Source organism: Anomalospiza imberbis, chromosome 2, assembly GCF_031753505.1.
Source record: "Anomalospiza imberbis isolate Cuckoo-Finch-1a 21T00152 chromosome 2, ASM3175350v1, whole genome shotgun sequence".
Taxonomy (NCBI): Eukaryota; Metazoa; Chordata; class Aves; order Passeriformes; family Viduidae; genus Anomalospiza; species Anomalospiza imberbis.
This window is the reverse complement of record NC_089682.1, coordinates 24,409,331-24,481,419: the sequence shown is the minus strand read 5'-3', so window position 1 is coordinate 24,481,419 and position 72,089 is coordinate 24,409,331. Positions and strand designations below refer to the sequence as shown.

The following is a 72,089-nucleotide window of genomic DNA, read 5'->3' as shown; positions in this document are numbered from 1 at the left end:
ACACAATCAAATTTTATTTGTTACTTTGCAATGTGGAATGTGGAAGAACAAACCTGTACCGGCCAACTGCTACCTCAGTAGACACACTATTAGTGAACGAGTTTTATCTCTGAAAAAAATAACATATTTAGATTTATCTGCTGTCTCCTGCAAAAGCTGTTTCTAAAGGATCATGACCATTCTCCTCTACTCTCTCTCCTCTTAATCATGCTAAATTTAACTTTTTTTCTATTTCTCCATAATTTTATCACTTTGTTGTGTACAGAGAATCATTAAATATGCTACACCTTGACTTCCTTTCCTTTTTGTGTAGATTGGACAGGTGTTCATCCAGTGTAGGCACCTGTGGCCATGGTTGCTGCAATGTAGCATGGATGAGAAAGATAAAAAGGAACACGTAGTCATTACCAAAGAAATGGCCACTGTGCCAAAAATAATAAAATATAGCTCTTTCCTTAATTGCACAATATCCTTGATAAAATAGGGAACTGTGTTTGCCTAAAGATTTCTTTTTTAATACCTGTGGGTCAGTATAAAGTAATCTTTTAAATTACTATGATTCTGCTGTCACTAAAGATATACAGTACTGAGAATCTCTGTAGCTATTAAAATATTTGTGTAGTCAGAGTTGGGTGATTTGTAACAACTCGGTCCGAAGCTGAAGGTATAATAAAAATAAGTCAGAATATTTATTCTATCCTTTTGTTTTTTTCTGTTGTTTTCCTTTTATTTCTGCTCTTACAATTAACATACCTTCTACTTGTTAGGCCACACAATGTTGCCCTGTTACATATGCATGTCTCTGATGGAAATGGTAGAATGGGAGACAAGAGTAACCATGATGAAAGGCTGTTCAGCAGACTTAATCTAAAAGTTGTTTTACATAAGTGGGGCTGAGGTCTTGTACCTTGAGGCACTTCAGTGTTCAACTCCAAAGCTGGTAGAGAAAATTAATGGTTTAAAATAATTTTTGTATCTTGAAGATTCTGAGGCTTAGTTGCTTCTTTTCCTCATAATTATATAACAAACTTTCTTTTTTTTTTTTTTTTTTTAATCTCAGTGAGAAAAGAAAAATGCTGCGTGGATGTCCAGATGTAGAAGTCTGCTCTGTAAAAAGAACTGAATCAGGACTAACCACCACTGGATCCTTTTATTGTCTGTGGGGGAAAAAATGGAGAAAGAAAAAACTCTTTAAGGCATGATTCATACCATCCTAATGTAGGCATCTGAAATAGGTCAGGTTCAGCGAGTTCTAAAATGTCTGTTTTTCTCTGTGGACATGGTCACCCTGGGGAATCACTAGCTTAGATGTGGATATCTATGTTATCAAGTAAGGGGAGATGATTTTCACCCCGTGTTAACTTTTGTGACCAAGAATAAATATCTATAAAGAAAGAAACATTGCCTCTATAAAAAAGGGCTTCTAATAGAATGATATGTGCTAAAGCTCTTGTCCCACATTCCCTACAATGACCTAGATCCTATAAAACTTAAAGATTGAAATCTCATCCCAGAGAAAAGCACGTTATAATACTGCATTATCCTTCATTCTGACTTGTGAAAGTGATTTCTCACTCACCTTAAAGCACATACCAAGAAGTATAGAGAAATGCTCTAATTAGAGATGTGCACGCAGAATTCAGAGCTGATTATTATGTGTATTATAATTATTGCATACAGCATTACATCAATATATTAGAGTATATACACATATATGTCTGAATATACATGCTAATAGACAATTATAGATAATGATTGTAATTTCATACATTAATTAATGCACTACATTGGTATGCAAACTAAACAGATCTATGAAAATGTAGGGATAAAGACAACAAGAATATGTCCTTATTTTATTCCGAAGTTCTGAATGACTATTTAGCACAATAGAAATCTTAGTGCTGACATAGTTCCATCACTAATTGGGGAAAAGAAAAGCATTCATTGAATATTTCTGTTTTGCATTTAGAAAAAAAAGCAGTTTCTGCATTGCCAAACTGTCATCTCTTCTGATATTTTCCAAAGCAGATAGAAAAGAACGTCTATTAATCTTTTGAAATTGGCAGGTCCACATAACTTGATTGAAAGATTTTAAAAACAATTTGTACTGCTCTGCATTGGCAAAAAGCTTTGGCATACTGGAGAAGTCCAAGAGGCCTGGATAAGTCTAATGCCGTGTTGATATTTCAACAACGTAAACAGGATGACCACAGAAACTCTAGATGAGTTAACTTGACCTTGGTTCCGTGTGAAAGAATGGAACAGCTGATATGGGACTCTGTCCATAAGGAAATAGAAAATGGTAACATAATTACTGCCAGTCAACAGGACTTTATGCAAAACAGGTTAAGTTAAACAAACTGCATAGTACTTTTATGAGATAAGAATTTTGATTATTTGATTTGTTTAAGAAAGGTAACTATGTTGACAAAACAATGCCTTTCAGGCTTCTGTTAAGCATTGATACCACATGACGCTCTGATTAAATGTTACACTAGAACAAAACCAAGACAACATATAATAAATGAGACTAAACTGTAGAACTCAGAATTTCAATGTGGAATTGTTAACTAAAATTTACTAAGTATCACCAGTGTGCTACTACAAAGATTCTTCCATGCCTTAGACAGTTATTCAATCCATTTACCTGTGAGGTGACAAAAAAAAAAAAAGGGCATAAATTGTAATAATATCTCTAAATTCTGCAAATGGCAAGAGGAGAGAAATTATCAGGACAGATTACAAACAGGAAGTGATTTAGACAACTGTAGCTAAGTAGAAATTATATGGGTATAAATATTGCCAATTAAAAGCTGTTTTGGGAGGAGAACATAGAGATTACACTTACAGGACTGAGTATAGTAGGTCTAAAAAAGTTGGTAGGTGATGGTTGATGGTTAATTTTTTAATGCAAGACAGCACTTGACTAATGTGCTCCATGGTTTTACATTGGAAGGGGTGAGAAATGGTCTTATGGCTGTTGCAGTCAGACCAAATTAAGCTCTCCATAGAGAAAGATAGAAGCAATGAAAGCTACCACCCTGCAGACACATATTACTCTATTTTGGACTATACAAACCAAGCAGTTTCCCTGGGATATATTGCAAACACAACAGATGAAGAAATAGTTAGCAGGGGTTATGTACATCTGCATAAATAAGGCACAAGAAGAACAGCAGGGAGTTTTTCCTTGTTGTGTTTGGGGAAACTAGACTTTGGCTACATTATTTGTAAATAAAGTTGCACAACTTTGCTAGCCCTTGTGGTGTTTGTGTTTTTGTTTAGGGTTTTTTGGTTTCAGTGAGTACAAAACAAATCTCAGAGTGAATCAAGAAGCTTGAGGCTGTGATGAAATTTTCAAGATTTTTACTGGGAAACCTATCCTGACTGTGTCCTGCTTATTTCCCTGTATTCTGGTCCCCAGGGATTTGCTATGTAAGAGTTGGAATTCTTTCCTGGTCCCTCCCTGGGCAGTCATCACTGGCATGGAAGGACAGAGCTGTCTGTGGCACACACACACACACACACACCATCCACAGCTATCCTGCTTCCTCCAGTCTCTTCCAGGAACACCAGAGAAAGACGCTAATTTTCCACACTTTGTTTTCCTTCCTGGCATGTTTTTAAAGGGAAAGATGATAAAGACAGACTGCAGCTCTCACCTCACTCTTGCAGTTTGGAAAGGAGAGAGCATGTATAAAAGAAGTTTGATGGTGATTTGAGAAGCTATATGAGATTGCATGCAGCCAGCCAAGGGACCCTGATCTCTTAGTCCTCTCCAGTCTCCAGGGCCAGGGTTTCAGATGGAAACCATGGAGCAGGAAAAGGAGACATTCAGTATTTAAGTTCCACTTCTCTATGGAATCAAACCCGAAGTTGGAAACTGCTTGGGATTCAGTAACCTGATAGAGCTCAATAGGCTGCTGAAGGGAAGCAGAGGTGAAGCTGCAGAGAAAAAAAGTGGGGAGAGGTGAAGTTGAGGAGAAAAAAAAATGGGGAGATGCATATCTCTTGGTATTAGTCAGTGTCTGTGAATAAGACAGAAATAATGGCCGATAATGTGATGGGGAATCAGACTGGTGCATCAGGCCATGGGAGGGAGCAGCCCTCACGCTGCCCTGCAGCACAGGCATATATCCCACATGCCCCAGGGTGCAAAGTACCTTTGGTGACCTTACAGTCCTGCAGCCTTTTCTCTCTGATCTGACACATAACCCTCTAATACATCAGTTCATGGAATAGAAAAGCCTGCAGCAAAAATAAGTACAAAGTGGGCCAAATGGAGAGAAGTCAGGCAGGAGCAAGTGTACAAATGTCATTGTTAATGCATGAGGTTCAACAGATTGGGAACCGAGAGGCAAATGGGGGGGTAGGATATTGGTGCTGGGAGAGTGCAGGAGTCAAAAAATCACCTAATCTAATCTAATCTTTGCTGATATTCATATGGAATGTGAAGATCAATAATGATGAAAAGGGATAAAATGGATAGGTTATAAATAAAGCACTGCTGAACAATATCTCTGCCCCTCAGCATCTTTACCATCAATGATATTGTGGGCTTCTGTCTTTAATCCCTCTTCTAAATAGCCTGTAATTCTACCCTTTCTAAAACAATGACCCAACAGCTGGTGTCTTCCTTCTTTCTCTACCATCATCAACAAACCATCTGTGAGAAGAGAGAGGGAAAAAATGAAATGTCTATATTTTGCTCTCATCCGCTTTCCTCGCTGGCTAAGCATCTGTCCCACAGCTGTCACACAGCACTTGGAGAGCAATGAGTAACCTTAAAGTCCAAATGTCTTCCCATTTCCTGGTTTTCAGGAAAATAAATCATCTGTGCTGTGCTCTGTAATGCCTAAAATGTTTCCTGAAAATTTCCAATAAATTCCAAAGTGGTCACATTGTATCCAGGCAGGCAAGCAATCAAATAAATTCATCTTGGCCTTGTAAAAGAGAGGGGGCAAGTGTTAGCTAGTTCTCTAGAGTCCCTTTACAGCAATGGAGGAAAGTTATTCTCTAATGGAAATGTCACACCTTTTTTAATGCATAGTTTTGTGATTGCTGACACCAAAACTGTATACAAGTATATATGAGTCTTTCAAATTAGGCTGAATGCTTTTGTCAAGTGAGTACAGCACACAATGTTAAGTCCATCAGGGTTTTATACTACAGAAGCTCTAAAAATGCCCTAATTGGCAAGAAGATGAATGTGGCGTGGTGAGAGGGGATGATATCTGTCTGGACATAAATTCCTTGGTACAAAGTTAATGCCTTAATTCTTTGTAAAAAATTTGAATTAGTAGTTGCAATTGTAGGAATCAACACCTACATAAGGTGGCTACACATTATCTCCTCCATTATTAAAATACATATTAACCAGATTGACTATGCTTAAGGTTAAACTTCAGAACTAGAATCCTTTCAGAAGAAAGGATTAATAACCCTCCCTTCATTACTTTGAAGGAACTCTAGAGGCTAAAATGCATTAGTCATCGAACTTTTAGATAGCTGCGGTTAGCTGAGATGAAACCACCTCACCAAACATGCAGGGACAGCCAATGCAGCCAAGTTTACAGCATGTCTTCACTTACCCCATCACTTATGGATATAACCTAATGGTCCCTCAAGGCCTGTATGGGAAGACTTAAATATCATAATCGAGTGTGATCACAAGTTGTTTGTGTTGCAGTGGACATGAGATCTGAAACCTCCATAGTTGGCTTTAAAATTCATGCTGCTATAATAAATACAACTTAAATTGTGAATATGTATTCTTAAGTGACTTGTTAAGCCTGCAAAAAAGGTATAAAATCTATCCAAGAAAAACAATAAAGTTGAATGAGGTTGTTGAGAGAAAATACATCTTGTGGATTGTGATGGTTTTGTTCAGATATAACATCTCTTCTGGAAATGCAGAATGCAGCTGCTGCATTTCTGTAACATACCCCGGTCTACTGTGGTGTTTTAAAACCAGGTGGGACTTAAACCCCAAATAATCTGCTCCCCTTCCCCCTGCCTCTGCTACAGTGAGAGAGGAACAAAGGAAGAGAATATGTGTTGAGATAATAATTTATCAAAACCAAACAGCCATGGAATAAGAAATGTACAATAATAACAACAGCATTAACAGCAAAAGTGTAAAAAGGAGAAGGTGCTTTACACATGGAGGCGTTCACCACCTCGACTCAGATCTGCATGGCTGATGAGACAAAGACAAACACTCTCCACAGCTGGCATTCCCTGTCCCGGAGCCCAGGACAACGAAAACCAGTGATGGACAAACACCCAAAGAGCTGGATGGTCTGCACTGTGACACCCACTTCCCGGGCTGCTGGCCCGGTTGCGGTCGGCAGTCTTCAGCTCAGCTGCTCTGCACTCAGATTGGGATCGTTTGGGCTTGGGCTCAACTCAGGCCCAGCCTAGGCTCAGCTCAGGCATTGCTCAGGCTCAGCTCAGGCATGGTTCACCTCTGCTGCTCCATCCCTGTGGCTGATTCCCACAGCAGCACCGCAGCCTGTGTGCTCTGCTGGGCTCAGCTGTGTTTGCCACCTGGAGTTGCATTCTTCCCGAGGGATGGGAAGGGATGGGTGGCAACGAGAGAGGGACAAAGTCTGCAGGGCTGGTCCTGGCAACTTCCCCAGGAAGAAACCAAACAAAATGGCCCCACTTCCAAGGTGTGTTCCCCTTTTCTTCCCCCTCAAACCACTCTCCCCAGAGAGGATGTGGATGGTGTAGAATAGCAGCCTAGATCCACCCTTTTATCAGCACCTGCAAGAAAAACGAGGACATCTATTCAGCACTTAAAGTTTAAAATGAGGGACAGGAATTAGTTTACTGAAACTAATGAACTTGAGACAAAATATTGTCAGTTCTGTGAGGTAATTTTCAAACAGAAGAGAGCCTTTTCAACTGATGTGTGCTCCTCAGTCTCGCTGCAACAATTCAGAGGGAACTGAAACACAGGAATCTTGAAGCACAGGAAGTTCCACATGAAGACAGACAAGAACTTCTTTACTGTGCAGGTGACAAAGTACTGGAACAGGCTGCTCAGAGAGATTGTGGAGTCTCTGTTCTAGCAGATATTCATGAGACATCTGGACACAATATTGAGCACCATTCTCTAGGGTACCCTGTTTGAATGGAGAGATTGGTCTAGATAACCTCAAGTGATCCTTTCCAACCTTACTCACACTGTGATTCTGTGAGTCAGTGACTGGTTTGTAAGATTTTCTGAATATTAAATCCAAGTGGAGGGAATGTTTAAAGTAGTGTATCAATTTGATTTGTGTGTGCAGTGTGGTTACAAAATTGAACCTGCACTTGGAAAAAGAAAATAAAAATTAATTAATTACAGACAGCCTTCAGAAGTGAGAAACATGAAAACCTGCTTTTTTTTTTTACTCTGAAAGTAGAAAAAAAACCCACAAAAACAACAAAACACTAAATTGGTAAGTTATTAAATGGTGTAGTAAAATTATTTCAGTATTACCTGCCTAAAGGATTGGTAATGTAAGGATGTCTCCAAGTGTGAATGTTTTGGGGACTGTGATTTTACCATGTAAGTATTTCTTTAAATATAGACATGTGTTGTTTTTAAACTCGATTATCCTGCAAGAATAACAAAATTACTTCCCCAAAGACATTTTTCAGCAAATGTTCAATTAACAACTTTACAGCCAACTACTGACTTTAAAACTATTTGATTGTTCCACAATCTATAAATTGTATCTGTTTAACTTATAACAGTGTGGTAACTACATTTTTAGAATACTGGTTGTGTTTATCCATTACTAAAGAAAGCAAAAAAGTAATTTTATTAAAAAGAAAGACACCTTCTCAGGAAATAGTTGCAGAGGAGACTTCTGTAAATAAATGCTGGCAAGGGTAACTCAAAGGCCAAAGTGCAGTGCAGCCCAAGGATCTCTCACTAGATTCAGTTTAGTTGGTATAGAGGTTTTTGTTAACAAACAATCTCAGAACACCTTGTACCAGAAATGCAAGGGACTCTAACCTCACTGGAGGGTATAAGAAAAAGAGACCCCTAGGAGGCTTCATTTCTAAGACATCTTTCAGGTCCTGACACAACACTTTGCTACAAGCTGAAGAAAGGGTTTACTTTGGTTTGGTCACTGCAAGGTAGTGAACTGAATCTCAGCTCACTGATCCACTTCCTTACCAGCTGCATTCAAGAGGCGACAGCAGCTCTTGCAATGTCTGCATTTGGAGTTATTCATCTTTAAAAAATCTACTTCTGTAACCTTGAAAGCTTTTTACAAGTCAGTAAATAGTCTCTCAAAAAAGAAGTGTGTAGGAATGAAGCGAGGCACCCAGAAGCATTCCCTTATTGTACGATTAAATGCAACAGATGAAATTAAAAACATGTTCATGTGCCACGATTACCTCATTCTCTTCTGTTACATATGCTGTTCCTTTGCTTAATCAGCAGTTTAACTGAAAGCACACTCTTCACTTGTATTTCATTTTGTGGTCTCACACTTCAGTAATGAACATGTCACGTTCACATGAATATTTAAAAAACATTAAGTGACCATTTCATTTTGTGTCCATGAGCACTTGGCAGAACAGGCAAGAATCTTTTTCTTTTTTGTGGAATTTATTTGACAGCAACTTTTAAATCAAGTAATTATTATTAGACATGCAGATTGCCTCCAACCATGGTAGTGCTTGATACAACAAGTATCTTGGACATGCCGCCTTCTCCTTCTTATGCCCCACAATCCGTGAGAGAGTCTCCAGCATGCGTGGGGTGTTTGAGCCCTTATGCCCAAGAACTGGGAGGAGGTTTTATTCAACCTCTCTCACAGGCACATGAAACTCTATGCATTTCTGTTGCCAAGAGTTTTGTACTCATCTTGTTGTGATGCTTAACGCTCCTGAAATAAATAGTTGCACTTAATCTGCATACCTGAAAAAACATGTTTCCAAAAATATTTTTTAAAAAGATCCTCCACCTCTTCCCTCAGGATATGTGTTGCCTTTGTGCTTTCCCATTCATATAAGCCCATCAAAATATGGAAGGCTGACACTTTTTAGTTCTTTACATGCTGAGTGTGCCTGCAGTGTCCATTAGTTAGGAAATGGGTGAGCTGAAGCTGCTGCTTGTCAGCCACAGCATTCACAGGCTGCAGAACTGCATTTACCTCCCCACATTGGCAGTATTCCTCAAGTCATTGCATATGTACAATATATACATTAAACAAAACAGAAGGAGGCCCACCATTAATTACCCATCTACACAGTGTCTAACACAATGGAAGCCTGAGGCTCTAGTGAGTTTCCCAGACGCTACCTAAATAATGCAGATAGATGCTAATTTTCCTTGAAAGCAGTCAGCCGACTTTGAGGGCAAGCCTTCCTCACCTTATTCACATAAAACTTCCACTGAAGGGGTACACTGAGAAAAGCAGGCAAGATTTTCCTCTGTAGTGTGCCTGTTTTTCCAAATGTCTCTCCATATTCCCCGTGTTCTTGTGCATGCACAAATGAGATCAGCAAATGTCCTGCATGAGTAAGAATTATACCAAAAGTGTATCTCAAACACTAAGAGTAAGCAATGATTCATAATAATAATTTTACACTCTTTATTTTAAACAGTCAAATTAGCAGACAGAAAAAGAAAAGGAAAAAAATTAATAGAGAGAGAAAGTGAAGATTGTTCTTTTCTCTTTCAACAGTAATAATCCTGAAGCTAGTTTTATATATATATATATATATGACAGAAATCCAACAAAATAGGACTGGAAGTAAACATGAGATCATGTAGACTATCACACTGCCCTGAGTCAGGACAACTATGCTTGTGTCATTCCTGAGCAATATTTGTGCAGCTTAAAATGCTCTAGTGATAGGGGACCCTACAAAAATCCCTTGACAGTCTACTCCATTAGTAGACTTGCAGAATTGCATTACCCCTGCTGTTAGCAAAATTATCCTGATGTCAAGATAAATGATGGAGGAAGTTAGACTACCTTCTGAAGTTTGGTTGTTTTTTTTCTAAGACTAGAGGGGAAAAAGCCACTACCTAAAGCAGACACAAAGGCCATGTGAAACAAAGGCAAATAGCCAAATGAATAGTAAGGCAGAGAGGAAAGCTGAATGACTGGAATGATTTTGCTGGGGAACGGCCTTCAAAAGCATTCAGAACAGAAGAGAAAAAGTGGCTAGAGTCACCTGCCTAGGGAAAAAAATGTAAACAAACAGATTTTCAAACAGAATGCTACCTAGTAAGAAACAGAATCGAAAAAGCAGAAAATAGACAAACAAACAATCCCTCTTCTGTTCAAGTCCTATGGTGTTTGGGCAAATGAGGCTTTGCAAATTTTCTGTAAATATTGCATCAAAGAAATACTGAATTCTATTGTCCATTCTCTTCTTGAAGAGAAAAATACCCTAAAGGAACGTAGATCTTGGCTATCCATACAGGTCATAAAAGTACATTACAAAACCACTTTAAAAACAAAGCAAAAAGGGCTGTATGTTCTCAAAGGCAAGAGGGGTACTGACATAAATTGTTGTTTGAAAATATTTGCCTTTGTTCCTTCACAAACACTATTTTTTTACCCTAGGACAGAACTGTTTATATTCTATCAGGCTTTTTTCTTTATATAACAATATTTTTTAAATCAGTGATCAGTGATCAGTAGGAATGAAAGACAGCATTTCCCCCGAGGGAAAAAAATAAAAAATAAAAAAAATCCAAACGAACAGAAACCAACAAACCAACAACAACAACAGAACGTGTTTGGGAGCCCGTGCGCTGCTGCTGCAGAAACGCGCCCGCGGTGCCCCCGCGGTGCCGCCAGGGGGGGCAGCCCCAGCGCGGCGGGGGCGGCGCGGGCGCGTCCCGAGGCTGCTCCGCGGCCCTGCGGCTCCGCCATCGCACATACATAAAGGAAAAAAAAAAAAAAAAAAAAACCAACAAAAACAACAAAAAAACCCACAAAAAACGCGAACCAAACCCGAACCAAAATAAAATCCGCAACCAACAAAAATAGATGTTCCAGGAAGAAAATCCTAGTGATTGCGAAGCGCTGACGCATATCAGCCCCCAGTGCGTAATTTTCGCACCGGCAGCGAAGGGGCGGGAGCGGGACAGGAGCTGATCCACACCCCCCGCACGCCCCCAGCCCTTCCCCAGGCTCGCCCCGGGAGATTTACCAAAAGCGGCGATTTCCGCGGGAGGCGCCGGACGCGCGCAGCCCCCGCAGCGGGCGGCGGTACCGGCGGAGCCCCCGGCGGGAGGGGCCGGGCGCTGGCCCGAGGAGCCCCCGCCGGGCCCAGGCTGGCTGCCCGAGCAGCGCCCGGCCCGGGGACATGCTGCTGCAGCAAGTCCTGGTCACGAACCGGCCTTTTGCGGGTTCACCTGTCACAGGAAGACGAACTGTTCAGACCCCAGGAACTGGCGCAGGGCTTTCCCCAACACCACCAGCGTATCGGCCTTCTTGGGAACTCCGGGGTTCTGAATCTGCCGCTTGAGATGCAAATTTTGAGGAAGAAATGATCCAAATGCAGAAAAATATCCAAGTCTTAGTAAAAAAATAATAATCTGTAAATAAGGCATGGTCCAGATTTTCCTCAGCTTAATCCCCCCTCCCATGTAAGAACGTACAAAGTAGTGACATCAACATTATTTCTGTATATATTTCAAATAATTAATAAAAGTATTATTTGCTTCAAGAATTACTGTATATGCACAAAGTTGCATAACTGTAACCCCTATTTATTTAACCTGGAATTCTCTGGAAAACTGTGGGTGCAATATTCACTGAAGCAAGTAACCTTTACTTAAGAAAGAAGTATTTTTAGAGTCTGTGATTTCTGAGTATCTTTCCCTCCTGTACAAAGCCACCCATAGCTGTTTACACAGGACCAGGGGGAAGAAATTGACAGCCCCTATTTAAGGGTGAGGGCAACTGTATCATTTAGCATTAGTCTGGCTATAAAGGAATAAAACCTGCTGTTAGGAGTTACTAAATGAGTAGTATCAACAAAGTCTTTTGTAAAACTATCTGGAAAGATGACCTGTCCTTCCTCCCAAATTACACAGACTTCTCAACTGGATAGTAGCACAGTCATGGTACATTAGCACTCAAAGGAGTTGAGAAGGGTTAGAGAGAAACAAGTTCATCAGAGTTCATGTCCTCTTACACTCAGGTTATGAAATGTATAACCAGAATGACACTGTATCAGGAATATGCAAATAAATGTACCAGGGAATAAACTGACTTCACTTGTTTATGTAGAAGTTCAAGGACATCAAAACATAAATCACTCTGTTTTGTTGGAACAGATAGCTGTACTCTTGATAGTATAAGAAAATGTTGCTGACGCACATAATCTTTCTCTGCACCTTTTTCCCATGGCTTCACTACCATCAGCTCTGTGAACCTGGCAACAGGTAGAAGGCAACAGCCAAACCAAACATCAAACACATCCCTTTCAACTGTTACTCCTTATCCTGATAGTGAAAGATATTGCAAAATGATATTTAGAGTAAGAACAAAGGAAAAACTTATTTTTAAAGGATGTCACAAATTTTAAAATTCAAGCTACTCATGCATCCAGTTTTTCAGAAAGTGTTTTTTGAGTAACTGGCTGTGATTTTGGGCAGTACTTAAATATAGCTAGGGCCTCATGCTTCAATCCCCCTAATGGAGGTGGAGGGCAGAGGGACTGGGAACAAACAAAAAACCCCAGCTGGACCCTGAATGTGCTGGACTTGTAGAATCAAGCTTCCAGATGTAACTAAAACCCGTTGCATGCCCCTAGAAGTAATACATTCAATCACTTAACTATTATTCAGACAAACAGCCTTTCCAAGCAAAATTCGTTGATGGCTTGAGAAGTTCATTGCTTGCAAAACAGTGCTGTTGGCCAGTGTTTAGCATCCATCCACATAGCTCAGTAATGAAAATATGAAGTTTAAATACACTTATACATAAATGAAATTATCACAACTTTTTTTTTTTTTTTTTAAATACAGCTAAGGAACTGCTAGTACTTGAAGCATGGAAATGTGCAATCAGTAGGGCTCTGTGCCGAAAAAACTGTATTTGCTATATCTAAACTTCATTGCCAAAAGCAAGGTCTATAATTTTCTAAGCATGCCTCTGTCATTTTAGGGTGGACAGAGGTAACATTTTATGACTGACATAACTGATGGCAAATGCCCCTCACATAGATAGTATATTTTGATAAATCTGACCATTACCCAACACAGTTTATTTTTCTTGGAGGAAAAAGGAGATGGCTGAAGCCTGGTATGCTGGCAGAAGCATAGTTTAGCAGGCAGGAAAGATGCTAATATTAGAACTATTTGGTCTGTGTACTTAAATATTAGCAAAGCATTCCCAGTCAAGATCTCAAACTGGAAGGTGATGTGGCAAAATAGAGTTGGGGTAGGGTAATATAACAGAAGAAAAGGAATGGGAGAGTAAAACAGGATAATATTTTTTCTTTCAGGACGATGAATTTGTTGTATAGAGATGATTTAAGCAAATATCCTCTGACAAATCTGTCGCATTACTAAAGATTCTTTCACCCCTATGTTGTACCTTAAATTGTTTGGTGGAAAAAGGGTGCATGTGTTGTGCTTAACCATCCCAATTCACAGCCCTCTGTATCTCTGAAACCCCACTTATTTCAGAAATTAGCTCAAACATTGCTACACAATGCACAGGAATATCTAAATCATAAGGCATGTCAGTCTGTAGGACCAGTGAATTTCAGCTGAAAGGCGGGGTGGACAAGTGGTATTAGTGCATTTATTGTAATTAAATGTCCCGTAATTACATGGAAATGGCTGTGAAAATTTTTCAGAAGAGATACAGTATTGAAAAACAATTCAGAGGAGTTCAGAGAAAACTTTGAATAAGACAGATCATTTATGTAAACTAGGATCATTCATTCCAGAGTGTCAGTCATGAAATAATTTACTTTTTAACCTGAATTTTACACATGCCCGAGTCCCACTTCTTGTGTTTGGTACCCCAGTTATGCATTACAAAGAAAACCCCAAATATAACTATGAAAAATAATGCTTGTTATGAATCAACCACTGCTAAAAATGAGCTGCTAAATATATATCAATGCCAATATAGAAATAAAAACTATAAACTGCAAACTCGGATTCTACTCTATCCTAATATCTTTGTCACAGAAATTGCTTGCAAACAAAGCTGTGCTGCTATAACCAGTATATTGAATCTGTATTACCCACATGGTCAAAAATAACATATATGACAATGTTGAGTAGATGGAATAATATTTATCTTTTTGACATTTCAGACCTAAGAATGCTTGCTCAAAGTCACCAATATATTTCATAATTGTCTAGGGAAAATATTTTCAAATTCCAAAGGGGTTTGCAGAAAAAGTTTGTGTTTCTAGGCTCAGATCACCCAGTGGCAAGAAACTTTTAGTTCGATAACTAACTCCTTTATGTCTTTGGTAGTGTGAATATTGGAGATAGTTTGGCCCGCTACAGTCATAGCTAGAAAATCAACCATTCCTGAGTTTTCATATGAAGCTGTCCTCACTGAGATTTCTTATGCAATCATCACATACAATCTAAGTTTACAATTACCAATTCTATGCATTTTTCCAGATACACAAATCAAAGCACATTGCCAGGACAGTAGAGATTGTCAGCATCATTTTCTGTGAAGAATCACACAGGTACAGAGAGATCCCAGGTACCTTGCCTAAGGTTACACTCTTTTCTTACTTCTGCAGAGGTCGGTGCCTCTGATCTCAACTTACTTCTCTAACTCCGTTGACCCCCCCTTAAATTTAATAAACCCCCGTAAGTACTCCCTAATGTTAATGCTATTATTTTCCCATAACATGATGGGAGAGGTCTTCTTTCATAAAAGATGCTTTACTGCAGCAAACCGGTATTTACACTGAAATCGTCTTTTCCAATCACACTCCTCTCCCCCCTGTTACAGCTGTTAATTTCTACATGAGTTATTATGACCCAAACCGCGGAGAATTTCGTGCAGGAGGGAGCTGAGCTGCAACAGCAGTATATGCGGACTGCGGGCGGCCCCGCCGCCTTCCCCGTCGGGAACACGGGAAGAGCTCGGCCACGGCCCCGCACGGCGGCAGCTGGAAGCGCCGCATCACTTTCGTGGTTTCTTTTCCCCTTGCTTGCTTGTTTGTGGTGGTGTTTTTGTGGTTTTTTCGCCCTCGTCTTTACTCGTCTTTACCGTTTCAGCTTCGGCGCAGGCCGACAAATGGAAGTGTGTCCGAAGGCACTCCAGGGAGAGACGGGAAAACACGGATGGATGTTTGCGTGACCCCAGCCTCACTTCTCTTCCCGGGCATGTGCAAAGGGAGGCTTCCCCAGCCGCTCCCGGGGCGGGCGGAGATGCGGCTGCGGTTAAGAGCAGGCTGGACGGTGTCAGTACAGCCTCTTCCCTTCATCCCTTGACTTTTACTATCGCTGTCCTCCCCGCGCCACTCTGCGCGCTTGGTGACGCGCCGCGACCGCCCTCATCGGGGGGCGAGAGCCCGGCATCCCCGCCCCGCAGCCCCCGCCTGGGCCCCTGCGCTCCCCCTTCCTTTCCCCCGCTCCCGCCTCACACAGGAAAATGAGGGCTGGACAGACCCCCGCCCCTCCTGCCGCCCACCCCGCCCGGGGCCCCTCCGCCCCCGCTCGCCGTTCACCTCCCTCCGGTGGAGGAGAGAGAAAAGCGCTCATTGATCCCGGCCGCGGCCCGCCCGGTGACGAGCATGCGGGTCCCCTGTAAACAAGCGCGACACCTGGCACGCCCCCCGCCCCGTCGTTTCCCGCCCCGCAGAGCCCCGGTGAGGGAGCGGGAGCGGCGGGGGGCCCTGGGGAGGCGGGGGGCCGTGGGGCCGCTTTGCCCCCGCCGCCGCTTGTTCCGTAATCACCGCGCCGCGATCCCCCAACGGATCGTTTCCAGAGGAAAAGCGGACGCTGCCCTTATTCTCAACTACAGCGAAGCGCCCGGATAAATTAGCGCTGTTTGATGAATACGGACTAACAGCGGATGCCCCTGTCCCCCGGCCCTGCCTGGGCGGCGTTTCCCCGCCGCGCGGGGCGGGAGCAGCGCGGTCCCGCGGGGAGCGGGCGCTGCGGGCGGGGGCGCGGGGGCGGCCGCGCGCGGCGTGGGCGCCGTGACACACCGGGCGGAGGAGCGCGCGGAGCCGCCGCGCGTGTGCGGGCACGGCTGACGCACACGCGCGTGTGTGCGGGGGCGTGCGGGGGGCGCCCGGCGCTCACGCACGGCCGGAAGCTCCGCCGGCGCGTCCGCAGCACCTGATACGGCCTCGGCGAGCTCCGCCGGCGCCCCGCCGTGTCCCGAGAGATGGCGAGGGCCGGCACCGGGGCTCGCCGGATGTGCCGGATCTCCCCGCCGTGCCCGCGCCCCCGGCACGTTCCGCGCTATATGCGGGGAGGGCAGAGGCGACAGCGACGGGTTGCGCTGCGCCCGAGGGGAGCCGGAGGCGGTGGGCGGGAAGGCGGAGGGGCGGGAAGGGGGCGGGGGGGCGGGAAGGGGGCGGGGGGGCGAGGCTCCCGCCGTCCAACGGCGTCGCGCCGCCTCGCTGCCGAAAGCCCGCCCCGCCGCCCCATTGAGAGCCGCAGCCGTCCTTCGCGCTGCCCGGTGGCCAATGCGGGGCGGTGCCGGCGGCGGCGGCGCTCCGCCCCGTCTCGGTGTGTGAGCGCCTCGGTGAGGCGGCGGTCACGTGTTGTTTTGCTCTTTAGTTGGGGCACTCGGTGCGCGATGTGTTACTTACGGCGAAACTCCCGCCGGCTGCACCAGCGGCAGCAGCAGCACCAGCAGCGGCGGTCGGGGAGCCTTAGCGGCGTCGCCGGTACTCGAGCCGGGGAGGACGGCGGGCGGCCGCCAGCAACACCCGCTGCCTAGAGTGACAGCGGAGGATCCCGCTGCGGCTCCGAGCACTGCGCTCTTCTACGAAGGAATAACTTTATTTTACCTGCTTCCCTCCGTCTTTCCTTTTTTCTTTTTTTATTAATTTTTTTTTCCTCCGCGGCGCTCGGGCTCCGGATCCGATCCGCGTCGGCGACAGCAGCGAGAGGAGCCGGGCGGCGCTCCTGCCGCGGGGCTGGGGATGGCGAGCCCTGCTGTGCTGGGGCTCCTGCCCCCCGTGAGCTCCCCGCCCGGCCCCAACCTGAACAACAACAACAACAACAACCAGGGCGTCAGGAAGTGCGGGTACCTGCGCAAGCAAAAGCACGGCCACAAACGCTTCTTCGTGCTGCGCGGCCCGGGCGGCGGCGGGGAGGAGGCGGGGGGCGCCCGGCTGGAGTACTACGAAAGCGAAAAGAAATGGAGGAACAAGTCTGGGGCGCCCAAGCGGGTGATCGCCCTGGACTCCTGCCTCAACATCAACAAGCGGGCGGACGCCAAGCACAAGTACCTCATCGCCCTCTATACCAAGGACGAGTACTTCGCTGTCGCGGCCGAGAACGAGCAGGAGCAGGAGGGCTGGTACAGGGCTCTCACCGACCTGCTCAACGAGGGCAAGGCGGCCTGCCAGGGGTCCCCCTACCGCCACCTCGCCTCCCCCTTCTCCGCCTCCTGCGGCGCGGCCGCCGCCTCCCTGGCCGCGGCCGGCGAAGACCTTAACTACGGGCTGATCGCGCCGGCCACCGCTGCCTACCGAGAGGTCTGGCAGGTGACGCTGAAGCCCAAGGGTTTGGGTCAGAGTAAAAACCTCACCGGCGTCCACCGGCTCTGCCTCTCGGCCCGCACCATTGGGTTCGTGCGCCTCAATTGCGAGCTGCCCTCGGTCACGCTGCAGCTGATGAACATCCGCCGCTGCGGCCACTCCGACAGCTTCTTCTTCATCGAGGTGGGGCGCTCGGCCGCCACCGGCCCCGGCGAGCTCTGGATGCAAGCGGACGACTCGGTGGTGGCCCAGAACATCCACGAGACCATCCTGGAGGCCATGAAGGCGCTGAAGGAGCTGTCCGAGTTCCGGCCCCGAAGCAAGAGCCAGTCCTCCTCCTCCTCTTCCTCGGGGGGGGCCGGCGGGCCCGGCGGCAGCGGCGCCTCCGCCACCCATCCCATCACCGTGCCCGGTCGCCGCCACCACCACCTGGTCAACCTGCCTCCCAGCCAGACCGGCCTCCTCCGCCGTTCCCGCACCGACAGCCTCGCCGCCGGCGCCAGCACCAAGTGCACGCCGTGCCGGGTGAGAACGGCCAGCGAGGGCGACGGCTGCCGGGTGGGCTCTGCGGCCGGCAGCCCTATGAGCCCGGGCCCTGTGCGGACCCCCCTGAGCCGCTCGCACACGCTCAGCGGCGGCGGAGGGCGGCAGGCAGGGAAGCTGCTCCCGGTGCTGGCCGGCGGTGGCGGCGGCGGGCTGCAGAGCAGCCGTTCCATGTCCATGCCCGCCTCCCACTCGCCCCCCTCCGCCACCAGCCCCATCAGCCTCTCCTCCAGTAGCGGCCTCGGCTCCGAGCCTGCCCATCCGCATCACCCGCAGCGCCCGTCCAGCGGCAGCGCCTCCGTGTCCGGCTCCCCCAGCGACGCTGGCTTTATGTCCTTCGACGAGTACGGCTCCAGCCCAGGCGGCGACCTCCGGCCCTTCTCCTCCTCCTCCACTGCCAGCAACCGCAGCAACACCCCCGAGTCGGTGGCCGAGACCCCCCCAGTGCGGGACCCGGGGGGCGGCACTGATCTCTACGGCTACATGGCCATGGAGCGGCCCCCGAGTGGCCGCTTCTGCTACCGGCCCTGCCCCGATGCTGCCAGCGACAGGTGCCATCGGAAGCGGACCTACTCCCTGACCACGCCGTGCCGGCAGCGACCTGCCGCGCCGCAGGTTTCCTCCGCCTCCCTCGACGAGTACACGCTGATGCGCGCCACCTTCGCCGGCAGCGCCGGCCGCCTCTTCTCCTCCTGCCAAGCCGGGGCTTCCCCCAAAGTGACCTATACCCCCTACCCGGAGGACTACGGGGACATCGAGATCGGTTCTCACCGCAGCTCCGGCAGCAGCAGCACCAATCTGGGCCCGCCGGCAGTGGGGGGAGGAGGGGGAGATGATGACGGCTACATGCCCATGACCCCCGGTGTGGCCGCAGCCTTAGGGCAGGGAAGCCGGGGCAGCGATGATTACATGCCCATGAGCCCCACCAGCGTGTCTGCCCCCAAGCAGATCCTGCAGCCCCGGGCGGGGGTTGGTAGCGGGTCCCCAGGGAACGGGAGCAGCTACAAGACCAGCTCGCCTGGGGAGAGCTCCCCTGACGACAGCGGGTACATGCGGATGTGGTGCGGCTCCAAGTTGTCCGTGGAGAGCTCAGATGGAAGGCTGAGTAACGGTGACTATATCAATATGTCCCCTCGGGACCCCCAGAATGGGCCCCAAGCTCCCTCCCTCACCCCCCCAGACTTCTTTTTTGCCCCTTCAGGGCATGGGTCCAGTGAGCCCCCAAAGCCCAGCTGCTATTCATACAGCTCCTTACCCCGCTCCTACAAGAGCCAGGGCTTGGCAAAGGACAGCGACCAGTATGTCTTCATGAACTCCCCGGGGAGGATGATCCCGGAGGAGGCGGTGTGTGGAGCGAGCCAGTTGCCTGCAGGCACCTTCGCCCCCTCCAGCCACACGGTGCCTTCGCCCCTGCGTCACAGCCGGACCGAGAGCTTCCTTAGCCAGCGGTGCCAGCGGGTGGCCCGGCCCAGCCGCCTCTCTTTGGAGACCTTGCGGACGATGCTGCCCAGCATGAATGAACACCCTCTGCCGCCTGAGCCCAAGAGCCCTGGTGAATACATCAACATTGACTTTGGGGATGCTGCCGTCTATTCTCCCCCCTCACTGCCTGCTGACAGCCCAGCCTCCTCCCTGGGCTCAGGCACGGGGCAGAGGCGCTCCCCTCTCTCTGACTACATGAACATTGACTTCGGGTCACAGTCACCCTCCCAGTCTGGCACGGTCTCAGTGGGCTCCTTGGAAGCTCTCTCTCCAGGTTCTTCCTCCAGCACCAGCCAGCCCAATGGGCACTACCTGAAGGCAGCTGTGGGGATGGCTTGTTCATCCAGCCCATCTGATGGTGGTGATTACACAGAGATGACCTTTGGAATGGCCACTACCCCACCTCAACCCATTGTTCAGAAACCAGAAAGTGCCCGGGTCACCAGCCCCACATCTGGTGTGAAGAGGCTCACCCTCTCTGGGGTGGAGGCTTTCATTCTCTCCAGCCCTCCCCCAGACCCAAATCGGGGGGCCAAAGTAATCCGGGCAGATCCCCAGGGGCGGAGGAGGCACAGTTCAGAAACTTTCTCCTCCACCACCACTGTGACCCCAGTGTCCCCCTCCTTCGCACACAACCCCAAACGACACAACTCGGCCTCGGTGGAGAACGTGTCCCTCAGGAAAAGTGAAGGTCTGGAGGAGGAGCAGGGTAGCAGTCCCATGTGCCGGGAGACCTCGGCTGGCTTTCAGAATGGCCTCAACTACATCGCCATTGATGTGGTGGATGGGTCCTTGGCAAACTGTGACAAATCCCGGTTGAAAGCTAGGCACCTCCTGAATGGGGGCTTCAATGGAGTAGAGATGAGCACCTATGCCAGCATAGACTTTGTGTCTCACAACCTGAAAGAAGCCAGTGCTGTGAAAGGTGAGTAGCTACATCTGACAGTGCCTGCTATGCGTGTTTGTGCTTTGTGTTTACCATCACAAAGTTATGTGTCGTTGTGTGTAGAGCCCTATCCCTCTTCACTTCCTTAGAAATCACTTTTATCCCTTTGTACATGTCCTGCAATAAGCAGTCTTGGAGGAACTTGGTGGCTCTTTGTATGAGGAAAGAGGTTTAATTTTGGAATATTTGTTCATGTTTCAATACTACTGTGCTGTTAATTATGTTGTTATACTTCTGGGTACCCCACGAGAAGCTGCTGTTTACACAGTCTCTATGTTTGGGCTGCAATCAGAGTTTCCTTAAGTAAGATTTTGGAAAGTGTTTGGAAAATGTGACCTAAATAGTTTATGTTAATGCAACTTCTAAATACTGTTTAAAAATGTAAAATGATTGAGTTAAAACCAGCATTGTTTGACTGAGAACATCAGATTACAGAAGCAATCCTTGGCTCTCTAGCCGAGAAGGTCTGGAGTATCAAATTCAGAAGGATAAATTTAATATAATGATTTTGAAATACCTTATCTCTTGCAAAAGTTTAACAGTAAATCATAGCATGGAATGTGAATTTTAAAAATGATAATTCTTTCCGGAAGTCACTATATACTTGAGCTGTTGTGTGCATATTTCACTTAAGGGCCCAGCATGTGTTGGTGTGTAACAGTGTTCCAGTTGATGACTTGTGGATTGCAAATGTTGAGTGTCAAACCGAAGAAATCTGAAATTTAGGGTGCAAGAGAATTTCGATTTTCAGTATGTAGTTATTCCTTTAATTTGGTGCTTGTTATACTGGGAAAAAAAGGAAAGAAACAAATACCCTTCCTTCTTCCCCAAAATAGCGCTCCACCTTCTCTCAGTGAGGGAGGGTTTGTACAGAACTGGGGGCTGGTTGAGGAGGGCACAGAACAGCCAGTCTGAGGAGGAAAAGTTAATAACGAGACACTTGTAAGGATTCTCTTGGCTCTTGGATTTATGCAAGACATGGTAGCCAAACCCTTATGCATAGCTGGGTGTAATGTGTGTTTATGGGTATAGCTGGGTGAAATTACTTGGAGGAGAGTAGGTATTGCTTCTCTATTCACAGTGCTCATAGAGGCATCGATAACAAGTAAGCAGCAAAAACTTGTTAAGAGCCACTTGCAGGATTTTTTTCCTTCTGTTTCCTTAGTAGCTAGTTGATTTTGAAGAAGAAAATATTTTCTCTTTTGATAGGAAGTACAGGAAGATGGAAAAGATGAGAGATCCCACCGTTTGCAGAGAAAGCTTTGAACCTAATTAAGACGAGAGGATTGTTGAATGCAATGTCAGAGTTTGAAAAGATGAAGGCTTATTCTGAATGACTGGAAGGGTTGAGGGCCGAGCCTTATATGTCTCTTGCGTTTAGTTTTGCTGGGGTCGCTTTCAGGATCCTTGCGGCTTGCCCGAGCCCGGTGCGGATGCTGCAGCCCCCGCTCTCCTTGCCCGGCCTTGGGATGGCGGTCCCGGGCGCCAGCAGACCATCACGCCCCTTTGCTTTGCAAACGGATTATTCGCAGAAACGAGGAGCTTGTCTTGAGCCACATACAGCCCCGATTGCAAATGAAGCCCGGTGTTGGGAAAGAGCTATTTCCACAGCATTCCCCAAACTGCTGACCCTAAGGGGGGTGGGGGGCGGGCACCGGTTACCGGGAAAACCCGGCGCGGGAGCGCGCCGCAGCAGGCGGCACGCGGGAATGGGAGCGGCGGGCGGTCAGATAAGGAGAGGGAAACGACCGCTGTCCTTCCCACCCTGTAAACAAAAGGATAATGCAGAGAACAACCGTGTTAATGTGGCACGCGGCTTACAGCGGAGAGGGCTCAGTGCTGCTGCTGCGTGTGTTTGTCCAAGGACGGTTATAGGCTTGTCTTTATTTTAATATTTAATCTGCATGTGTGTTTGTTTTTCCTCTTTCCCGTAAGCTTCTAAACGCAGATCACATGGAGGAGTGGTGCGGGGAGGCTCGTTGGGATTGACCCTATCTGTAGGAGGTGGGCTGTCTTCTCCAGCACCTCGCTTCCCTGAGAAGGGTGCCAGCCTGTAGGGTGCACTCAGAGGTACGGGATGCAGGGATGGATGGATGGAACCAGAGTCAGGTCAAGGTAGTAAGGAAGAACCTCACACCACCAGCATCCTCAGCCAGCAGTGGGTTGGGTACCAAAAACGGGGCATCAGGTTAATTGCACTTGTGGCAGCCTACCTGGGAAAGTCACAGCGTGGGGAAGGAGAAGTACATCATAAAGGACTTCATTGGTGTAAGTTTCATCAAATAATAAACTTTTGCAAATTTCCTAGTTTCCCTTTTGGTTTTCATTGGGATTTCATACTTAAGTTTGTTTATGGAAGGTCTTCTGCCAGTGCTTAAAAAGGTTACCCAGAATTTTGCTAATGTATTTGAGTTTCAAACATTGTGATTTGGGAGACTACTAAGAATTTAATGTTTTACTGAGAAACATACTCTGTTTAAAGAAAACTGTATTTTGCACATAGAAAAGATTATTTCAATAGTAGTAATTCAACAGTAGATTTGAGAAAATATAATTCTGTAAACATTACTGATTTGCAGAAGAGAGCTTATATAATCAGCATTGTTTGTTTAGTTTGAACTTTTTTCAAACTTTGTTTTTAACTACGTTAAAAAAATGAGAAGTTTTACTTCAAGAGTGGTTTGCAGTAGTTTTGAAATGATCGAGAATGCACTTCTGTTTAATATTTAGAACAGGAGCCTCTGAGATACAGAGTATACAAACAAGCTCCTTGCAATTACCTTCTCAGAAAATTAGTATTTTGATTTGTGCAAAATGCATGTTAAAAATCAGTTTGACTTCTTCCTTAAGGTCTGTAGCAGTAGTTATATTTCCATGTGGATAAATGCTTTAAGGAAAATTTATTTGTATAATTTAAAGTTGGCCAGATTCCATGTGTAGTATATTTCTCTGCTGTCAGTAACTTGCCTCTGCTGTAGGGAGTGCTTTGCTTTTGGAAATCTCTGTCCATATTATCCTGTCATGGCAAGAGCAAGAAGTGCATCTGCAGCTGCTGTCAAAACAGAACAGTTAAAATGTCATTTGGAATTATTACTTTACTTAGTTCTACTGTGTTCTAAAAATGTGCAAATATTTAGGAGTTGGAGAAACAATTGTCTTCATCTAATATGTAAATAAAATAATACTGTTATTGGTGGGTTAAAACTTGTTACTTGCTAATAACTAGCCTTTGTTCTTAAACTATGACTGCTTTTTTGCTTAGAAACATGGACTGTGTATAGTTTTCTTTATTTATGGAGATGTTTACACTCATTTTTCTAATGAAGTGTGACTTACTTATTTCACTATATTCATGACAGATTACAGTTAACAATGATGTGACTTTTTTATGGTGAATCTTAGTTCTGAAGTCAAAGTTGAAGTCAGATAGGAGTTTTGTTTCTGTCTCAGTGGGGTTAAGATTTTATTCTTTGTGTTAATCCTGGAATTCTTAATTAAGATTACCATTACATTTAGTGGGTGTATAATAGGGATTTTTCCTTAATCTAAATCACCAGAGTGGGTTATCTTTAATTTTGTTTTCTTTTCCATTCACAGAGTGCTCTGTAGTTTCAACTTGTAGATGTTTCTAGTAGTTGGCCTAGTTTTCTAAAATAGAACAGATACTATATGTAATAATACAAAAACCCTTGAGGGTTCTTTACCTCCTCTGTCAGTTTCTTTTGCCTTGATTTGTTCGAAGAAGTCATCATCTGTAATGCATCTGCTTAAAACTGTAATAAGGTGATTTTTGATAATAATGATCCTCCCCTTGCCTTGTCAATTAGCTTTTAGTTTTGTGAGGGTTTTATGGTTGCACCTAAACAATAAAAAAGCCTATCTTAAGAAATCTTTCTCTGTCTTTCTAATGGTGTTTTAGGTTGTGGAAAACATGAACTTTGTTTCCTTTTTTTGGGGGATTACTTTACACAATGAATTGTATTATTAAGTTGTTTTTTTTGACCTTCTCTTCATATGCCAACTGCCAAAAAGTTTTGGTTCTCAGAGCAACATGAGAATATTTGTCTCTTTAACAAAATTAATGCTCATTTTAAAATGACTTCTTAAAGGTATTCAAAGAACTATGTGCTGTGTTAGAAATCTATACGTCTTTTAAAGCATTTTTTGAATAAATCCATTTTAGTAGTTTCTCTTACTGCTAAGTTCGGTAAGAACATCAAACTAACTAACTAACTAAAGAACTGAGCACTTTTAATAACTTACATAGCTTGAGTTTTTAACTCACACTTAGAATTTGAGGTTTTCTTTCAAACATCTTGAAATTCACTTACTGTCTTTCAGATGACACTTTGCAGGTGACCAAATCAAAATGGATAGATCTGAACCTAGCAGTGCCACTCATAAAACATAAAAAGTAAACTGAAATTATCTGGTATTAAATGAAGCTTTTAATATTTTAAATTATGTTGATTATATGGGTGTCAGCTTGTTACAAGCAGATAGAATATTATTACATCTATTAGACTTTTTTTTTACTTTATACTTTAATTTATGTTTAGCTATACTGCTCATAGGAAGAATGTCATGGTTACTTTCAGTCATTTAAGATAAATTGTTATGGACCAAATTGAATGGTGGGTTTGTTCTAAAGTGAACCAGTACAGTCATTGCTCAAGGCAGAGGAAATGCTTAGGTTGATGATTGCTTCTGATTACTTGATTTCTTTCAAGATAGCTACAGAGACTAACATTCATTTGTAAGTAAGAAGAATAAAGGAGTGTTTGAGTAGAAAGAGTATTAGGGCACGTTTTATATGGTGGAGTTGGTTTGTTTTTGTTTTTTTTTTTTAAGAGATTAGCATGGGTTTCTTTACACTAGATTTACTCTTGCTTTGTATAGTGTTAATTACACTGGAATGCTGAAATGGTTTATAAGCTGAAACATAGCAAGCATCCACTGAAAAATTTAGCCAGTTACTGTATGTAATCTTACTTCCCTCCCTATTCAGCAGTTAAATGGCAGCATAATTACATCTAGGTATTTTCTATCTATAAGTGTTTCTCTAAAAGCACCATTAATATATTTCTTTTCAAAGTAATAAACATCTAAAAAATGGTTATATCTGTGGCTTTTTTCTTCATATACTATACTTGTTATACTGGTTGTCCATGTTTTTGTGTGTCTGTGTTCATTGTGTTAGTCATGATACAGCAAATTTTGTGGAAGTTTTAACATTAAGTTGATACACAATGTGTAATAACAATTTAAAGTGTGTATGTTGACTGATTTGGTAAATTAGGATGTGTAATTATGAAAGTTTCACAACTCTCTGGGTTTTTTTGTAGTTTCTTACAATGTTTGCTTAGAAGTGATCTGTCTGTTCATGGAAATCAGTATTATCCCTGGAGTTTTCAGAAGATGGTGTAGTGACCTCCAGAGTTCAGATATGTTTTCTTTGTGTCTGTTGTCTGGCATGTAGTTATTTTTAAAGTTTTGTGTGTATGTATGTAGGGGGTCAGGAGTGGCAGCTTTGAAAAGCCAAGTTCAGCTCAGTAGTCCCGTTGTAGCTGGTTGTTGAAAATGCTGTCTCTCCTGCAGCAGAGTTTTCAAAGGAAAACTTGTTTGTTTGTTTGTTTTGTTGTTGTTTTGGGTTTTTTTTTTACACTTGTGTTTGTGTCAGCTGCCTTTAGCTATCTAACAAGTGGGCTTCTTGTATTAGTCAGTGTGCCCGGGCTCTGGAGAGGCAGCAGCAGTAAACAGAACCAGCAAAGGTGACTCCCATTGTCTTTTAAATGCAAGTTAAAAAGTAGCATGTATTTTCCCTTTCATCTCTGTCAGCTTTGGAGGAAGCCAGGATTACTGGTTTCGATTGCATTTGCAGTTTCCACACTAATACATGTAGAATGAATTCCTTAGTTGTAGGTTTGTAGTTAACAGGAGCTTTTAAAACTTGGGTATTACAAGCCTGATGCAAACCACAGAAAAATCAATGCAAAGATTGCTTACATCTTTACAGAGGATCACTTGAAAGTTTCTTGGCGTCTTAAAGTGCTAACACATCTAGTAACATTTGAGGCTGGCTCAAAGACAGCAGTAGGTTGTAATCTCTGTGTAGCCAGTTAAGCAGTAATGAATAACTTTTCTGAAGAATAGGTGAGTGCCTGCATATTTCCATGGAGGTATGCTATTGCTTGGTAGCTCAAGGTGACAAATTTGATACTAAACTCGGTCTGTTTAGGAAAGATTTTCAATCTGATTATGAGAAATCCCTTTAGAAATTAATTTAAAAGACCAAGGACAATACTTGGAGTTCTGTTACTATTTTTGCTTTTAAAAAAACTTGAAAACATTCTCAATTATTTTTATCAGTGATGCTGACCCCAAATTATGTACAGCAGTATCAAAACCAGTAATTTTAAAAAATCAAGTTCTTGCTCACACTGCAGGCAAATATTCGCTTGTTAAAAATGAACAATGGGGAGATAATTTCCAAAATAAACATATTTGATGCTAGGGTGTTTTATTTTTTTTTTTTTTTTTTGTTTATTTTCAAATCCAGAATTGCCCACCTCAGTTAAAATAAAAGTTATTTCAGAGTGTGTTTTTTATCTCAGTAAATCAATCACAAAAATAATTAGGAAAAAGCCATGCAAGCCACAAACCTAAGCCCCCACCTCTGAATGGTGACATCTACACTGCAGAAGAGTAATGTAATAGCTTTATTGCATAGATTAGGAATGATTCAGTGCTTTGTTTACATTATTTGTCAATCTCTTCAGCATCCTAGAGGAGAACACTTCCTTCCTGGCAGATGGCAGCCCCAGGGCCATGCACCTGCCATTACAAGCACTACACAGTAGTAATCTACCCCAGCATCGCTGTTGACAAGAGGCTAATGGTTGTAGACCGTCTGCCTGACAGCCTAAACAAAATAGGAACATATTTGTCCTTCAGTGAGGGTCTGAGAGAACTTAGGTAGGACAGTCAGGACAGTACAATGAAGAATTATAATGGGACTTAGTTTAGATGTCTTTGGTAGACTTTGTAGCATGAGCCGCTTGTAAGATAGTGATGCTTCAAAAAGCAAACGGTGTCTCAAAGAAGGGATTTTCTGTCTCTGGCAGAGTGATGTGATGTGTGTTAATGGCTGTGTTGATGGGAGGAAGGCTGGTGTGATTGCGTGGGCTGTGCGCTGTGCTCCGTGGCGCTGTCCGCTCTTGCTGTGAGCGGGGAGCTGGATGCACTTGGCCGGTACATGGGGCCATGAGCACTCTTAGAAAGTCAGAATGTCTCTTTGAGTGGTGTGTTTGGTGTTTACATAATGCATTCCTATTTCAATAATTAGATTTGTAATTTTATGTGTTTTCATTATGACATTAGACCGCAGTCTCTTCTTTTATTTTTTGTTCATTTCTCTGATGCCTGTTGTGTGCGTTTGCTTTTCTTCTTTGGAACTAGTGTGGATGATGTTTCTAGGGGACACTACCCAAGGCAAGGGTATCTTTGAACTAGGCCAGGATGTTCTTTGCTAAATTTAAAAACTACCCAAATATTACCCAGAGTTTGTAGGGTATTAAGCAGGATTACATGACGCACGGATTAGACATTGTTGAGCAGCTTGTTTTTGTTTGAAGGGGTCAGAAATGGAGGCACTGGGGCTCTAGTCTGATGCCAAAATAGCAAACTTGCTGATAATCACAAACAGTAGAAGTTTCTTAGACATTGTAGAGCACTTTGCAGAATTTTCCAAGCTTTCTTCAAGTAATGATTTGGTAAAATTTCTTTGATATGTACTGTGATATAAAACTCACTGGTCTGTTGAGTTTGAATTTCCAAATCTGTTTCACAGGTACTTTAAAGTAGACTATGAACACCGTTGTAAGTGCACCTCGAGGCAGAGGACTTTGATTCTCTTCAGTCAAAAACAAATCAATAAATCATTCCAGTAACAGTGGGAAAATCATGTCAATGAAATACGATCTAAGCTGGCTTTGATTAGTCTCTTACATAGTGCCCACTGAGGCAGTATGTTATTTTAAAAAGTGTTTATGACAGTCATGTCTACCTCATTAAATTGAGTGGCATTGTCAAGTTAAGGTGGGGAATCGGAATTATGAAGACTTTTCTATGTTGGGTTGGTTTGTTGGAGTTTGGTTTTTTTTGTTTGCTTGTTTGTGATTTTTTTCTTTGTTTGGTTCGGTTTTGCTTTGAATCCAGACTTTTTCTCACCAGAAGTGATGATATTGATTGAACAAGACATAGTATTTTGTGGCCAGGTTAGGCTTAACTCTTATGTAGAAGTCAATGGTGTTGAATAGTTGCTCAAGAACAAGAAAACAGTAATGTTTTTTGTTTAGTCTGCCTTCACAGACAGAGATCATTTAGACTATAGAAACATACTGGCAGTAACTGGTAATGTTACATTTTAGCATTATTTAAAAGAATAAGATTAGAATTGACAAATGGATGCAAACCTCACTGGTTTTCTAGTTAATGCAAAACTTTTACATCACCAAACTGATGGCTTCAAATACTGTGGTCTCTCCCAAGCTTGAATTGTTGAGAAGTTAGGGAGTCAATTTCTTATGTAGTCTTTTTGCTAGTTCCTCTGGTAGTGTTTTTTTCAAAAACTCCAGCGAGTTATTTTTAGTTTACTTGAAAAGGCAAACCAAAGTCAGGTGATGTGTCTAACCAAAATTTTCACTTATACCTAAAAAAGACTTCTTGTGATGGAATGATGAGATTTGGAACTGGAAGGTGGAGGTAGAGTTCTCCTGAAAGTCAGTTGCACTCCGTTGTGTTGTAACATCATTCATTTTTACACCATAAACATTTGGTAAAGTTTATAAGAGGCTGGACTTGCATCTTCTACAACAGCTTTCATTCCTGAGCAACTAGTTCAGCCAAAATTAATGAAATAGGACTATAATAATCTCCTATATGTCTTTTTAACATAACAAAAAGAAAAATTACATTTTCAGTGTAACAATCCTGCACATAAATGATAAATATTTGACTTGGTGATTGCCGTGAAAGTTGTTTGTGAACTATGGAAAGTCACTTAGTATTAAATTATTTACAACTAATTAGTTTTAATCTAGCATAAAACTTCAAAAATTTATGTTTGGATTTAAAGTCAGTCTTGTATAACAATACAAAGTTAAATAATTTTCTGAATGTTGAAGTTACAGTGCTCATGACTTTAGCAATAGAAAATTAACTATGTGGATGAGCATTAGGAATATATATATACACCCTACACCCTGATGCACAGAATACTTTAAAAAATTGGCCATAAACTTACAACTGTTAGTACTTATTGTTTTACAATCCCAATAGTCTAGCAATTTGTTTCACAAATACCAGAGAGACTCTTAATGTGCTTTAAAGACTGCTAGGATAATATTGCTTTCTTACAGATATCTACAGAAAGGTGGCTTATTATACGGTTCTGTTTTAATCTTCGAATGTCAGATGATAATTCAGTAAAAATGAGCATTTAACTTTAACCTTGAATGATGTATTTTCATATAAATGGTAGATTGTGTGGGCTGTAAATAAATAAGTTGATGATAATTGGATGTTGAATGTTAGCCAATAGGATGATTTCCAGCTACAAATACACTGATTTCAGCACTGTAAGTGATTTCTAGTTTAGGTCCTCATACTACTCCTTCCCCACCATTATTATGAATATTCAAGGGACAGTAAATGGAAAGGTTTGTAAGATGGGGTAACATGAGATAGTGTATCTGTTATTAAAAAAAAAAAAAAAAGATCAGAACTTGATAGTAGTGCCATATTATTGATTTTTAGTGCAAGGCAGATTCAGCCCTCAGGCAGTAAATTGATGGATGTTTATTTTAGTATATGTACACTTGACTCTGTGAGGAAGTCGAAACAACAGCTTAGACCTTGCAGCTTGAGTGAGCACAGTGGAGCTGGTGTGCCTGAATGCAGAGAGAGCAGGACTGTGCTGTGAATGAGCTGTGTAGGATGTTTGGATGCCATGCTGCTGTTTGATGGAGTCATTGTGAGGGGTCATTTAGAGAGTCTTCTGAGTCTGAAATTACTCCTTAAGTCTTGAGTCTGCTTCATCAGTCATGAACATGGCAAGCTTTAACTTGCCATACCGGCCATGTGGATGCTGTGTTGTCATATTAAGAGAAAATGCTACAATATTTTCTATTCCTCTCACTCCTCAGTAGATGTCTTCAATTTTCTGTGTTCTCCTAGATTGGCTGTTGTTTAGCCTTACTGTTTTAAAAACACATACTGGAAGTTATTTCCATGATATTTTGTGTCAAGTAGATTTGGGCTGGTATTCCTCTTACTTTGCTATAGTATTCTACTCTGCTTTGCTGAAAAATAGTACTGATTTAGTGCAGCTTATGCTGTATCCTTTATAAGTCATAGGAGAAAAAGAATGAAGGGTTTATAACAATAAAAAAAAGAAAAGGTGCTGGGACTTTAGAACGTGTTCATAGGAAATAGTGAGTTACATTGAAAAGTGATACATAGGAGACAACTTTAAACTCCCTACCCCTACTGGGATGAAGTTTGTGCATCCTGTCTTTAGTTGGGTGTCTTAACCCCTCTATCAGGCATTCATTTTTTGCCTGTCTTCTTGAGGGATTTTCCAATTTGTTTTCTATGGTTTACTTGAGTAGTTGATACTTTATTCTACTCTGAAGACAGAGTTTTATTAAGCTCTGCTGAAGGTGTCAAAACATTGGACAAAAAAGTCTTTTATTGAATGTGTATGTTAAATCTTTTTGCAATCTTAATTTTTTTTTACCATGTAAACCCATTGTTTTATTGGGCTGTGAAGTGGCTTTATCATTCATTAGTATAGCTGTAATGTATATGTGTGTGTACCTGAGTAAGATCTTAGTTTTGATTCTGTAGTTAAACATTTTAGTATGTCTCAAAATACATTAACTCATTATTTGCATTAGATACACATTATTTTCTTACTCCAGGTAAGAAATAGCCTTGTTTGTGCTTGATACATAAAAGCCTGTTGTGTCATTTTTAGTAATTGCAAATTAATTCAGGAACAAGAGGAACTTGTGTAAATTCTGTGATTTAGTTTAGGAAAAATGGTGAAAATAAGTTTTACAGGATATAGTATACGGTGGCTATGACTGTAATGGTTGGAATGAATAGCCTTACCATATGTGTTTTTAGTTTGAAATTCTGTTTCTTCATTGAATCATGTGCTACTGGAGTTTTTTCCTAGTAAGTGTGTTTTTCTTGGTGCATATGGTGACAATATACTTTAATTGTCCTGTTTCTGGAATGTGGTAACTTTTAATTTGACGGAGATTTCCAAGATTTTTTGTAGCAGTGATGAGATATTAATAGGGAAGCTCAGAACCATTTCTCCTCTTTGTCTTAGGTAATTTTTTGGCCATTTGTAACCACATAATATCTTTCCGGAATAGTAATAATTAATTGCGTCCATTAATTTTTCAAGGTATTTTAGTTAAAAATAGCTACTAGAAATAAAGACCTCTAACACAGTCGACAGAGTATTTTGGACTGTAATTTGAAAAGCTTTGATATAGAGAAGCCAGTCATTTCCAGGCTGTTCATGCTGGGTTTATTTCATATATCATTTGTGGACAACATGGTTCTATGATTTTGTTCAAGACTTATTCCTGCTCTATAGAAAAGTGTATCTCTGGTCTCTTGTTCCAAATGTAGATTGAATCTGATTTTTTTTTTATTATTATTATGATTGTTGGGGAGGCTGAGGCATCAAAGTGAAAGATACTCAAAATTGTTATATCTTTTATTAGTGCCTCAGGTTGCTTGGTTGCTTGATTTTTTTCCTCGTTGTAAACAAGCAGCTTGTGCTTGTTGTAGAAATGTTTTGGTAGGATTGTTTAGCCCAGACAGCATGGGATTATTTGCAAGCTGAGGGAGGATATTCCAGAGGAGGCAATTTATCTGTGTTTTTCTTAATAGGTTTTGTGAAATTCAGCTGTGCTGGGATCTTGTTTTGGTCTGATGGACACAACTCTAATTAAAAGGAAGAGGCTATAGGTTAACCACAGGACATGAAAATCTTAAGGGACCTTCATGTATGTGTCATAAGTGAAGCTACTTAATGTCTTCTGTGTTGCAGATTGCAACTGAGATGTCTCCAGTATGTCCTAAGGGTCCATGTTCCTGGTTTAGATTTCCAGGTATATGGTGGTTCTTTTTCATCTAGCCTAAGCTGTTGCACTTTATGCACACCTGTAGTAATAACTGTGTAATGCCTACATGGCACCTTAGGAGCCTACCAAATTACTCCTTTTCAGAGAAGAATCTGTCTTCTGTAAGTAGTCATTAAAAGGATACAGGTGCCTTTTCAGTATTGAAGAGGCTGGTCAAAACCTCTCGAGACTGGAGATGGGCACAAAACCACCTCCCTTGACCATAGAGGGAGCCTATATGCTTGGCATAAGTGGAACATCTAACTTCCAGAGATCTGCAGCTTGTGAGATGAATCTTGCTGTGCAGTGTTTTTAAGCAGAAGGACTTGAAATAAGACTGGTATTTGTATGTAGATCAGCTGGCATAGTTATGTATTCTTGCTTGACCTGGACTGTATTTAGTTAGTTGATGATATATTGTACTTGTTCAGTAAATGTGAAATTAAAAGGGATTTGTGTTCTCTCTAGCTGTGCAGCTTCTGCACTGTTGACTGAACACTTTTCAATGTATTTCCTGGTCAGTCACAATATGTGACTTAGGCAACAGTATCAGGGCCTTGGCACTTGCCAGCAAACTTGGGCTTTAAAGGTGGAGATGCCTTAGGGGAAGTACTGGTGTTCTGCAAATCATTTCTTAATGCCTGCAATCTTTCTGTTCTTCTAGAACGGCATCACAGCTTTATAAAGTCTCAGCTACTGCATTGTATCCTACAAGAAGTCATACTTCCTTAATATGATATCGTGGGGTATTCATCACACCTATTAGAGATGTCCTAAGCAGCTTTAAAGAGCCGGGAAGTTGGCAGTAGGAGAAAATGCATGCAGGTCTTGATGTGCTGGAAAGCCTCCCTGAAATTTAGGGGAATTCTGTCCTAAGCATCGTGGGACTAGAGCTAATCTCTAAAGTATTCCATCTTAAGTGACAAAGATGAGTTTTAATCTGTTTTATAGAAACAGTGCTGGCAGCATAATACAATTTCAGAAAGATGCAAGTGTCAGTTGTATAGTTGTGTGGTCAGATATATTGCTGTAAGTAAAATGTATTTTTAAAAAAATATTGTATTGGTACTGGTGAGCCTTTCTTAGAAAACTGAGTGTAATTGGTTGCTTATAAATATAAGCAAATATGGGGAGCCGTGAAACAAAGTTACCTGTGTAAGAGCACTTGGGAGAGGAGGAAAAAACTGGTGAAACAGTAGAGTACACCTCTGTTTCTGTAAATACTTACTGAGAGCTCTTATAATTACCAAAGAAAGTGTATCTTGCACTGGAGCTAGTAATGTTGTAAGTAATTTACACTAATTTTTTGGATTTTTTTAAAGAAATCCCTTTGAAGCGTTGAGAAAAATGCTGTGAAAGTACACTCTGCTCTGAGAGCATAGTATTTTTCATACTTTTAACAGGTTGGGGTTTTTTTGGGTTTTTTTGCCTTTTTTTTTTTTTTTTTTGAGGGAGGTAATATTTTCTACTGCAGTCTTATGGCTGAAAAAAACAGTGGAATAAGTGCTATTATCTAAACTGAGATTGATTGCATGTGTTATATAGTCTTGTTCCTGAGGGTGGGTAAACTTGGTGCTTTGCATTCACGTTACCTTTCTCAAAAATGCAGAGCTTTAATATCTGCTTGGTCTGGCAGAGCAAATAATTCTGGGCTTGCTTCACTTTCTTTGCAGTAAACTATTAGATGGGAAGGATTCAAGGTGCATCCAGTGGAGCTGGCAACAATTGCATTCATTCAGTATAATCTGTGTTTCTTGCTTGAGAAAGAAAGTAAAATGTGGGTAAGAAAGAGGACATAATTATATGCTTTCTGCTTTCACAAATTATTTTCTGACCAGCATCCAGTTTCGAAACTGGTGTTCTCAGAAGATTTAACCACCTAAATTACTTTTCTAAACAGCTCACTAAGCTTTTTGCCTCTGCTTTCCAACAGAGTATTAGTTAGCCTCTGGGAGTGATATGTAGTTGATATTTATCATGTCCGTGTGACAAAAATACATATTTTCCTTTCATGTCTTAATATTATACCAACTTCTTTATGCAAGAAAGTCCATATCAACTACAGAAAGAAACACTAATTCATCTCTAGATTAAAGTCAGAGTAAGAAGTTATAGATGCCCATGTTTGTTTTAAAAATGCAACATTAAAATATTTTATTTTTTTTCTAGCATTTCTTAGCAAAGTATTTCATGCAAAGGAGAACAGAAGAAAAATTGTAAATAACAAATCCAAGTATCGTTCTTTGAGACATAATTTTGGTTTGATTACTTGGACTGTTTGTTGAAGGAATAGTGGGAAATGTCTGCTGGGGGGTTGTGTTAGAATGTCTGTTTTTGAGAAGACTTAGTGGGCTTCTGTAGTGATAACTGTTAAGGCTGAAAAATGTGAAGGTGTTGAAATCAACAGGGTTGGGGCACCCTGCTAAATTTGTGATTCTGGCTTTCAGAAAGTATGCCCTGTGCCAAGGGCTGCTAGTCTACTGTACCAAGGAAGGTAAGAAGAGCTTGGCTCATGGTCTTTAACAAGCTGGCTTGTCCTTAAAGGTAAATCATTAGAAAGTAAAGAGAACTTTGAGTAGTGTCTCCATTTGCAAAATTCGTATCTTGGTTTTTGTATGCAGCTGCTTTTGACCCACTGTCAGAGAGAGGAAACTGGATTAGGGGAGAGTATAACCTGCTTCAGTGCAGCACTTTTGTGTTGTATTGCTCACGTCACTAAATGGTTTCAGGGAGTGGTGATGTATTTTCATCATGGGACATGATGAAACTTCTTGCCTAGCTTCATCTTTTCCTCACTTCTCTGTTACTGACAGAGTCACGTTGACAAGGGTGAGGCCATAAAAGATCTCTAGAAAATTATTGATAAAATTGGAAAACAATCCTTTAAAATGTTTATCCTACTTCAGGTTGCTCAAGAGTTTTAAGTGAGGATGGGGCAAAAGAGAAAGCTCTAGGGAAATGGTTGCCTTCCTGTGCATGTCAGGTTGTTCCTCTTATGCTTTTCCTGCTTTCTTTTTCTCTCACTTCTCTCCCTGTGTTATCTCTTCTGCAAGAAGATGTATTTCTCTGGACATATCTCCTAACCTGAAAGTCCAAAAGCTGCAGTAGCCAGCTAACATTTAGTGTGTGACCATCCAGTGTGTTTAGGTGGCAGGTGAGATGCTTAAGTGACTGTATGTCCTTTTCAGGGGTGTTTGTCTCCTTGGTAAGCTGTCTGAAGGTCAGTTTACAAAACAGGAGGTTGTAACTGTTGAAACTGGTTCAGTCACTGGTTGACTGTGAAAGTTGGAGAGCCCTGTGTTTTAAAACATGCTGCTCTCTGGAAGATAAATGTCTTCCTCTAGGATTCTCTTGTAAATCTGAAGCCTCTTTTGATACTAGGTGCCTAAGCCCATTTGGCAGTGATAGAGGCAGGGATTAGTCTTTGAAAGAGTGCCTGGATGTAGTGTTTTTGTTCCCCTCTCCACAATATTTATGAGGCAAGAGCACTTACCTGGGACTGACCAGTGTCCAGTACCTTTCTGGCTGAAAAGAGATCTCAGTTATCTTTACCCCCTCACCACCTTATTGCATGTGTTAACCATATATTGTTTGGTAATGTGCTCTTGTTCTTTCTTACTGCAGCTGTTTTCATGGAATAATTAGATATCCACTGTAATGGAAAGGGAGACTGAATACAACTTCCACAACTTACACAAGTCCTTATCCCAATTCCTATGAATATTTAAATTTTTAATGTGAATATTTCTTCAATTTAACCAGTGGAAAAGATTACTTTTTATCCCAAGCGGGAGAGGGAAAAAGCATACTTTTAAGCTCTTTGAGAACACTCTAATGTTGTGTTTTCAGGCATGTGTTTTCAGCCTAATGGTTCAGAAGCAGTTCTTGAACTTTGGTATTTGTTTAGTGTTACCTAGAATGGCAGTCAAGCTCTCACTTGTGGATCTGAACCAGAAGTCTGATTGTACTGTTTTGTTTTTTTTCCCACCTCACTGTTACCTGCTGGAAATAGGACAACTAAGTTTGATGGCATTTAGTTGGCAGTTGTGTGAGAATATCAAGCTCTGCTTCACAAGAGCTCTTCTTCCTTGTCAAAACTTGTTGACCTTGTTAATGACTACTGATACAAATTAGAAGAGGCGCAAATATGCCTTTGACATCCCAGCTGAGCAAACTTCCCAGCAATTGTAAAGGTGTGTAAAAGGGTATCATCTCTGTTCCTAAAAGGTATACCAAGCTGTATACCTCACAGAGTTTGAGACCTTTCAGAACTCTTATTTGTCAGAGCCAAATATCAATTAGGGCAGAAAAATTGTTGCTTAAAAGTCACTGTTTCTTCCCTCGAATCTGAGGAGTTGGAAAGGCTGGCTCCTCATAGAGTGAGTAGGTCAGAGGTGCACACAGAGTTTGGTAGAATTTAGCTGAGTATTGCCTAGTATATGCTTTTGGGGCAGGCATGCTGATTCAGTTGCTGTTGTGTCTCCAGAGATGAGATTGGTAGGTAGTTCAGTGTGTCAGTCACTGATCCCTTCCAGCCTTTCTCTTCATCACTTGGAAGGTGAGCACGTTGTTTTGCAAAAATCCTGTCTCTTAAGAAACTTCCAGCCTTTGTGTGCAAAGTGGCATTTCTAGAGTTCCCACATTGCTGGCAGGCTGCACCTGGGAAAAGCTGTGCTTTCATCTTGGTGTGGTGAATGGAGCTGTAAATTCAAGCCAACAGCCACACTGAGGTCATGTTTGTGGTGTTGGGTGTTAAATCTGCACTGATACGGGAATAGTGTGATGGTTGTAAGGTGGGAGGCAATTTCACCTGTATGATAATGGTCATCAACCAAGAGCATGACTTCTTGTTCCACGATGGTTAAATGCTGTGTATGTACTGTTGAGTGGCTCTTTGGCTGCCGAAGACAAATTTCTCCAGTGGCAAATTTTCTATGTATCTTCCACATCTGCTGCTGCTGCGTATGTGTTTCTGTCCTCTTTACAAGCTCCCAGCGAAAGGGCAGAAGGACTAAACATTTTTATTTTCCAGCATTTTGTTTACTCAGAGAAAGCAGCTTGATTTTGTTTCATTTCATGTAATGCTTTTGAATGGTTGTCTATGCAGCTTGCAAGGGAGAGGATAATTGAACTTATTTCAGATAGTACTATGTTGAGGGGTTTCTGTCTAACTTATTTTATCCCTAAGCATGGGATTAAATCCCATCTATACAAACTTGTTTAAAAGTAGCCATTGGCGGTGGCTCTGAAATTAAGAGATATAATTGCAGCTTTATTAAGTTAATCCTGGGAAAAACGAGCATGTCAATTTTCTTAATTTTAAATTAGAAGTGCCTATATTTATTATAATTCATATGGAAAATGTACTTCTGGACTAGCACTAGAAAGTAATTATAATTAAATTTGTAATTTTAATCCTTTTATTTTCCACATTATTGCATTTTCATGTTTAGTTATTAATATTACAAAATCTGTAAGAAACTTGACAAAATTATATGAAACAAATTATATCAAATTCTGAAGTCAACGAAGCATAGCCCACATTCTTATCTGTACTTCTACTATAGACTCAACTGCTTAAACTTCAATGCAAGATCATAGGTAAAATAAGTATTTATCATGTAAATATATGGAATCAAATACAAATAATTCTGTTTTTTAGTACCTTTGGTTAAAAGTTGATGTGCATTAGAAATTCTGGGGGATTTGTCCATGAGAGCAGATGAACATTTTAACCTCTTGACAGTGTGCTCAGGTATACAAACCCAAAAGGTATTTGCAGGTACTGACATGCAACATCTTTTTCCAGATAACCTAGCAGTTTGTTTCTCACTTTAAAAGTTAATCTTTCCCCATGCTTGTATTAATGCAGTTCAAAGTGATACTATTCTAACCATTTGACACAAGAGTTAAAAGTGCTGTCAAGCTCATTTTAATATTAAAATTAATAATAAATTATTCTGCATCCACAGGTTACTGTGGATGCAGAATCTCTGCTACTCTAAAGAAACTTAGTGATTTGTTTTTTATTATTTGTCATGAAGAATCTATGTTGACCAGATGCTCGCTTTTTTAAATTCATAAAAAAGAGACATATCTGAACAACATCATGTACCGTTTCTTAGTGGAATAACATATCAAAAGAGCCTGGGTACTTGGTGCAGCATGTTTCCAGTTATGATCAACCATGACTTGTTTAAAAAATAGAAATAACGTGGCTTTTTCATTTCATGGTTTAAATTGTTTTTCTCATCAAATGTGGAAACATTTTACTTTGGATGGATATTATTCCTGAGCTTTGTAAACTTTCAAAGCATACTACTTCATGTTTTCCTGCAAAGTGTTGGTAAAGTGAATGTTTCAGCTCTGATTGAAACCTGTTCCTGTGAAAGTGTCAGTGCTCAGCTTTATTTGGTAAGAGTAGTCCTGCTAAGTGGAGCATAGAATCTCTGGAATTACTTCTGGAGAGCCATAGCTCAGCACATGAGTTGTACTGTTATCTTTAGCAGGGTTACCTATGACGTTAAGTACAGTATTCATTGCATTGCTTAATGAGAGTTGGAGCCAGATCAGGATTTTGTTCCCACTTTGCACTTCCCAGTAATATCCTGGGTAGCAGTCAGGCTACATCTGCATTTGGGTGCTTGGCCAAGTTTGTGACCTTATGAAGTGTGTGCCTCCTGTGATGCCTCAGTAAGGAAGCCCTTGGAGGCTGTGGTTCAGACCACCTCTGGTTGCTGCCAGTGCCTGGTCAGCAGGGGTTTGTTACCATCAGGCCTGTGCTGCTCCTTCCACCCTCAGCCCCGCTCTCTGCTCCACTTGCCTGCAGACACAGGCTGCTGTGGGTGTGGGGACGGTGCTGCTGAGGCTCAAGGCTCCAGCCTGTGTGTGTGTCTTTCACCCATCTCTTGGGAGCCCAGCCACACAATGCCTGGTGCTGGAGAAAGCTTGAGCGCTGGGAGGGCAGCGTGACCTGCTGATGGAGGCTACACTGGCCCTTTCTGGGTGGCCAGCAGCTTTGCCCAGGGCCGTACATCTCCTCTAGGGTGTCTGGTGTATCAAAGAGACCTCTCTGTGAGTGGGATTCAGTTCCTTGGGTTGTGCTGTCTGATGGCCTGGCCTGATGCCTGCAGATGTACGTGTTGTTAACCTCCAGTTTGGTTGTATCAATAGGATTGCACTTCCAGGAAAAGTTAGTTAGCAGAGTCACAGCCTTAATCGATTTGGCAGACGACATGGGGAGGAGAAACAAAGGGATAAAGCCACTGAGTGATTTGCCTGGAGTCAGGGCAGAAGCCTGCAGCAGGGCTGGGGGTTCTGTGTCCAATGCCTGATGTGCTCTGGCAGTCACACTGCCAGTGGAATAAATTTACTGATTATGAATAACCAGCAATGTGTTTTGCCACAAGCCACATGAATAACTGTTTCTGCCTGCGTGCTTGTTAGCAGATGAGAATTATTTTTAGAAATTAAAAAAAATTGCATTTGCTGCTTACTGACTTTGAAAATTAATAAGCAGAGTAGATCTTCTTTAATTGACTAACCATTGTATTCTCTTCACAGTGTATTTAGCAAGTCTGTGAGTATTTGGTAGTTTCATAGCAGTTTGTGTGTGTGTTTATTCTCTGATTTATTCTCTGAGAAGCACTGGTAGAATCAAATGGCTTCAGTAGTTTTGGAAACTTGGCAGTGATCATAGATGCTTTTCTTAATAAAGCTCAAAACCAAGAGGAAACCTCATTATTGACACAGTGCTGGACTTTGTATTTTGATTAGTGCATGCCCATGGGGAATGAAGCTACCAAAGAATATGTTCGTGTACTGTAGGAATTTTGAGTTCCTGTATAAAGACAGTGTGTACTGCTGTGACTTGCTGTGTGAGTGGGAGGTTGACCTGAGGCTTGAAATAAATAAAAGATACTAATCACTGAGGTAAAAATAAACATGATATTGATTTCTGTATTTGGTTAGTTTTTTTTTTTTTTACTTTGGCATGGAACTTGCAATTTTTTTTTCCAAGTAGGCTTCCTTTGAAGCTGACATTATTATTACATTGGTCAAAAGTGGTAACAGTAGTTATTTTTCCTTTATTGATTCAGAGCTTATTCAAAACATGATTCAAAGCTTATTGAAATCAGAGGAAATAATTTGAAGACTATGGGGTGTTTTTTTGAGTTATAGCTCATCATAATAGACTCATTGGATGATGTGCTTATTACATCATAAAGTCTTACACTTGTGCCCACAGTCCTATCATCCGCCTACAAAACCATGCCAACTAAGTATGGAAGTGCTTTGAAGCATCAGCCACTTCACCTCTTCCAGTTTAATTCTGACTGGACAGTACCTGCTATACTGTAGGAACAACATCAGATATACTAATACTCTTCCCTCATGTCTGCCTTAGACTGGCATACTTCTTGAACCATACTTCTTTGTATCCTTTGCATTTCCCAGCAATTTCTCTATCTGAAGATGAGGATTTAAATTTTTTTTAAATGCTTTATTTGGCTTTCACTCTCATTCTCACTTTGGGGAATGTAAATTTAGTTGCCGAGTTGGTTTCTACTTGAAGGAGGAAAGCAATAGCACAGAGTTAGCAGGGACCTTTGAACACTCACTTGTTTGTCTACATGATGCATCTACAGTACTTCCCTGAACAAAAAGGGGAACAAAGAGGTTTGTTAAGTGTTTCTTCCTCAAATGAGGAATTGCTGCTCCCATCTGAGAGCTGTCCATCCTTGCCCCATGTTCACCCACACAGCCCTTTGGGATGGTGTTGGCAGTTCTGGAGCTCCCCCCCAGATGCTGCATAAGCCAGTTCTTAAAACACCTGTCAAGAACAAACAATGAAAACTTGTTTACTGAAGATGGAATGGATAGATTTGACTTAGTTTCTGATCAGAAAAGTGGCAGCAAATAGAAGGCAGTGGGTGGGAGTGATGAGGCACTTTCCTTTTGGTCTTGGCAAGCTATTAATTCATCTTAAGATATGGCAAGAAATAAAATCCCAAGTAATATCCTAAGTATTTGATCATATAGTGGCTCCAGTTGACTCCAGCAGGACTAATGCCTTGAGTAAACCTTAGCTGTCAGAGATTCAAAGAATTTAGCAAGTCTTACATGTATGCCAACATACATCAGCCTTTGCTTTTGTGTAAACTTGAGAGAAAAGGCTTTGTATTGGTTTATCAGATGCTTATATGGATTGAAACTTGCACTGATAAGTGCTGGGCTTACTTTGATATCCATGTTTGTATCTAATTTATTTTGGTTTTGTGGTCCCAAAGGAATTAAAATATATAGGAGTACTGACTTCCTCTATCAATACAGTCAAAACTATAGACTTTTCTAAGTAAGACTGTTTGTTTCCAAAATGTTCCAAATAACTTGTTTTTAGAAAAACTCATGTAATAGATCATCTAACTAAAATTTTCATTTAACTTGTAAACTTGGGGACAACATACAACAAAGAAAATTGCTATAACTATTAAATTTTGATTTTTAATGGCCATGTTATCAAATAATTGTAATGCTGCGAGTTAATAAATAATAATGTTCCTTTGTGGGGTAGGCACATGCTATCCATTAATTCTTTGCAGTGAAGAAACATTACAAGAGTCAACTTCAAAATAAAATGGGTCTCATTGTAATCAGTTTCTGTTTTACTGCGTAATTCACCTTGACTGTTTAAAGCAGCTTTGTAGTCAGTAATTGGGAGAAGCCTCTTTCTTTTTGCATACCTATTCTTTTTTTTTTTTTACTTCTGGAATAATAGTTATTTAGTAAATCAAATAACTAAATTAAAAGAAGGCTCTTTCTATACTTTGCTTTTGTTTCTAGTAGACTTCTTTCCTAAAGACAAGATAACTTGTTTTTTCTCAAACTTGTTTTTAATGTCTGAAATGGAAAGCTTTTTGTAATATCCAGCTGACAAAAAAAGAAAGAGTTAACCTTGTACCTATTTTCTCCAACCCCTTTTCCTTTGCACTGATGCAAAAAACTGTGATGGTCACAACTTGAGTGGGGGGGATTTTGTGTCAGGTTTTTCAATCCATTCTGTATCCTGCTGTTTGCTGATCTGAAGAGCCGTAGCTGAAAGGTTCTGGAAAAAAAGGGAGTGGTGTTGGATTGGGGAATACTCCCTTTATTGCCTTTGCAATACCTTATGGTGTATACAAATATAAAAGCAATTATTGAACAGATGCTTTTTTTTCCAACATGAAAACCCATTCTGAATCATCTTTCTATAGTATTTTTGTGTTGTCTGTATCATATATATGAAGGAATTCTTGCAGCTTTGATTGACTTTCTTTCATTTTTCTTTTCAGAGTGAAGGAATTAGTTTTCTCATCATGACCTCAGACAACAGAGTACAACATTCAAAGAAGCTGCTCAGCATACACCTTTTTGTTTATTTGGTTTTTTTTTTGGTTTTTGTTTTTGGGAACTGAAGCTGCTTAATGTTTACTTTTTATTGTTGTTAGTGTTGGTCCTAACAGTTGCATAACTGATGTGGGCTAAACCGTACAACAAATCTGGGAGGAAGGGAAGGCAACCTGCCTAACTCATTACCTGTCCATGGCATCTATGTTATCATTTTGCTGCTGTTTCGACAGAAGTTGAAGAAGCTTTTTAAATCATAGGGACTTTTCTGCTGGCCTCTTTAACTAATGGCCAATGCCTTCATTTTCTTTTTCTTCAAAGACAAACTGTATTTATTCTCTGGCATATTAGGGGATTCTGTAACACCTGCTGAAGCAGCAAGATCTGGTATTTACTGGCATAATTTCAAGCCTACGACAGTACTACCTCAGTTCAAAGTAAAGCCGGATTTGCAGTGTTGGTGTACGACAGGAGCTCCTTTATCTCTGTGCTGAGTTTCTCAAGAATGGTCGCCAGCCTTACTGAACTTGCAACTTGTACAGCTGCTGCTGGGTTTTGAATCACTAGCCGCAGGGTTTACTTCTCAGACAAAGCCTAACCAGGGCACTGAAAAGTCTAAAATGGGATGAAACTCTGTGAATCAGACTTGGACAGAGGATTCAGAGTAGTTAAGAAATATAAAATGTGTAACTGAAGCAACATATGTTAAAAACATCAACCTGTATTAGGGGTATCTCTGTACCTTTGACACACTTGTTTAATCCTCTCTACGTAGGTGTTTATGTAGGTACTTCAGATTGCAAAAGCCTTTTCTTCTATCTACAAGCTCACTTTTGTCAGCTAACTGTTCTTAGCTGCATTTCTTGTAACCAAAAATCCACATAAGCATGCTAGGAATGCAGGGATGATAATGGGTATCAGGCAGATTCAAGAGCTAATGTTAACACAGTATTATCTTGCCATCTATAGAGTCCTGATATTTGCCTTTTACCAAGAAAGCACCATTGTAGCTGCAGGCACTACTACAGGGAAGAAAAACGATTGCAGTCACTTATTCTGAGTTCTTTTAAAGGCTAACTGTGCATCACATTTCCAGTGGCCTGAAAATCTGAGTGGTGTGGCAGCAACTGTCACAAAAGTCGTATGCAACTGTTGCATCAGACTAGCAGAATGTCATGCCACCTTGTTCCTCCTTTGCTTCAAGTGTTTTTGTACATTTTAAGGGTACCCCACCAGTGCCTGCTCTGATAGACATGTAAGTATTACAAAGTTATGAGTTATGTGAGGCTCTTTCATTTTTTTTTTCTTTAATCTTGTGCTTGGTGGAACCTGTACTTCACTATTGACAATGCATTATATTTTTTTTGATTTTTTTTTCTGAGGAAGACAAGAGTCAATGTCTTACAAATACAATGAATGGCAATGCAGTCTTCCTGCTTACATGCTGAATTTTTAGAACTGAGGATTGTATTACAAGACAAAGATGAATGTAAACTAATTCCTTCCCTACTCCATGTCACACTTTATTTTTCAGTGTAATTTTTGGGGTCTTAAATCACAGCAAATGCATAGGTTAATACAATATTAGATCTAAAATCAATTTAAATATCTGATCTGATTGAATTTTTCTCTAATACTAATGCTATAAATGGTTCTGAGACATCCTAAAATGCTGCTTGTTCAAGTCTGGAACTAAAAAATCCTGCATACCTTTGACATTTTCTGTTTGACCCCTCTCCGTCCCCCACCAGCACTAAGTGTGGTACCTGCTGAATTCAGTGTTTTCAACGCCTCTATTTTCAAATATCCCTCTGTATCAATTAAGAAATCATGCCACTAAAGCAAATGGCTAAACTGCATACAGCAACTTAAAAAAAAAAAACAAAAAAACTTGACAAAATAATAAAATATTCTCTATCCTGTATATTTCACAAAGGCATATGCAATACTTACATTCTTAATTTAGTTTACAGAATGGAACCAAAATGTATAAATGTTATGTTTGCTAAAACTTCACAATGTATATTGGGTCTTTGTACATTTTGCCTGACTTACCTTAAATTTAAAATATTTTTTGCTATATAACCTTAACAGTTATTAAGCAGTGTTTTCTTTTTGGGTACGTATTGTTTCTGGATATCAAGATGTTAAATATATTTCTTGCTATTGTGATATGACAAGAGACTTAACTTATCTTGCTGTGTCTTCCAATGTACACGCTGTATATAGGGATAAATGTGATGCTGCTGGAGACCAGAATAAATGGAACTAGATTAGTGTATTGTATTTAGTCTGTATTGTTAATGGATGCTCTCCTTAATAGCCATATGCAATAAAATACATTATTTATGAAAGGAGTAAACTATTTGTGTGCCTATTTTCTCTAGAGGTGAAGTGGATTTTTCTGGTTGTTTACATAAAATCAGGTTTTTTCCCTCTTTTGAATGGAAACATGCTTTCTGTGAATAAATCTTACTGCACTGCACGTACTTGCTTTGTTTTTAATTCCTGAAACATCATGAAATAATTTTAAATCTTGTTTAAGGATAAAACAATTGGTTTTATGAAAGTGAAGTTTGTGTATTTGAGGAAATAACTAGGAGCAGAAATAATTCCAGTTTTAAAAGTGAGTGGTGGATTGTGGGAGTCCTTCTGGCGGCCTATTTAGTGAGAACAGGCTTGCCCAATAGAAGCTGTGTAGTCACTTATGCTGGTTCAAGGAGAGTGGGAACCTAATGCTGTTTGTAGTTATCTCCTGCTGCTGGTTTGTATGCAGGGAATCTGGGCTGCAGTCTGAGACACCAAGGGGTCACTGGAGCCTGATTTGGTCAGTAGGAATGTCTCTTACATCTGATAGTAGACACTTTTTCAGTATTCCTTGCACCCAGGAAAGTGATGGGTGTGGGTCAGGCTCCTGACAGGGAATGTGGCCATAAGGGGCAGGGGACAACAATAGTAGCTTCATAAAAAGCTTGATGTCTGTTTCGCAGCAGTCTTGGTGAGAACTCCTTTGCTTAAGCTCAAGAGTGTCTGAGTGACATATCTTTGATCAGATGCAGGGCCTGCTGGTGCAAGGAGGAGACATGATCTCACTGTCTTTTGTGTTTAAACTCATTTGAGGTGAAGTCCTGCCTTGGGATATGTATGCTATATTATGTTACGTATGTATGTTATATTCTTCTGGACACATCTGCCACTAAAGTGGCTGGTACTTTCATGGTTGCCTGATGGTTCAAGGACCATACTTGTACACCTTGGCCTTTAAAGGGCAAAACCTGGCTCACTGTGTTGAGTTCCTTCCTCTGAAAGTGGCTTGAATGGAAAAGAGCAGTTCTCTTTCTTGCAGCAGTAGGATCATCCTGGAGCTGCTGGAGTGTCGATATAAGTCACAAAGTGCAGAAATAAATGTAAATGCTCCCCAAGAGAGAACGTTCAGTTCTTCTCTCATCTGTCCTGACCTTGTCTGTAGGCTTTTCTAGGGGAGAGAAAATGAGACACTGAGTTTCGTAGTGCCTACATCCCTGGCAAGAAAAAGCAATTGTTTCAGTCTTAGAAATTGCTCTGGAGAAATACAGCTATCCAAAATAACTTCCTCATTTTTCTGATGTCAATAGGGTATGAGACTGGTACCTTACAATACTATACAAGAACAATGTCTTTGCTAAGACATCTGGAAATCCACTATCAGATTCTCTGGAAGGTACAATTTCTGATAAGCAGAAAATAAAAGAAACCTTTGGATATTTGCTTCTCTCAGCTGTTTAATGTGATGTAGGATGTTTTGAAACAGAGCAACATTTGCACTGACTTGGAAGTGGTGCTCTTCAGTCATTTTCTAGTGACTGTGCTTCTCAAGGATAAGGGGTCCATGGCTTCAGCCTCCTTGAGAATCTGCATTTACTCTTTGAGGTACATGGTTCAGAGAAAGGTTGATACATGTCCAGGTTTCAACCCAGCTTGCTTTCCATTCTCAAATGCCATGGGAATACAATAGGGTTTAGGTCCTTGCTGTGCTCATTCTAAAGTAATCTGTGACTGTTCTGGGGTTTGTTTTTGGGGGAGCCATTGCTGAATAGCATAAAGGGAACAAATTTGGCTGGAGGTGCAAGTCTTAATGCTCTGTGGGAGGCAAATCACCGACCAAATCTTTTAGTATATTACTACAGCTTCAGTCTTTTCCAGATGGCTTTTCCACCTTGAGAAACTTCAGCTTCAGCTAGCTCTTGCAGAGATCAAAAAAGTAATAGGGATAGAAAATGTTGTCATTCATTTTTGAAAAGATAGATCCCACTTGGGCTTTTTCTTTTTTCAACTTTTTTTTTTTTGGTTTATCATTGTGATTGTTTCCTATCTATATATCAGACTAAATGTATGTTTTTTAATGTTTAGTGTAGGCATGGGGAAACCATGGCCTGTGGGATGGATATGGCACATAACATTGCTTCACATGAGCTATGGCCTCTTTTTTTTCATTTTGTTAGGCAACATAGTGTCATGTGTTGAACGCATGGCTGCCAAAGATTTTTGAAAAGTCCACTTGATCGTCAATATTTCTTTACATGGCCTCCTTGTGTTTTTTCTCTTTTCATGTTCTCTTTTCCCCTTTGCTAAAAGTGAGTAATAAATACAAATGTAAAAATGCATCAGTAGGTGCTAAACTGAAGGTGCATCTAGAAGGTGAGGAGCACTACTGCTAAAATATGAGCTCTTACGTAAGAAGAGGATGTAAACATCAGGCTGTGCTTACATGTCTCAAATGAAGGAGGCAGAAGGTAGAATTAGACACACCTTGAAACATCCCTTAATATGAATTCGAGGAGGGACTAGATAAAGCAACAGGATTCCCTTAGTTGGAAACATGCTTTCTGCAGATGGACCAGTTCAATTTAACTCCCACATTTGACAGCAGTTAAGCATTAGTATATTATTCTGCCTCAACCTTTAAAACTTCTGCTACTGCTCATTAAAGTAGTTTTCCTTCTCATTAAATAATGATCCTGTCTTAAAACGTGGGTGTACTGAACAATTCATTCATTGGTCTGAATAAGCTATGTTGCAGAGCTGAACATCCAGGCCTACCATTCTACCTCAAACAAACTTAAACATGGAAATTTTGCTCAGGCAAAAGGGTCCAGGCCTAGTAATATGACTTAGATTTCTCCCCACAAAAAGTGAACTGAAGTGTGTGTGTAATTCAAAAGACAAGATCAATTGATGAAACTTACAAGGGATGAATTAACCACGTCTCCACTAGAATATTATTGTGTAAAATCTGACCTTAAAAGTGTAGAGTTAATATATGCTCTTATGCTCCTAATTACTTTTTAAAAGATTCCTTTCACCAAGGCATAATGGCTTTTTGAACAAGTACACTAAATGACTGTGAAAAAGTGTTCTGCTATCCCCTATAAGGTCTCCAAGGTGTAGTCTAATTATCTGATGCTACAATATATTACAGCTGTATTTGACAGAGCAGTTACTCCTGGGGGAAAAAATAATTTCTGTATCATTGGCCCTTTACTGGCAATTTAGCTGATTTAGATTCAGATGTTGAAGAGAGAGGCCAATCTTGCAAAAGGACAAGAAAGTGCAGGGACAGGGGGTGTATTATGACTTTACTTGAGCTGTGGGATAAACATAGGTGAAGGTGTCATGGTTCCTGTACATGAGTATACACTTAAACAAGCTACCTAGATAAAGGAGAAATAAGGAATACAAGGCAACAGTGTTGCCATATCTATTATTTTACTTAATCCAGTCCAGAGGTAACTATGAGGTATTTACCCCTTCCCTATGGAGCAGTGATTGCCTTAAATTATCTCACACTTGGTAATGTGATGACACAGACATTGGGGAGTAAGTTCACACTGGTTAGCTACAACATGACCACCAGTTGCCCTTTTACTGCTGCCAATTTGTAGTTTAAATATCACAAGCTGTTGCACAAAGATAAACTCTGGAGCCCTGGTTCCAGTGGCCACAGATTAGGAATATGCCACCATTGCATTCATTGTGATTTACTGCAGCTGCAGCTCTGATTCAGAGTAATTTGGGAGGTTGTTTATGTATTTCTGATACATTTTTTTTTAAGCCTTTTGTCCTTTAAAGGCTGTTCTGCATTGTGGTATAAGATTGCCTTTGAGCAGTACTTCAGGAAATGTAATTATGGTCAGTTATTTATCATGTCTATCAAGCTGTTCCATATAAATATCTTGATTCTTAAGTGGGATGCATGAAAGAAATTTTCTTTCCTAGAAGGCCAAACCTCACAATGACTGCCCATTTTCTCAAGGATAAACTGCTTTTAAGTGACTTTTTTTTTTTTTTTTTTTATTCTAGTTCAATGTGTCAATGGAAGCAGAGTGGAATTTTCACAACTAGTCTATGTCTTTAGCCAATGAATCAATAAAACAATCCAGTAATTATTTCAGCTGCAGATAAATCAGTGTTTCTCTAAAGGTTTCATAAGAGTAAAGGTTAAATTTTAATCTTATTTTTCTAAGAACAAATATTAAAGTGTTTCTACTTTGAGTAGAGTCTTTTCTTAGTAACAGACTTGACAGAAGAGGAATAATGTTTTCCTTCTTTAACTGTGATGCATCATGTTTAATATCCCAGTGCTGGATTGTATATTATTTTAATCAAATAATGGTTTTACTATTTCACAGGAAAGACTTTCCCTGTATAAACATTTCATTTTTTACCGACTATGCTTGTATTTCTCAGATGGTAACAGACCCCAGGATTTTTCTGTTCTAAGGGAATAAAAACCAAAGGAAGTTTCTAATTTGGCAGTTGTAGTCCATTGCCTTCAAAACCAGAGAAGAGGCACTACAAAAAAAATCAAGACAGCATAATTTTCATTTTGCAAACTTGCTCTTTTGTTTTTGGACAATCACACTTACATGATGTACCTTGGAGTACACCATTGCCAGGTTGTTTCCATGATCTTTGCTCTTCATTTACAGGCATGCAGATTAGGGGAAACATCCAGGGGCCATGAACAGAAGAACCTAATTTATGCTTGGACTTACCTTTATGCTTGGCAGCCATTGAACTCCCTGTCCTGTGACAAATTATACGTTCCAGAAATTCTGTTGTTCTACACTGTGATTGTCCTCGATTTGCTATATAAAGCAGTGATATACCATCTCAGTTTGAGGTGTGTCATCACTCTGTGTGTGAAGTTCTCCCACACTGTTCAGAAAAATGCTCAGGTTCTCTTACGCAGCAGCAGCACAAGGATTTCAATGGATACTCTTGACAAAGGCCTAATTATACTTGTTACTACTCAAGAAATCTCATGCTTTGTGTGTGCTCAAATATAGTTTGCCAGATGTCAGTGTATTTGGAGGATGCTGGTTGGTTGGTTGTTCTGTTTTGCTAATGAGTGGGTGACTATTTTACTTATCCTCAAGCACAGAAGATCTACAAGGTGATATCTCTGAATGTTCCCTGAATGATAATTCAAATGACGCTGCAACTTTTGCCAGCCACCAGACTTCATCTTCCTGCCTCAGAGCCTGAAACACGGGCTGTGCCCCTCTCTTAGTGTGTCTGTAAATCATCACATTGATCTGCGGGACCGAGATGTAGTGAAGGCAAAGGTCTTTTTGAACCCCTGTCTCACTCCATTAATCTGCAAGGAAGCTTTGGAAGGTGTCTGACTTGAGCAAAAGAAAAGTGGGACTTTTTTGGATCTCCTTTAGCATTTCAGGTTTTTCTGGAACCTTACAAGAGAAGTAATAACCCCTCCAGCTAAGTACAGAGCCGTGTGCATCATTAGACAGGAAACCTTTAGTGGCGGCGGGTATGGGAGCAGTGTCACGCTGGACCAAGGTCCCCGGCGGAACTCCCGGGCTGGATTCATCATCCGCCCGCTCCGCTCCGCTCCGCTCAGGCTGCTCCCGTCCAGCCAGCCCCGCGCTTGGGAATGCCGCCAAACATCCAGCTCGGCCTCGGCCGATTCCGCCGTCGTGCTCTCCCCAGTGAGAGGGCAGGAGTGCGACGCCGCAGGTACTTCAGCAGGTTCCTCCGAGGGAGGCGGCCCTGGGCAGCCTCCGTGCCGGCCGCCCTCACAGCTTCCCGCCCGCCCCTCCCCCGCGCGGCGTCTGCCTGGCTGGCAGCGCTGCAGAGCCTTCGGCAGCTGCTTTGCTGTGCTTTCGGGCATCCCCTCCTGATTGCCACGCAATGCTTGGCGAAAAGCCAGCATTTTGTTTACCTCCTAAAAAAAGATTCATTAATGTGTTTTTCCTGTGCAAATTTATTTGTGTGTCGTTTACCCTGCATAGGCAATTTTGCTTTTCTAGTACTGCTTATTTTTTCTGTTATCTGGGGAGTATGGGAGGTTTGTTTTTATCATTAATATATTGGTGAGCTAAGTAATTGTTTGCAAAATGAAACACATACCATTTGTGGTTAAAGGTTTTTTTAAATTTTGGTTGTTGGTTTTTTTTTTTTTTTAATTTTTTTAAGTTTCTGAACCAAGTTTGGCTAGCAGTTATTTTTATGCATCCCCACTGAAGTCAATACAATTCCTTAGTTATAACTGAATATCATACTCAGCCTGCTGTAGTTTTCTCTCAAGCCTTGTATAAAGGGTGTATTTATATGACACATCCAAGATTACCAGCACCAGTGGCCCTGCAAAAGAACTAGATGCAATCTGAATGTTAGCAAATGAAGCCCCGTGGTTCTAAACTGCCAGGATAAGATAACCTGGCAAATTTAAAGAAGCAATGCTCAAGATATTGATCTGCATTAATATTACACTGTTGCCAAAAGTGGTGGTGCTATTTTAGCAGGGAAATCAGATTCAGGTTTTTTGATGGTGTAGACAAGTGCATCCAACAAAGTGCTGTGAAAGTAGTAATTTCACAACTTTCACAGCTTTTTGTTTTTATTATTATTTTTAAATTATGAGACAACATTGAAGTTAGCGGAGTCCCTTCCCTTCTTGTTATATGCATCAAATGATTTTTCAAGGTTTCTGTGGTCACTTTGTGTATTCTTGCGGCTGTGAAATGAAAAGATGCTAAAGAGTGACTGCTCACAGTGAGCTGTGCTCCCTTCACTCTGCTTTTAGGGAAGGGAACGGTGCCTGGGGCAGTGAGACAGGTAGGGAGCAGTAACCTGAGGCTGCTGGGGCTCTGAGAGCCCCCTAGGTAGAGGGGAATCAGGGAGGCCAGGTTCCCAACATATTGCAGGGGTTTACAATGTCCTCATGTGATTATTTAAGCGTAGGAGTTCATACAAAGCAAGAATCATAGCACAAGCTTTTCCATTCCTCAGTCCTGAAGCTTAATTAAGTTTGTCCTACAAACTGTCATTTTGGGATGAAATTATTTTAATCATTTAATCAAATGAATTCAAGGTCAGATTGAGAGAAGGAACTAATGAATACATTCTGAAAGAAAGACACTTTCTGTTCAGTGCCACTCTGTCAGGGAATAGCTGAGATCAATTTCCTCTTGCTATAAAGCCATAGCACTGAGGCTTAAAAGATTTATGTTAAAAAAACCCAAATATTCTCCTTTCAGGATGGAAAAAAATGTGATTGGTTTGCTCCCTCAAAGAAAGGAAGTCCTTGTCTAATTAACACCCCCATTTGCTTTCTTTTAAGGTAAAGCATTAGGTGATGATGTGTAATGATCTTTTGTTCCATATTGTGTTTCCAATTCTGCTAGACTAGTGAGTCAGGGTCAGCAATGCAACATTTTCCACTGGCCTCATGACCACAGCGAGGAGGATTTTGAAAGCCAGTTTCCACATTCACTCCTGAAAAGAGAGACATGTTCCAAAAATGTGTAAGATCTCTGTCATCGTGAATACCTATGTTTCAAGTTTAAAAACCTGTTTCCTTGGTAACTAGACTTGTTAGGCTGGTCTACTCATACCATGCATGCAGAGGCCACCGCATACCATACAAAGCTTATTGAGCCATTTAGCAAAAACATGTAATGCATTAGAATTTTGTACTAATTTTAAAGAATTCCTGAGAGATAAAAGAAAAACTTTGCTGCTTGCCTTGTGCTGAATAGAGTCTTCTCCTATGATGCCGAAAGGTATCATGATGGAGGATGGCAACAGTGACTTTGTGAAAGTCATTCCTCTCTGGGCTCGCCTCTCCATCACAATTCCTTCCTGGATTCCTCCCAAGCATGGTCAGCTGTGACACCCATTTATTGTATTTTTTCTGCCTATGAATGTTGCTGTTACAGAAGACATTTTAAAGTTGGCTATTTGGGGCATATCTCTGTGCTGTCGTCACATAGCTGTATGATGGGCATTAACTTGGATATCCCTGATTGGCAATTTGACTCCCCACACCCAGACAATGTACATTCATAGCATCTTGGTTGCCTGCCATTTAGCCCATCTGTTGGACTGACTCTTTGCCCATTTAAAAGTCAGTCAGACAGGGGTGTAGGTGCCAAGAAATGTGAATTGAGAAGAGGAGTCTGCATAACGCTGCTGGCAGAGCATTTTCAGTAAGAGCCTCCTCCTTTGTGGCAGCCATCACTGCCAGATGCCTCCTTACAGTGGGTTACAACTGCTGACATTTGCGTACCAAGAAAAGGATACACGAAGCAGAGATAAGGAGGGAAGAGTTTCCAGGTTAGCCTTGGCAACTTGCAAGGCAAGCTGTGCTCTTGCAGGTACTCGGTTCACCGCACAAGTAAGAGACGCATGGAGATGACAGGGTATTAAAAAGCTACTCAGTAGGAAGGAGAGCACATCGTTAGTGTGCTAAGGTGAACCTGAGGTAGCCCATTACACTTAAGGGGAGAGCCAATGACCCAGCAGAGGTAGCTGCAGCAGCCCAGTAAAGGTATTTCTTCTCCTCTTCTGTGTAGGAGACCTAGAAGAGAGTGTTAGCCCTGCCTGGGGAGTGTTTCTGAATGTGGAGTAGATCCAACCATGCCTTAAGGTCATCTCTCTCTTAGCCACAATTGGGTTGTGTAGTGAATTAACTCATTTGTGACTAAAATTTATAATCCAAATCTGGAGTGTCAGGCACACACACGTTAAACCCATGTTTCACTTAAAGATTGGCTCACCGTAATTACTTTATCTCTGAGACTAACTTGTGTATCTCTTTTCTTTGCCTGGACAGCCCTTCATTCTTGCTGAATAGCTGTTAATGCTGCTGCCCTTTATACCAGAAGCATGGATAGCCTCTTTCCATCATCATTATTATACTTGAATATAGCAGAGAAAAATCTCCAGTCTGTCAGTGGCTATGATTCAACAGTGCATTCCAACCAAACTAGTATTTAATGGATAATTTTATTTAATGGATAATTTTATTTTCTAATCAGGCTTGAAACATAAATAGATGCATGAGGCCAGTCTGAACTTCAGATTATTTTAGATAATTCTTTATTTTGATGAAAATAATCCCAAGGCAGGTGAACAGCTCTGTTTGATTTCAGTTACTTTATTGTATTTCCAGACTTTTTTCAGTTTGTTGTTTGAATTTTTTGCTTCTTTTTGTGTCAAATAAAGATGTGGCTTTCCGTACAGTATGGTACAAGGAGCCCATAATTAGTGCAGAGATGGTGTCTGTCTTTTCCTGAATGTGAGGGAGAAGTTTGTAGAAGGCACTGAAAGCAAAAAAATTGCCCAGTTTTTTTTTTATTTGAAGGCCTGCATTTTCATTTGAGGGAGCTTTCAGGCACCAGACAAGATTATTTTTGTGATCATCCAACTCCTTTGCCATCTTTTGTTATTTTTTCTTCCTGATGTCTTTTGCCCAATGTCTAATCCCAAGCAGAGAACCCCAATTTCTGCAAGCCTGAGCTAATGTGCTGAAGAAGTAGCACACCAAAAGTGATGTCTGATGCTGTGCTCCACTTTCCCTGATGTCAGCAACTAACACTGAGGAATCTGGTGTTCAGCATGTCATCTCTGAGCCAAGAATTAGGGACCACTGCCGGAGGGGACAAGGAGCAGATTTAGTGTTCCTAGTTGTCAGTTAATAGCCTTATGTTGTACAGTAAGGACTCTACTTGCTCACTACAAGGGAAGATAACAACCAGTTAGAATACAGGAAAAATTCCAAGCAAGAGTAACAATTCTCCCCCCATGCCCTATTTACATCACTGTTAGGCAGCTTGCTGCAATTCTAAACACACATGGTATCAAGTAGTACCAAAATTATAAGGTGCTGATGCATGTGTAGCTTTTGCAACACCAGTCTGCTGTTCTGTCGTGTGCTAGCCATGTGACCCACCTTCTATGCCTCTTTCCCCACCCTTATCCCCTCTGATCTTACACTCTTGATCTGTAAGATGTACCCTGCACAGTCCTCTGCCTGCAGGGTGTAGGTACATGATGGGGAAGTGAGTGCTCTTGCTTGTCCCCAGACATGTCACAGATCCATATTCCAGGAGACTGTTATGGGGGGATGAGTCTGGAAAAGGACCAGGGCTTTAGGGATACAGGGACTGGTGGGGATAAGGTGTAAGCCATGCTTCCAGACAAAGGAGAAAAGCAGAAAGCCAGGTTGGAAGGGAGGAGTTTAGTAAGCCATGGGTTGAGAGAAAAAAAGAGAATTCTAGGGATAAAAGAGGAGGAAACAGGAAGAAGAGAAGGCACTGAGGTGCAGGTCTCATGGTGCTGCTTTCCTTGTGTCTACTCCAGAGTGGTCTGCTGGGAATGTCCCATTGTTTGGAAAACAGATGTGTTAAATGTTTATTGCAAGGTGCTGCACCTGGGTTTGGGCAATCACAGACATGAGCACAGACTGGGAGAAGTCATTGAAAACAGCCTTGTGCAAGAAGAACTTGGGGGTTCACATGGGTGAAAAGCTGGAAATGAACCAAAAATGTGCTCTCAGAGCCCAGAAAGCCAATTGCATCCTGGGATGCACTCAAAGCAACGTGGCCAGTGGGTTGAAAAGGTGATACAAATGGCAGTGTGTAAATCCAAGCAGTCCAATCCAGGTAGTTGCTTGTCAAATAGATCAATCCATCCCGGGGAAAGAAAGAAGCACAGAAGAATGATCAGCATCACATAGGAAATACTTAATATTCAGTCTGACTGGTACTAGGAAATATGAAAGTTGTAAGAATTGAAAAAAAAGTAAAATATCCTCCTGGTGTTAAAGCACTGCAGCCCAGTAATAGTTCCAGTCAATGAAAGCAGCCTTTTAAAACAGCACAGCCTAATTCCTCACTCTTCTTCCATGTACACTACAGGCAGTCTTGCCAGCAGACTGCTGCTTTTTGGTCCCAGAAAAATATTGGGGTTTTTCCCCCTTATTAAAAACTATTCAAAGCTCAGCTGAGAAAAGCACATATTATTTATTTACACTGTTTATTAAAATCAGATTAATTATTTTGGCATTTATTTTTTCCTAGGTCTTTTTCAGCCAGAGATTGTGAGTGTCCTAACCTAGGTCCATTTCCTATTTTGGATCATGTGCTGTTATCCAGTGTTTGTAAAATGCATCCTTTTAAGTTCTAGTGGATATCTAATGGATATTCAGCATTCACATAGTTAAAACCATTTATAAACCAGAGTAATATATGTATGCTGCATGTTCTGTATATTTTCTTTGTGTAAGCTTTATGCCATCACTTTTATAAATATCCTATGTAAGTAACAGCCTCTTAACACTTTTACAACACGTTGCTGTGGAGGATGTACTTCCAAAACAGGTCAGTTAATTTGGAGGCTACAGCAAGAAGGAATGGCTCTCTTGTTGCAGTCATTCCCAGCCAAGTTAAACTAGCAGACAGCTCTGCCAGTGGAATAGGCAGGCCTGCATTCTCTTTGTCCCTGTGCATATTTAGAATCACTGAGTGGTCTGGATTGGAAAGAACATTAAAGATCATCTTGTTCCAACACCCTGCCATGGGTTTCCCCCTTGAACTTTCCCCCTGGTGCCACCTGAGGTTTCATGCAGCTGCATAGCATGCCACGCAGGGAAACCCACCCAGGAGAAAGCTGTGTCAGGAAAAGGGGCTTGGATAGCTCAAATGTGGGTCTGGTCCCCACTCTGGTCCACTGCAGCAACATGCACCTTTTGAATGCCAGAAAAAGGGAGAGGGCAATGTTGAATCAGAAAAAAAGTGGGATTACTTCTTTTGGCCTCAATGTTTGACCAAAGTGTTTGTGAAATTAAAGTCTCTGAGTGGTTACACCATGAATAAAATTTTATTCTCACTGAGAATTTTCTCTAGATCAGTGGTAAGCAGCATCCATTCCATCAGGCTAATGGAATACAGGCAGTAAATCTATTTATTTTTACTGGGCTTTTTTTGTAACTTTGTATATTAATGCTTGACTGCAGCAAGTTTTTTCCAGTCTGAGTTAGGTTGTTCTCCTTTTGCTTGCACTCCAAACTGAGATATTAGGGACTGACACATTTTTTGCACTTTTGGGGGGACCGTCATTGTCTCCATGACAACAGTGCCCTTCAGCAGTCGCTGATGGGGTCTTGAGTACTTCCAGGTATGAAGGCTACACTGTGGTGTTCTTGCATGTGTGTACTTAGCTGGAGACAACCAGAGAGCAGTAGGAATGACAAAGTGCCCTTCGGAAAGGCGATCTGGCTGCTGCTTCCTCCCGCAGTCTTTCAATCCAAGAGGCAGACGAGGTTAATGTAACAGTCTGCAATAAAAGACACTTTTTCAGGTAATTGTGTGGGGGTGTCTGAGGCACTCGCTGCCTTTACCAGTGGCATTTATGTGTGCAAGTACAACTTTTGCCCCACACTTAGACTACAGCTGTTTGCACGATGAGTCTGAGTGAGGTAACCACGTATGAAGCAAAGTCCAGCATGACCAGCAGTCCTCAGTGAAAATATGTGCAGTTCAGCAAAAAAATTGAAGTCTTCCAAACATTGCACAATCTCTCACTCAGAAATCCCAATTTTAAGAAAATCAATCCATATACCCTAGATTTAGGGAGGGACTATGCATTTTATGGGCTGCGTAAGGGCTTCAGAAAGTAGCAAAGGGCGTCTCCATTCACAAGAGTGCCAAGGGCAGACAACCCCCAACAAAACCAAGCTGAGTGATGGGTAAGAGGTGCAGCTCAGCTGAAGCACAGCCATCTCAGGTGTTTGGAGGAGATATGTTAGAAGGCTAATGATCTTGGGATTCTGTACACAGCTCTAGATGGACTGTATAGCAATGGGAGACTGTTTTTGTCCTCTATCCTTGTTAAATAAGACCAACATATGTATATTGGAGGTTGCAGGAAAACAATTCTATTTATATGCAAAAATAGTGGCATAGTAGGATAAAAATACAAGTTCTTTTTTCAAACACACTGGTCAATATTGTGGTTGTGAAATGCTGAGAATATATAAGTACCAGTGAAACATCAGGAAATAAAAGTGCTTTCCCATCTTTACAGCCTTTCCCACCCCTTTATAAACCTCTTTCTATTTGTTTTCTTTTATAGGGTAATGCTTTTCTTCCTTCCTTCCTTCCGGCTTCACCTCTGCTTCCCCAACCTTTTGTTTTACTGTATTTATGTTGGGAAACATCTCCTTTATTGTCAGTATCGCTTTCATTTGTAGTTCTGCTTTGTTTTGCAAAATAATTCAGGAATTCTTGATCCAAAGGCATTTGTTTGAAAGCATTTCAGTGAAGTCTGTAAGGAGAAAGACATCTATTCTTCCGCTGTTCATTTTCTCTATAATTTTTCTTCTCTCCTTGCCTTTGATAATGACCACTAAATTGTCCACTTAGAATCCAAGGAAAAAGACACTTTTGCATTTTCCGAAAAAGCCAGTGTTATTTTCTATCCTTTGCAAGATGCCACATGTGCAATTTCCTTCCTGCCTGGAAGACTGAAATCACCACAACAATGCCTTCTGCATCAAGGGCTCAGGGGCTCCTCTGCAGCAAAACACTTGAACAAACTCTTAAAGTTAAGCCTCTTCATAGCCTCATTGGAGGAGGTGAAGAAGTATGAATGTACCTTGAAATGCACTGAGTTCTTGTAGAAACATTTGGACGATTTGCATTCAAAAGTGAACTGATGATATTTTTACACCAAAAGTTGCTTTTCACTTGAAATGTCATTTCCATTGATAGCAAAATCATTTGACTTTTCACAAGAAGGAAAACAACAAACTCCTCAAAGCCAAGCCTCCAACAGGAATAATTATTGTTTTTTAAAATTCTCACAAAACACGAAAAATTACAGAAATTTTAGCTGATCTTTTTTTTTTTTTTTTTTATCTCAGGAAGGAAAAAAGCTAAGACCATTGACCTTAGGTCTGAATTTAAAAGATGACATGAAAATGAAGAGAAAAAAAAAAAGTGGAATTTTGTCTGTTTGTTTCTCCTGCTTTGTGGTATATGAACCTACCTGAAAGTTGTGAAGATTAGATATGGTCCTGAGTCAGAGTCCACTTCCCTATGTTCAGCATGATTGAATTTGACATTCAGCTTTGTTCAAACTGTTCTCATCTTTGGAAGGGGAGTTTGCAGTCCCTGCTGTCTGGGGCTGTAAATGACTGTGTAAGCTGTAAAGTACTGGAAAGCTCACCTGAAATATCTATTCCTTTTTACTTGGCACAGTCAGGTATGTGTCAGGGATTGCTGTACATCCCTAGAGATGCTTCCAACATCACCATGTGGATTAGGGTATCTTGAAATCTGATAAAATGTCCAAGGAATGGACCTGCCTAATAAAGATCTGTAATTACTTGCATCAGACAAATGCACTGGAAAATAGATGAATAATCTGTTTCTGATGTAGGTAAAGAATCAGGAAGTCTTCACACAAAGAGTCTGAAAGATCAGGCCCCATGTCATTTGGATTAAGATGTTGCTATGTTGTTATCTGGGATGAAGTGTAGAATTTATATAAACATCATCTTCCCCTTGCTGAGGATCAGCCAATTCAAACAACCTGTATAAGTGGTTTCCATGTTAAAGAGGACTATGTTTACATCTTAAGCAGCTGTTGCTGTGGTTTGGTCCTGTACAAACCCAAATCAAACCCCTCTTTAATTTCACATTTGTCATCGTGTCTCCAGTCTTGGACATATTGATGGTTTTGTTCATCTGTCAGCATTAGGCCCAGGAAATTTGGCCAGGGAAGGAATACTTCTGCCTAGTGGGACCTCAGGTTTCGGGAAGTGCTGTTGTGCTTCCTCTGCCACCTTCCAGAGTTGAGAAAAAGAAGGGAGAGAGAAGGGGAAGTGATTTGTTTTCCTTCTGTCTTTGTATGTGTGAGCTGTGTAGAGACATCCTCTACTGACATATCCAACTTAGCCATTGTCGCTCATTTTCTGCCTCTTTTGGTGACACAAGAGAAGGGGTGATATGGGGCAGCCTCAAATAGCAGGATTGACCATCACTCTTTTGATATTAAATGCTGAGTGGTTATCACAGCTTCATTAGGCACCTCCAATGGGATCACTTGAAGAGTGCCGTCGAGATCAGGGACCTGGGATTAGGGACTCATAATCAGTAACTTCAAAACAGTTTCTGATGACCCTAATCAACTATACCAAGTTTCCTGAGTGTACATCAGGGTCCTTATTTCTCCCTGAAGAATGAAATGTTACATTCTGTTCTTCAGTGTTTTTTATCTTCCTTATACGAATCCCTCCTCGGGTAACTCCGAAAGCTTTAGTACTTTAAACAAATACAAACATAAGGAAGAACACAGCTCTTCATAGCTTACTCATTTTGCAATTCATATGGTCCTCACAAGAAATTTTTCGCTTTAAAATTTGGAACCTGCACATTAATGCACTTCATCTTGCCTAGCTGGTTCAAACCAGGTCTGATGAAAGCCACCTTTGAGTTGATTTGTTTGCATTAAATGCCTATTTGAACTTTGTTGTGGGTGGCTGACCTTTAGAATCAAAAGCTATACTGGTGCAATGCAGCTAGAAGCACTAAAACAAGTGTCCTGACAGTTAAATAAAAAGTGACTGGCTGGGCTGAGGTACACGGGTCATGTTAATGCTGCCAGGACAGCTCGGTGCTCACATGATATTTTGTTGTTATTTTTCTTTATCCCCTGTAAATTTCAGTTACATAAATTTGCTAGGAGGATTTACATCTGCAACTCTGGCTTCAGGGGCACCTCGCATGATATTTAAAGCAACTCTAGTTTCTTTTCTCTGGAATGCAGGATCAGGAGAGGGCTTGCACATTAAAAATAAAAAAAAACCAAATCAAACAGCAGTATTTTATTCTTTAAAGTAAACAGAGCAAAGGCTATCAGTGTCAGACACAGCAGCAGTCAGGTGTGTGCTGACAAAAGAGACTGAAGAAATTTTTCCTAACAGAGGAAATTATTGGGGTTTATTTACTTCTTCCAGGGAGAAAAAGATCATTTTTAAAGGATACAGGATACTACTAATAATAATAATAAATCAGAAGGCAAACTTGTTTGCAGCAAAACCCTTGAAGCTCTCCAGCTTTTGGCCCTTTTTGGAAAACCACTGATCACTCTAAGTTAAAGAGGTCAGTAGAAGATCAGGTAATGCTCTCAGAATCCAGCCAAGTGGCAGGATGAGACAGTGCTTTGGGGAATGACTCCCTGATTTATCATTAATAAGCTGTAGGTGAGGAACTCTGGACTCACGCACAATTTTGCCAATAGGTAAATATTTTTTGCATAGTCATGTTAAAGCAATTTCCTGGCACTGCTGCTGTTTACCTTGCTTCTTCATGAAAATAGAACTCAGATTTTTTTCTTAGGCTGCCTGGATTTTGTCATCTATTTTGGATTTCCTAATGCCAGGCTAAATTACTGTGTACTTGATTACTCTTTGCTCCATCAAGCATTCACTCCAATGCAATGGAGTACAAAAATTGAGCATGCCATTGAAAACCAAAGTCTCAGAAAACCAAAAAATCAGAAAGAACTGTATTTTCAAGTATGTAACAGACAGAGATTTCAGTTACTAATCAATGATAACATTTTGTCACTGGAGTCACTGATTTCAGGCTTCTCAGTACTTTTTCCTTTGTAAGTCTGCTACTCTTAAAAAGAAACTGGTCTATTCTTATTTTGACTCATGTAGGTATTGCAAAGAAGACAAAACTGCTTCAATAGAAACACTGCAGTGACTTTTGGCAATGATATGTTGCTATTTTTTCTTGCTTTGGAACCACATGCAACAAGTACTGCTGGGTTAAATACTCTTAGGAGGAGTTGAAGGAAGTGCGCATTGTGTGCTGGAGGTTCTGGAAGGAAGAGGAGTCCCTGAAAGTCTCTCTCACACAGTTTTAAAAATTATATCCGACTATGGACATGCTTACACCTTCATGTACTTCCTGCTCCGAAGTCCAGCTTGGCAAGCTTGGGGTGCAGCCCCTTGTCCCCACCTGCTGACAGTGAAACAGACACACGTCTGTGACAATACCATCACACAGATGAGTTTTGATTACTAATGATAATCCACTTCTGTTGTATATACCAGGAACCTGCAAGAGAATAACTATTATTGGTTGCAATGGTTATCTTATTAGTGCTGCCTTTTTTTAAAAGAATAATAGCAAATTTTCTTGACATAGCTGAGCCAAATTTATAACTGCTACCCTTGAAGGAACAAATTCCATCCTTGTCTTTCTCCATTTTCCATGCCCTGATTCTTCAACACATCTCATTTCTTTTCCCACTCACAAGCATAATTCCCTTCCCTTCCTCTGTCATTTGAGGAAGAAAACCCCAAACCCACCCACATTTCTGTTTCCACTGAATATTTGTATCATTTTGATGAATGGAATTCACTAAACTTCTTGGTTGTCCCTCTGTGCTGCCCGACAACCAGCACAGCTGGCACAAGTTAAGTGACAGACATAGTGTCCAGTGCACCATGACAAAGGTGTGTAGGCTTTCTGTTTTCCTGTAGCAAAACAGATATTTGGCTCATGCTGCAGACCAAAGTCATACTCCAAAAACTTCATCCCAGTGACATGCTCCAGTAATATTTTTCCTATTATCAAAATCAGTTTAAGAGGTTCTGATTTTCCAATTCCTCTGTCTGTTCCCACTCTCCACAATGTTTCTCCTGCTCTTTTCTTAGCTGTGCTAATACAACTATTTGTAGAGACTTGCTGAAAGCTGGATCACTAGAATTATCAAAATCCCTTTCAGAAGTAGTTTTTTTTAAAAAAAGAAACTTCATCTCTGATCCTTCTGGTGATTGTGATCAGAGTGCAGCCCAAAGAGCCCAAGGCAGCCCTGCAGCCCTTTCAGTCAGGAGAGCTGGGAGGGCACTGAGCTGCAGCTGTGAACCAGGTGGATTTGCAAAGAAGGGAACCAAATGTCCAGGAACAGGGAAGCAAGAAACTATTTTACAGTGCTTTGCTAATAGAGAAAGCAAATGTCTAAGTTATGTGGATTTAGGTTTTGTTTCCAGTAAAGGCTGCAGTGAACATGACCAGGTAATGTTCAGCAGCAGATGAAGCAGAACTTCTAACCACTGATGTAAGTATAAATTTTTACAGTGAAAACAAAAGGCTAAGGACATCAAGGTGACAGCTGTGTTTTCAGCTTTGATCATACAAATTGAGAACTGGCGCCAGCTGGGAATTGTTCTGCCTTTCCTGGGACCCAGCTTTAACAAATAAGCAGTTTTGCTGTGGGAGCTTGTAAGCCTTATTTGTTACACCTGACTGACCCATACTTAAAAATATATATAATAAAAAACATTTTCTAGGTTTGAAATGAAAGAAACGCTCATCATCATCATGGCTGTCGTTGCTTGGAATAGGAGAATGTGAATTACAGTATAATATTCTGCACAGTTCAGGTTAAGGAAACCTACTATTTCCTAATAGATCTTTGTCTAGTGTTAGACAAACCTCAATTAACAATACGTAATGAGCACCTCATGCTGTATTTTATAGGATTGTATAAAATACCATTGTCATCTTATGTGTTTACATAGGATACAGATTTTTGGTTTTAAAGTATATATAGGTTGAGAGCTGAGTTCTTTGAATACGAGGTATGAGGAAATGTTGTCTCCCCAGGGTGTCAATGACTTATTTCTATTAAGTACATAGTCCCTAGCAAGTTTCTGTTTATGGGGAGAGGACTTCACCTGAAAGAGACCTTATTAACTCCCAAGTTAAATGGGGAGAGCAAATAACTTCTCAGTGTCACAATTATCAGTCTGATTAAATTATAGATCACAGGTGTCTGTGATAGGTTAAAGGTTTGAGCTTGAATGACAGCTTAAATAGTAGCCAACTTTCATCACTATTTTCTTCTGAGAGCAAAAGACAATAATTTCACCCTAAGAAGAATGTGCATGGGAGCATTTTAGCAGTATTTGAAACAAAGAAGTAAAATGTCTTTGAGTGGCTCTAAAGTACACACACATATAGTCATTATTCCCTATTTTATTTCTTGAAATTTGAATTTAAACCAAGTAATCAGGTTGCCTCTATCCATATCTTTCTGCATTTATTTCTGTACCTATTTTTTTAAGTCTGTCTTGGGATTAAGTTGATTCAAAGGTAATTAAAACACCAAAGAATTTTTTCTTATGGATGTGATGATCCTTAAATCCTGGATTATTTGTTTATTTTCTGTGAACATATTTTGAAGAACTGAAAAGTTAGTGTTCCTTCCCTAATTTATACAATTATTTGAAATCTAGATCACCACCGTAAATAAAATCTCTTTCAATAAGTAATGTTAACCAGCATTTCAAAGTCTTTCATTGATACAAGAGAGTGTTCGTGCTGAACTTTAGATGTAACTGGAACAAAAGATCAGAATCATAGATGAAGCACATTCTCATAGTAGGAGAATAAATATTTTTTTTTAATCTCAAATGCATTAAATAAGCAAATAAAGAGCAATGCAACGCAGACCAGCTGTTATTAGCATATATTAAATTATTTGGAACATATCAGATCTGTATTTGTGTGAATAAGAAACAAAAAAGGATAGTCGTAGAAATTGCTGCAGGTGCAAGATATTGAGGATACATTCTACCTAACTTAACCTCAGTTCAGCCTCAGAAGGTTTTAGGGCCTGTGCAGATGGGATTCTAATCAGGAATGCAGGTTCAGTGCCAGAGGGGATAGAAGTTTCCTTTGTTTACAATCAGAGCTGCTTTCTGACCTTCAGCCATTGAAAGCTCTCATTCAGCTTTGAAAATATGAATGTTCTCACTACTGATGCTTTCCAGGCTTTTTTTTTCTTGTTAACATGACTAAAGCTAATCTAGGCACATGCTGTTTACAATTGCTGATGTTTTGCTGAGCTGGTACCAATGTTGTTATCTCAGACTCTTTCTAAGGCTCTGATTCTGTGATTTTATCTTACACTATTCAATATACTAAGATCTATTACAAGCATCATGATTAAGTTTTTGACCTGAATCTCAGAAAAATCCTTTTGGAAAGCTTCTGTGGAGTTTAGAATTCAGTTTCTTTCTGTTTGAACAGGTCTGTCTAGCTCCTTCTTGTAGAAAACAAGAGCTTCCAAGGAGTCATAATAGGGTTTGTGTTTTTTAAGAATGATAGAAACACAGAAGTGATATAATATAGGGTAAAATAGATGAAAGATGCATGCTCTAATGCCTTAGGGTCAGTGTTATGTAGGTAGAATTCAGAAAAAAACAGTGTCTGTGTGGCTATTTCATCTGTCTCAGATGTTTTTGGAAGAATTTTTTTGTTTCCAAATATTTGTATGGTCTGCCACTTTGAACTGTTGTAGGCGTTCTGGGGCTTGCAGACTTATTTTTCAAGCCTCAAAAAATGTGCAAGTCTTCACCAAAAGCTAACAAAAGTATAAAATATGTGCTATCAGAACTTCAAAGTGAGGAGGAAAAAAATGCAGGTGCAACTGCAGTGTTCACAAGAGGCTCATTTTCCTAATGCTTCTATTTTGACAAGGAGAGGCATAAAACACTAAGGCTGTAGGCACTGATGGAGAGGTCTCTGCTACAGAATTGCCAGGTCACATTAGCCAGCCCTGTGCAGAAATGCAATAGAAATGTAGTTGAATTAACATTTTTGTGTAAGGCAAGTGCTATGCTAACCATGTGGATACACTGCTAGTTACTCTGGGTGATGCCTAATTTACCACAAGATTTTATCAAGGTGTGTAACTGGAGGTAATTTTGCAGAAGAGACAGTGCTAGAATGCTGTTGGTGGCTGGGAGATATGTTTTGCTGTTGACTGGTCAAAACAGGTTCTACTATAGCATTATGGTTTGTTCTAGCTGACATCTTCCTGTTTTTATAAATATTCCATGTTAGACACCTTGTTAAGGTGAAAGCTTTTGAGTTTGTCAATATAAATCCCCAGATGAGATGGGGATAAGAAGATTTAGCAAATAGAGACAAGACTGAACATTCAGGAAATAAGACCAGATATAGATGGGAGAGTAGGAATGCAGAAAAAAATTGTAGTCCATTCAGATATCTTTTTGAAGAAGTTTTTCAGGAGAGAGTTAACAGGAAATTATAATATTACTAATTTCTTTTTTAACTAGTCAAAAAAAATTATGGAATTTGAAATTGGCCTCCATGGGATTTTAAACTAATATCTATAGAATCATTCTGTCTTAATTCAGGGATGCAAACAATGAATGAAATTGATCCATCATATTTCCTCTTTAAACAAAAAGCATGATTTCTCTGTTTGCATACTATCAGGTCTTTTCACTCCCAAGGTCTAAAGAGCACGTTTGAAACAGTTTTCTATCTGTTACTAGTACTTTGTCCTTTTTCCCTTTCCCATAACTCACAATTGACCCTGAATCAGGTTCCAAGAACAATTCGTACTGTTGGGTGAAATCAATAGAAAAGTTTTATTGCTTGTTTTCCGTTCTGCTTTATTTCCTTGTTCCTTACCAAGATGCTGTCCTGTGATTTTTATTTATACTTAGTTTTTAATTGGGAGGCTAGTAACCAACTTGTAAATATTCTTGTTGGTTCCTTTTCTACTTAGTCAAAGGAAAATTCAAAATCTAGCTTCTTAGGAAAATTTCTTTGTGGAGGTAACAAAAAGGACTTCTTTCATTACTGCTGGGTAGGAGGAGGATGGCTGGAATAAATGAGTTCAGGGGATTTTCTTCCTTTGGACCTTTGTTTCACTCTCTGCATCCCTAAACAATACTCTGGTATGGAAGACAGGCTTTACTGCTGATTTATGAAGGACCTGTTCCCACATGTTCAGAAAATTTCCTCTCTTATAGGGTAAGAAGATACATTTCAGATATGCCTGACCTGAAACTAAGTCATAATTCTGGCAGTCACTGTGAATAGTCATCACTTCTGGGTGTTCATCATCTTAAAAAGTTGGGCTCAAAGATAATTATAATGAGAGAAGGGAAAATCTTAGCCTTTAAATGTCTTAGGGAGTTTTGCTGCTGACTTGACTGAAGTCAAAATTTCACCCTGAATATGTTTAGCTTGTTGAATATCTTACATTTCACTGTCAAGTAGAATATTTCCTGTCTTTCTCTGGTGGCTAATGTCCAAGGACTTGTAGATCCCTTCAGAAGAATAAACTGGAATTTAAATTGTTACGAGTTTGCCTTGCAGTCTTTTCATTCAGATTCATGACTCTGCACTCATGCATTGAAATGCAAGAGATGAATCTGATTTTAAATGACAGGTGAACACCTTCAGATCAGGCATATGGTACATCTCTATTTATGCTATGCAGAAATTCTGCAAATGGATCTTTCCTACAAAATTAACAGATTTCAATTCAGTGACACAGTGATAATAATTCATTCTATAGTTCAGATACATACTTGAATGACTTTAATTTAAATACTTTAAGATAATAATAATAATAAATTCTATAATTCAGGCATTGTAAGAGCTTAAAGGCAAGTGTCAGTTTGTTCCACACCTCCTAGTAGATTAGTTTTCTAATATATCTCCTTTACTATGAAATTGCAGTGGCGAGGCTGTAATTTGGGTTATCTGCCAAATGTTCTTATGCCTATTTATATTTTAAGCTTCAATTAGAAGTGACATATACCAGGTATTTCCAAAATACACACCAGATTTATACAGCACACAGAGAGAATGAGATACTTTTAATTTAAGATGGAGACTCTTGCTGATCACAAGTTTTTCTCTGTCATTTCATCACAAGCTTCTTTTAATAGGTATAAACAAGTGTATTGATTAGGTAGAATCTGAAAATACCAAATTTCCTGCCACAAGGCTGAGTTATCCAGCTCCCTGACTATGGGAACCCAAGGCACAGGGAATATTTCTCTGTCTGCTCTGAGGGGTCCTGACCCCCAGAGAAGCACTGACTTTGACCCTCATTCATGGAGAAAGCTTCCAAGACTTCAAGATAGACTAGAGTCGACAAAAGTGTGAAATAGATTATAGAGAGCAGTGACATACTATATTATGTCACTTGGGTGAGAAATTCAGGTTTTGGGATTTTTAGTATGTTGTAGATGGGAACAAGATGGAGGGCATAGGGCGTAGTCCTGAGCTCCTTCTTCTTCCTTCTTTTTCCTTCTTCTTCTTCCTTCTTCCTTCTTCTTCCTTCTTCCCCCTTCTTCTTTCTTCTTCATGGGTGTGGGTGATGTCTTGTAATTGGGCAGAAAAGTCCACACTGTGGGCCTTGAGGGATCAGTTATTGGGTTAAAATGGAAAATGATCTTGGTGTCATTTCTTAATTGGATAATTTAGTCTTAAAAGACCTTGTAACAAGAGATTGTTAGCCATTTTTTGCAGTGCTTTTCCAGTGCGTAGTCTGGTATAGATGGCATGCAAAACTTTAGATAAGATAACAATAAACAAGAAGCTGAAGACTGAAGAAGTCCCATGTGTCTCCTTTTCCTGACACAGAACTGCTCCAGGAGGGTTTCCTCCCCGCAGGTGAACCCCCAGGGAGGGGCCCAGCGTGAGGCCCAGAAACTGATACCTGACTAATAAAAAGAAACACACAAATATTATTTTTCTTTCCTCTCAAGAGTCAAAGAGAAATATGTGGACAGGGGTTGGATTGCATCCCAGAAGACTTTGATGCTGAGTCAAATGATCTCCAGTCTTTGAGAAGGTGTCAATCATCACCACATTGGTGGCCCCTCTAGATGTATGGAACAACAACATTTCAAGCATCTGAATAAGCTGTTACCAGCAAATATGGATGTTCCTCACTCTTGTCTTCAGTGCATGATGTGTCACTAGATTGACCATCAAAATGTAATGTTCTTACTTTTTTTTTTTTTGCTAAATCTGCAATTTTATGCTCCACATTTCCTGCAATAGAACTGGCAAGGGGCAACTTTTCTGCTTTTGTATAACTCGCTGGTTTTGTCATTTTGTGAACTGCCTTTTATGCAACTGAAAATAAAGGGGTGCTTCTAGGTTGCCTACATCTGGTGGCAGCAATGTGGAGGTTGGCTCCATGCCACCAACTGCTGCTGAATATGGTGCTGATGCTGACCACAGCCAGGATTCCCAGAGTCACCTCTCCCTTTGAATGCCAGGATATGCCTCCATAAAATGTAACAGCAAGCTGCTCTGTTGCCATGGCTCTACCTTATCCCTTACCCTCCCTTTACCATGTACCCACTCCTCCTTACTACTCCCAGAGCATCTTTTGCAAGTCTGTTCTCTTTTTATGTGGTGGGCACCCTTTGATAAATTGGAAGACTCACGAGAGAGTGCCTGTTGGAAAGTCCTTATGATATTGAAAAGAGTAAAGGGAGAATCCATCGCTGAGGTGGAGAAAACCTTAAGAGTATAAAAACACGTCATGACAAGAATTTTTGATAAACGTGTCAAAATTTGGTGTGTGTTTTTTTCAGACTTCATGCATTTAGTCAGTTTTGAGTCTGAATAGTCAAAACCTTAAAGAGAAAATAAGTCTTATTAATTATTCACATTCATAACAGGAAATAGTGAGATTTTTATATATGATCCTTGTATATGATTCTAGGTCTGGAATCTTAGGGAGGACTGTTGTCCTCACTTAATGGGTCTTAGGGTTTCACATACCTCCCAGTATGACCCTTAATATTTTGTGAAAGGAATTTGGTAATAAAAATCTTGGTTATAAAAAAATCTGCCATTGTGAAAAGCTAGATATTTTCTTCAGAATGATGAATAAATAATCTGCTCCTGATTTTACTGTTGCTGGGGTAAATGTGGAAAAACTTTAGTGAGGCCATGGAATTACATTTATATACATTCAAATTGAGGGAGAGATCAGAATCAATAATATTATACTTTTCTATTTTAGAAAAGATTGCCAATATTGTCAATATTTATTGCAGAAATATTTCTTAAGGAAATGTGCCTTGATCTCCTATCTTTAGTGATTAGTCCAATGAGTTCAATTACATCAAAGCTTTTTAGCATTATGTTTACTAAAAATAGATCTGATTCTTACAGCCTCAGACAGATTAAACTATACTTCAGGTGGTGAAAGCACAGATTACTCTAGCACGATGTCATTATTGAGATATTTCTTTCTGAAACCAAACTTACATGCAGGGGAATAAATAGATATTTATTCTATGCTGCTCTGAACCTTAAAAAAAAATCTCTATAGTTACCTCCCTGTGTTTTCTTGTTGGGTTTTTTCCTACATTCCCACCTACCTACAACACAAAAAGGATTAGCACCAAATAGTCTTTATATCCCAAAATTGTTAGTAGATGATAGTTTTGTTCTGCCTTTTTTCTGATTCCATGTCAGCAAATTATTGCAATTGTTTCACCATTCACATATTTTTGCAGAGTAGAATTTATAGTCAAATTAAGCAATTTTCCTGTATAATTTTATTCTTGTTTTAGATTTTTAAAAATCCTTTTCTTAAGCTTTTCTGAAAAACACCAATGTCTATAATGTTAGAGCTAAAAGCATTATCTTTCTCACTGCAGCAATTAAGCTGCTCTGTGATTAGCAGCAAGTTATGCAATAGAATAAATGACATTTACTGTTTTGCCTTTTCTCTAAGGGCTGGTAAAGTAACCTTTTATGCCATCAAGGACAGGAGCGCCTTAGCACCAAATAACAAATATAGATTTGTGGTCTTAAGGAAAATACAACTGCTGTAAATACAACTTTTTGCACTAACTAATGTGTGTGAAACTTAGTCCAAAGCTTTTGGAAATTAAAATATTTTTTAACGAAAAACATTTTTTGATATCTATTTTTAATGTGCTAGCTCTGCTAGCAAAATAAACAATCAGAAACTAGATGATGCATAATTAGGAGAAGACAGGTAGAGCACTGTTATGTTTATAATATTAGTGAACTGGAACTTAGGCTCTCAGACATTCAAGTGCTTAACTCCTACTAGTTTCAGTAGGAATCAGGCATTCAAAGACATTTTTAAAAGCTGGGATTGCACAAGTACTGTAAGGAGTACAAAGGACATGCAAGAAGTGAATATTTAACACAAAATTTTTACTTTGACACATTTAATTCTTATTTTTTAGCAGTGTTGGGCTAAGCCTTGGGCGAGGTAAACATCAATCCAGGAACTGCATTTAATTTTTAAAATACATTCTTAAGTATACTCTCAAGAAGGCCTTTAAGATCATCAGCTCCAAGCATTAAGCCAGCATTGCCAAGTCCACCACTGAACCAGGTCCCCAAGTGCCACATCTATGTGGCTTTTGAAAACCTGGATCTCCTCTTTCTTTTAGACCAAGGGGTGAAAAGGTGGCATCAATGCCATCACTCTGCTAACACCAGAGTGAAACCTGTCCAGCTGTGTTACTGTCACTTCTTACTTCGGCATGCCGTCGTCCTCCTCCTCTTTCATCTCCCTCTAACCCCTGATCTGTCCCTCTAGCTAAATGTTTGCAAGTTAGGCAGGCAATGAATGAGGTAGCATTCGCTTTCTAACACTCTGTGATCTGATTCCACAAATAGTTTCCCAGGCACAGAGTCCAG

At 40.9% G+C, this 72,089-nt stretch overlaps 1 protein-coding gene and 1 long non-coding RNA gene across 5 annotated transcripts; both read left to right on the top strand.

Moving 5' to 3' along the window:
• Positions 1-16,553: 16,553 nt before the first annotated feature.
• On the top strand, positions 16,554-45,607 carry IRS2 (insulin receptor substrate 2). 3 transcript variants are annotated; one of them, XM_068180131.1, is made up of 2 exons: positions 16,554-20,632; positions 22,589-42,256. In XM_068180131.1, exons 1-2 carry the CDS (start codon positions 17,122-17,124, stop codon positions 22,708-22,710), a joined length of 3,633 nt encoding a protein of 1,210 aa, XP_068036232.1. In that variant the 5' UTR covers positions 16,554-17,121; the 3' UTR covers positions 22,711-42,256. The 3 variants fall into 3 exon arrangements, with proteins under 3 accessions (XP_068036232.1, XP_068036233.1, XP_068036234.1); XM_068180132.1 differs by having other exon boundaries at positions 16,555-20,632; positions 21,863-24,722; XM_068180133.1 differs by lacking the exon at positions 22,589-42,256 and adding an exon at positions 43,191-45,607 and having other exon boundaries at positions 16,556-20,632.
• A 3,495-nt stretch (positions 45,608-49,102) lies between these two features.
• Positions 49,103-50,544, top strand: LOC137468412 (uncharacterized). Of its 2 annotated transcripts, XR_010995923.1 has the most exons (3): positions 49,103-49,310; positions 49,982-50,073; positions 50,214-50,544. It is a non-coding gene; the product is annotated as an uncharacterized lncRNA (long non-coding RNA). The 2 variants fall into 2 exon arrangements; XR_010995922.1 differs by lacking the exon at positions 49,982-50,073 and having other exon boundaries at positions 49,115-49,301.
• The last annotated feature ends 21,545 nt before the right edge of the window (positions 50,545-72,089 follow it).

What these genes read in the sequence shown, in the direction of transcription:
- IRS2 (XM_068180131.1), top strand. Translation starts at nt 17,122, where the DNA reads ATGGCGAGCCCTGCTGTGCTGGGGCTCCTGCCCCCCGTGAGCTCCCCG. An exon ending in AGAAGCCAGTGCTGTGAAAG is followed by an intron (nt 20,633 to 22,588) that starts GTGAGTAGCTAC and finishes CTTTCCCGTAAG; the next exon opens with CTTCTAAACGCAGATCACAT.